At 42.0% G+C, this 72089-nt stretch overlaps 3 protein-coding genes and 1 pseudogene across 3 annotated transcripts in view; 3 read left to right on the top strand and 1 right to left on the bottom strand.

Moving 5' to 3' along the window:
• The first annotated feature begins 880 nt into the window (after positions 1-880).
• LOC131198838 (vomeronasal type-2 receptor 26-like) lies at positions 881-6709 on the top strand. The gene is made up of 5 exons (XM_058183963.1): positions 881-1642; positions 2945-2974; positions 3587-3814; positions 4297-4423; positions 5817-6709. The coding sequence occupies exons 1-5, from the start codon at positions 881-883 to the stop codon at positions 6707-6709; spliced, it is 2040 nt and encodes a 679-aa protein (XP_058039946.1).
• Positions 6710-31717: 25008 nt separating this feature from the next.
• Positions 31718-39991, top strand: LOC131197957 (vomeronasal type-2 receptor 26-like; annotated as a pseudogene).
• A 5167-nt stretch (positions 39992-45158) lies between these two features.
• Positions 45159-58106, bottom strand: LOC131197956 (vomeronasal type-2 receptor 26-like). Its single transcript, XM_058182462.1, has 6 exons — positions 58087-58106; positions 53841-54018; positions 50251-51105; positions 49223-49450; positions 47495-47621; positions 45159-45904 (listed from the first exon to the last, which is right to left on the bottom strand). Exons 1-6 carry the CDS (start codon positions 58104-58106, stop codon positions 45159-45161), a joined length of 2154 nt encoding a protein of 717 aa, XP_058038445.1.
• Positions 58107-66495: 8389 nt separating this feature from the next.
• Positions 66496-72089, top strand: part of LOC131197955 (vomeronasal type-2 receptor 26-like) — a 13353-nt gene continuing 7759 nt past the window's right edge. The window contains exons 1-3 of the mRNA XM_058182461.1: positions 66496-67326; positions 68174-68392; positions 70390-70516. Coding sequence (XP_058038444.1) covers positions 66496-67326; positions 68174-68392; positions 70390-70516 — 1177 coding nt within the window. The remainder of the gene's footprint in view (positions 67327-68173; positions 68393-70389; positions 70517-72089) is intronic.

Here is a 72089-nt window from a genome sequence, read left to right as displayed (position 1 = left end):
TCAATGAATAGGCACATATGGAAGAGCAGATGCATTTTTTTCTATGCCAGACCCTGTACAGTACCTGACTGTTCCCATGTGTAACACTGTTTTAGAAAGATTCCATACAGGGTATCAGGGTATTTTCATGAAAGATTAAAAGACACAAGAGTTTTAGATAGTGAAGGAAATAGTGTACCAATGAATCATACTTGTTCACACAGAATTTCCTGTGGTAGGGTGGATAATTTCAGAAGGAAACATTTTATTTACACTATATCCTAACTTTTATTTTTGTTGAAATTCACAACATTCACACTAGAATGGAAGAATTCTGCTTTAACACTTCCAGAACATAGAGCTAAAGGTTCCCCTTGCACATATGTACTAGTCATTCCCAATTCTAGGGGGTGGTGCTCATCTCCATTTCAAAGCCGAAGAGCCAGCACTGTCCGAAGACATCTCCATGGCCATGTGGCCGGCATGACTAAATGCACACGGAATGCTTTTACCTTCCCACCAAAGGTGGTCCCTATTTTTCTACTTGCATTTTTTACATGCTTTCGAACTGCTAGGTTGGCAGAAGCTGGGAGCTCACCCCATTATGCGGCACTAGGGATTCAAACCGCTGAACTGCTGACCTTTTGATCGACAAGCTCACAGTCTTAGCCACTAAGCCACCACATCCCTTCCCTTTCCAGAAAATATGTTCCAGAACATAGCTACATAGAAATTGGAAATGGGAATAGGAGATTATTCTGGAAAATCAGGCACACTGCAGGCAAATATTTGTAAATGACATTTTTTTCCTTTTCCCTTATTTCTGTCTTTCTTTGATAAGCTTACTTATGGTTCAGCTCCAGAGATAAATTCACAAACTCATCAGGTCCTCACCCAACGGATGTTTCCAAATGTGGACTACCAATACAATGGAATTCTCCAATTGCTACAGCATTTCAAGTGGACGTGGATAGGGGCACTATATACTCATAATGAGAATGGTGAAAAATTTATACATGATATTGTGCCTATGTTTTCCCAGAGAGGGATATGCTTTGCATTTATTGCAAAGTTCCCTGCAATGACTTATTTCAACAGCTTTGACGAATTGATAGGCGACGCGGTTGAAACATATAAAGCGGTGATGACCAGCACAGCGAATGTAGTGATCGTTCATGGTGAAATGGATGATATGATTCTTTTGAGATTTTTTCCATTTATATCCCAATTGGAAAAAATGCCAGAATGGAGAAAAAACAGAGTGTGGGTTTTAATGGCCCAGATGGAATTCACATCACTTCCTTTGTTAAAGACTGTAAAAATTGACTTCCTGCACGGTGCTTTATCTTTTGCAATTAATTCAGAGGAAGTCTTGGGATTTCAGGAATTTCTTCAGACCAAAAACCCCACCTTGGCAAAAAAAGATAGCTTTATTAAGGTCTTCTGGGAAAATGCATTTGAATGCTCGTTTCCTAACTCCTTGGCAGCTGAGGAAGACAGGGTCACCTGTACTGGACAAGAGAAACTGGAGGCTCTTCCTACATCTATATTTGAAATGCGTATGACCAGTCAGAGTTACAATGTCTACAATGCAGTCTATGTGGTGGCACATGCTTTGGGTGATCTCTTTGTATCTGTACTGAATTACAGAGCAGGGAAGCATGTAACTGAATTGAACCTCAGGAAGCAAAAACTATGGGAGGTAATGGCCTGATTAACTAAAATGTATGGGATTTGCCACTTTGGCAAAGAAAATTTACTGTAGACACAACTCATTCTGTCAACTGTGGTTAGCATCTAAGGGTCAACGATCTACAAATATGAAATTATTGTCTAGACTTTACTATATTTTACTATATCATGCAAAGTGGTGTTCAATGATCCGAAAAACAGACTGTGCACCTGCAGGAATATGCTAGGAAGGAGAAGAAGAAGATTACTCTGTAGTGTTCCTTGCTCCTTGGAACATAGGTGGATTAGATCACAGATTTACCGAAGAAAGCATTACGAAAAAAATGTGACTTAATTTGCTTTAAAAGATGTGTAGAATTATGTTGTACAGTTGCCATTTTTAGTTTTTCACACTAAATAGTGCTATTTTTCCCCCTAAGAACTTTGCCCAAAAGACCTTCTTTATAGTGGTGGGATTCAAATAATTTAACAACCGGTTCTCTGCCTTAATGACCAGCTGGGAAGGCATGGCTTGGTGGTCATGTGACCATGTGGGTGTGGCCAACTCAACGTCACTCATATTGATGGGCGCTTCGCCTTAGCTGTTACAATGTAATAAGGGTTAATCAGAGAGGCAGTTTCTGTAAGCAGGGCAATAAAGATTAGGCTAGAAACAACACCAGAATGTTTCCTTCCTGCCTTCCTTACAGGATTAGCCCTGTAAAGTGGGGGAAAAAAACCAAAATAAGATTTCTTCCAACAACTGGTTCTCTGAACTGCTTAGAAAGTTAACAACTGATTCTCCTGAATAGGTGCGAACTGGCTGAATCCCACCACTGCTTTTTTAGCTGTTCAACACAAGGTAAAAAAAAACAAACCCAACTATGTATTCATAGTTCCCCTCAAAATATCCTGGATATAATAGCATTTTATAAGAGCTATGGGAGTAATTCATGGGATTTTTTCCTCAAAACCTTTTATAAGAAATCAGCTCAGTTCTCCACATATGATAGCTACTCCTTTGCAGCTTACTACTTAAGAAAGGAAGACCATGCCCTAAGTTTTCTCTTCTTACACAACTCCATTATTCTTACCATATCATATAGCCATCCATCACCTTTAGGTATAAATCTTATTAATAAAAAAACAGTTAATCCTCAACAGTTTCCTAATTAGAATAGAATAGAATAACAGAGTTGGAATGGACCTTGGAGGTCTTCTAGTCCAACCCCTTGCTTAGGTAGGAAACCATTTCAGACAAATGGTTATCCAATCTCTTCTTGAAAACTTCCAGTGTTGGAGCATTCACAACTTCTGGAGACAAGTTGTTCCACTGATTAATTGTTCTAACTGTCAGGAAATTTCTCCTTAGTTCTAGGTTGTTTCTCTCTTTGATTAGTTTCCACCCATTGCTTCTTGTCCTACCCTCAGGTGCTTTGGAGAATAGCTTGACTCCCTCTTCTTTGTGGCAGCCCCTGAGATATTGGATCTCACATCATTCCTAGTCCTTCTTTTCATTAAACTAGATATACTCAATTTCAGCAACCATTCTTTATATGTTTTAGCCTGTAAAGCTAATTCTGACCCCAAGAACTCATACAAGATGCAAAATTTAGAGGGGGGGATTATTCTGTACAATTCTTTTTCCCATTTAATTATTGTAATGTTTTTTCAAGTGCAGTGTAAAACACGGCTCTTTTATTTAATTTATTTATATCTTTTAATTTCTATGTCTAGTTTTCAACATTTCCCTTTATATATGAAAGATAACCATAATCACATAATTCAGCATTAAGCAATAATACTTGTATGTTATCAACTTTTGGTCATATCAAAGAACCCCAAAGATTCATTCTCTATATATTTCAAAAAGAATTTTGTACAACTGTATAAATTCCTTGTCGCGAATTTCTCTTTTCACTTATTTTTCATTCAGCTCAACCACCTTATGAGAAGGATCTCATTCAACAATAGTGCAGGGGAAAAAGTTTCCTTCAACCAAAATGGAGAGTTAGAGACTGGATTTAATATTATAAACTGGATCACTTTTCCGAACCAGTCTTTCCAGAGGGTCAAAGTTGGAAGAATAGAACCCAGGACTCCCCAAAAAGAAATATTCTCCTCTTCCGAGAAATCTATTGTGTGGCCAAGGATATTTAACCAGGTAATGTCTAAATAAATTCCAAATGATAGTAGATAACAATTCCACTGGTGAAACCTCTCATTTTAACCTTTACAGAAAATAAAATTCCCCTTTTACAAATATGAAACCATCGGCTATCTTCCTCTTCCTTTTTTTAAAACCACTAAACATTAGGCAGACCATCCATAGCACTAGAAAACATAATGTTAAAAATGTAAAGGTCCAATTTCCTGAAGTAGCTAAGGTGCTGACCTAGAAACTGGGTGACAGTAAATTCTAGTCCCTCCTTATGCATGAAAGTTATCTCAGTGACTTTGAACCAGTCAATCTATCGAAGCACAGCCCACCTCATAGTGTTGCTATTGAGAAAAACAGAAAGTAGGAGCATTATATATGCCACCTTGAGTTATAAAATAATCAAAATATAATCAAAACAATAAATATTTGGTAAATATTGAGGTACAATATTGTCAAAAACATTTTCTTATTTCAATTATGAACAGACCCAGCCACTTTCACAGTGCAATAACAAATGCCCTTTGGGCTACAGTAAGAGCAAGTTAGAAGGGAAGCCATTTTGCTGCTATGATTGCCTTCGATGTCCAGAAGGAAAGATTGCAAACCAACAAGGTAAGAATTGTACTTATAACTGACCTAATTTTCATTTAAGGATCCATGTCCCCAATCACAATGGACATCAAAGTCTACCTTCAATCTCTTTTTAGTTTCCACGTTTGCATGTCCATTACCTCCATTTCTGTTTGTTTGAATTATTTCTTTTAAACTCCAAGAACATATTTTGTAGACATATTTAATTATTTATTTCATTTATTTTTATTTATTTGTCAAAATACGTATAAGATAACAGGACCTCTGACTGAATCTTTGAGTGACGATATACACTGAAATATTCATGAAACTTCACAGGATAACTTTTTTCTTCAAATGACATGTAGATAGGTCCAGGAAAAATGTTCAGGATTAGTAATAATTGACCAATGTTTTAAGGTAAAGGTAAAGGTTCCCCTTGCACATATGTGCTAGTCATTGCCGACTCTAGGGGGTGGTGCTCATCTCCATTTCAAAGCCGAAGAGCCAGCGCTGTCTGAAGACGTCTCCGTGGTCATGTGGCCGGCATGACTCAACACCAAAGGCGCATGGAACGCTGTTACCTTCCCACCAAAGGTGGTCCCTATTTTTTTCTACTTGCATTTTTACGTGCTTTCGAAACTGCTAGGTTGGCAGAAGCTGGGACAAGTAATGGGAGCTGACCCCATTACACGGCAGCACTAGGGATTCGAACTGCTGAGCTGCCGACCTTTTGATCGACAAGCTCAACGTCCTAGCCCCTGAGCCACCGTGTCCCTTGTTTTAGACATATGTTTTATGTCTAAAATAATGTTATAATAAAATAATGATAATGTTTTAGACATATCTAAAATTATGAAAACCAAGGAAATAACCTAAAGAAAGGGTAAAATAGATACATAATGTAAAAAAAAAAGGAGTGCTGTGATGAAAAACAAATTTAATTCCTTATAAGTACAATGCTCTCTATCTTCTTTTGTACAAGAGTGAGCCATTTTTGATCACAGAATGTGTTTTTTTTGTTTGTTTGTTTACATTTATACCCCGCCCTTCTCCGAAGACTCAGGGCGGCTTACAATGTATAAGGCAATAGTCTCATTCTATTTGTATATTTTTTACAAAGTCAACTTATTGCCTCCCCAACAATCTGGGTCCTCATTTTACCTACCTTATAAAGGGTGGAAGGCTGAGTCAACCTTGGGCCGGGCTCGAACCTGCAGTAATTGCAGGCTTTGTGTTCTAATAACAGGCTTCTCTATTGCCTGAGCTATCCCGGCCCTGGGTTAGAAATATAGTTAAGAAGTATTGTACCTGTTTGGTTTCTTTTCAGTTTTGAGCTACGAAGCTGAATTCTAGGCATTATATATTCCACCTTAATTATTTTCAAAACAATTTTTGGACTAACTGATTTGTAATCTTCTACTTTGTTGTCTAGACATGGATGACTGTTTTCAATGTCCAGATGATGAGTACCCTAATAAGAAGCAGGATTTGTGCCTCCCCAAAGTTATAACATTCTTGAAGTATGAAGAATCTTTAGGGATGGTTTTAGCCAGTTCTGCTCTTTTCTTTTCTTTGATCACAGTTGGAGTCTTTTGGATCTTTATTAAGCATCAGGACACTGCCATTGTCAAAGCCAACAACCGAAATATCACATATGTTCTCCTTCTTTCTCTTCTGTTGTCTTTTCTTTGTACTTTGTTATTTCTCGGAAAACCTCACAAGGTGTCATGTCTCCTTCGTCAAACTGCCTTTGGCATCATCTATTCAGTTGCCATTTCTTGTGTTTTGGCCAAAACGACCATTGTGGTTCTGGCTTTTATGGCCACCAAACCAGGGTCCAAGATGACCAAATGGGTGGGGAGAAAGCTAGCTATGTCTATAGTATTTTGCTGCTCCTTTATTCAAAGTAATATTTGTATTCTATGGCTGATCATCTCTCCTCCATTCCCAGATGTTGACAAAAATTCCATGTCAGAAGAAATAATCTTAGAATGTAATGAAGGATCAGTCTTCATGTTCTACTGTGTCTTGGGCTTTATGAGCTTCCTTGCCATTATCAGCTTCATGGTGGCCTTCCTAGCAAGGAAATTGCCCGATAGTTTCAATGAAGCCAAGTTTATCACCTTCAGCATGTTGGTCTTCTGCAGTGTCTGGTTGTCCTTTATTCCAACGTACTTGAGCACAAAAGGGAAATATATGGTTGCTGTGGAGATCTTCTCCATTATAGCCTCTAGTGGGGGGTTATTAATTTGTATCTTTTCTCCCAAATGCTATATTATCATTCTAAGGCCTGATCTGAACAACAAAGGACTTTTAAAAAAATAAGACAACAGATTAATACAAAATGGGGTGATGCCAAGAAAACAGAATCTTTCAAAGGCCAAAATTCTATGTCCATGTATTTAATATAAGCCCTTAAGGATATACGTACTATTCAATATTATTGAATATAGTATTCAATATCGTTTTTTTTAAAAGTATTGCAGTTCATTTACAATTAATATATTTAATTGGAATCAGTAGGGCATCGTCTTGATTATTTTTTCTATCCATGGCTAAAACTTAAAATATAAATTATGTTTAATACTTTCTGCTCACTGAAGTAAAAAGCATCATCACTGAAATAGGTGATGGAGAAGTAATTATCTCAACATTCAAAAGCTATATTGATACTTGAATTTTTATCTTTTTAGTTTTTTAAAGGATATTAAGAATGCCTCTTAGGAAAACCAAGAAGATCTTGAAATAATTGTTTGGATGTGTTTTAACCAAGTCTAATAATGTAACAAATGAAAAGGTGAAATAGATTGCAGTAGAAACTATTTATGCAGTAGAAACTAATGTTAAAGTTAGCATGCATGTTAAACTTGTTTTCATATGTGTTACAAGCTAGCAGTTTCAAATGTTGCACCTCCAGCAATAAAAGAAACTCAAACAGGTCATCAAATAAATAAAGGGGAAAAGGCACATGGAAAAAAAAAGTAGAAAAGCAGAAATCACATTTCCGAGGAAAATCGTATCTTTCAACTGGAAAAATCATTGCATTAGAGTACTTCATTTATGAATATTTGGGCCACTTAACAATTTCTATACTGATGAAAAATTAGGAACAGTGTAATTAATCTGCACTACTCTGACAGCAGATCTGTGTTCCTTCAACAATAATTTGATTTCCAAATCAGTCTGTAATTATAAAACTTACCAACCCTCTAACTCACCGTAGCTCATATTATGAAAAATTGTCTCATATGAACAGAACTTCACAGCAATTGTTTTTTTAATTTGCATTTATATCCCGCCCTTCTCCGAAGACTCAGGGTGGCTTACACTATGTTAGCAATAGTCTTCATCCTATTTGTATATTTATATACAAAGTCAACTTATTGCCCCCAACAATCTGGATCCTCATTTTACCTACCTTATAAAGGATGGAAGGCTGAGTCAACCTTGGGCCTGGTGGGACTTGAACCTGCAGTAATTGCAGGCAGCTGTGTTAATAACAGACTGTCTTACCAGTCTGAGCCACAGAGGCTCAGTGAAGCCTCTGCAGTGAAGTTGATATGAAAAAAAAGAAACTTGGCAGAGCAGAAGTGAAGTATTTTGGAAGTGGATAACAGCTACATCATCTATTTCTTGGGATTCCAACAGGAAAATTATTTATCAAGAAAATTAATACGACCATCCAACTCACTCTCAGACTCCAGGCAGATTACAAAAATAAAACTCCAATACAAAACCAACTACCTTCATCCCCCTGGAGACAGCATCAGACCATTCACTTGATGGGATCCATATCACTATGAGATCCCCTGACCCATTGGCAGATCTATGTCTTCAGGGCCTTGAAAAAGAGTATCAAAACGGGAGCCAATCTTATCTTTATGGAGATGACGTTCCATGGGGAGGGAGCCACTACATAGAAGGGCCACCTTCTTGATCCCACAAATTGGATTTCCTTAGAAGAGGATACCATATCATTCCCTGCCTCCCCACCCTGTTGGATCATGTAGATATGACTTGAAAAAAATGATGCTTCAAAAAACATGGTCTCTAGCCATATAGTTCAGGGCTTTGAGGGTGAAAACCAATACCTTGAATTGGACCCAAAACCAGATCAGCAGCCAACGCAGCTCTTGCAGGAGAGGTGACACATATGAAATATAGGCTTCAACAAAACCATGCAGGCCATTGTATTTTAAACCAGTTGAAACTTCTGGATTCATTCCCAAGGCAATCCCACGTACAGACCATTGCAATTTTTTTTTTTACATTTATATCCCGCCCTTCTCCGAAGACTCAGGGTGGCTTACACTATGTTAGCAATAGTCTTCATTCTATTTTGTATATTTATATACAAAGTCAACTTATTGCCCCCAACAATCTGGGTCCTCATTTTACCTACCTTATAAAGGATGGAAGGCTGAGTCAACCTTCAATGGTCATTGTCTAAGGCATGGGTAAACTATGAGCAGGGATTTGTTGGTCCAAAGAAAGACATAACCAGTGCACAACCCACAATTGTAAAAAGGACTTCTTACACACAACTGCTACCTGTTCCTTGAGTAGCAATTATGAATGCAGGGCGACCTCTGGATTATGCACTGGATCTATCTGGAGGTAGTGCCACCGGGGTGGAATTCAAAAATTTTAGCAACTGGTTCTCTGCCTGGTTGCTGGGTGGGTGTGGCCATGGTGGGTGTGGCTTACTCAGCCTCCTGCACCATGGTAGGCAGGGTATTTTTGCCCTCCCCAAGCTCCGGAGGCTTTTCTTGAGCCTCCAGGAGGGAAAAAGCATCCTCCCCTGGGCTCTGGAGGCCCTCTGGAGGCCAGAAATGGGCTCATTTCCAGACTTCCGGAACTTCTGAGAGGCTCATTTTTCACCCTCCCAGAGCTTCTGCCAGGCCCTGCACTTAACTGGCATCCAAAATGGGCCATGTGGAGACTCCTGGGAGGGGCCGGGCCAGACAGCCCTTGCAACTAAAGGTTCAGATGTAAAATTAGCATCTGGTTCACCTGAACCGGTCTGAACTGGTTGAATCCAACTCCTGGTTCCACCCCACTCAAGACCAGAGATGACAATTCTCCATGGACCAAAGCACCCCAAACTCAGAGCCATTCTGTCTTGCCAAGGTTCAGTTTCAACCTATTGTTCCCACTCTAACCCTTAACAGCCTCTAGGCACTATGAGAGGGAGGTCACAGCACCATTTAACTCAGTATGGATTAAAATATACAGCTGGGTGTCTTCAGTATACTGATAATATCTCAATCTGTGATCTTCTCCCTGTTTTGCATTATAGTCATTACAGTCCTTACACTGTGTCATGCCGCCTTCTTCTTCTTCTTCTTCTCCTTCTCCTTCTTCTCCTTCTCCTTCTCCTTCTCCTTCTCCTTCTCCTTCTTCTTCTTCTTCTCCTTCTCCTTCTTCTTCTCCTCCTCCTCCTCCTCCTCCTCCTCCTCCTCCTCCTCCTCCCCCCCTTCTTCTTCCTAGGTCTTCTGGTTCACTTAAAATAGTTCAGAAGGTTTTAGTTGCTTTATGATGATATCATGTAGCTATAATTAATCTGTTGGTTGTTTCTGAGATATTTTTTGATGTATGACAGTGTTATACTTTTCACAGCTTGTGCTGGTTATGCTATAGCACTTATTTATTTATTTATTTATTAGATTTCTAGACCGCCCTTCTCCCGAAGTACTCAGGGCAGTGTACAGCCTTATTAAAACACATAGGAACACAATAAATTTAAAATACATTTAAAATGAAATATTTAACCGGCCAATTTAAAACTAAAACGGTCAAACGACCGATATAAAACCCTAAACTATAAAATTATAAATAAATTAATACAGTTTAAAATTCAATTAAAACTAAGTTAAACTAAAATATCAAATTAAAATAATATTTAGGCTAGTCCCGCCTGATCCCGCCTTAGCAATGGCACTTTGCTAAGTCTTTCTTTAAAGACTTATATACTGCTTCATAGTGCGTTACAGCCCTCTCTAAGCAGTATAGAAAGTCAGCATATTGCCCCCAACAATCTGGATCCTCATTTTACCCATGTCGGAAGGATGGAAGACTGAGCCAACTCTGAGCCTGGTGAGAGTTGATCTGTCAAACTGCTGGCAGCCGGTGATCAGCAGAAGTAGCCTGCAGTACTGCATTCTAACCATTGTGGCACCACAGCTCAGTTATAGTTAATGAAGTGGAGAGGCACTTTTTGTTAAAATTGCATTGGTATCTGTTTTGCTGGAAGATGTTGTATAGATGATCTGCTTCTTTTTCTGATGTTCTGAGTTGCTGCAGTGTATTTATGTTCATCTGAATAATTTTCTTCCAGAACTCTTCTTGTGGAGGTTGGATTGTTACTTTAGTAATGGACCTCTTGGTTATTGTGGGTAGTTTTTCAATAGATTTCTGTTTCTAATTTCCTGCTTTATCCTCTGCTAATGCTTTGTTAACCAGGAAAGGTAGTGTGTAATTTCCTTCTTCCCTTATGAATTATATTCTTTTAAATATGTCAATTGTTTCTTATGCATTCCCTATTTGTTCCTAAAAAAAAAAAATCTTTTAGCATGTACAATCCATTTATCATAATTTGGTCAACTCATATATATAGAATTATCTAATATCCTGCATATTATTGCATTTTTCTTTTCTTTTTTTCTGGAACAAAAATAACAAAAATCTCTTTTCCTATTCAAATACTGGTAAATCCTTCCTTCCTTCCTTCCTTCCTTCCTTCCTTCCTTCCTTCCTTCCTTCCTTCCTTCCTTCCTTCCTTCCTTCCTTCCTTCCTTCCCTCCCTCCCTCCCTCCCTCCCTCCCTCTTTCTTTCTTTCTTTCTTTCTTTCTTTCTTTCTTTCTTTCTTTCTTTCTTTCTTTCTCTAATTTAGTTAGTTATTAAGTTTTTACACTCATTTGAATAACTTTAGGCAGTATACAAGTTCTAGTTCTTCCTTCTCATTAAGAAATCTTTCTTTTGCTCTCCATGTCTATAAGCATGCAATTTAAAAAGTTAAGTGGCCTAGAGTTTTTTTTAAAATGAATACCATTTAAACAATTTAATATGTTTCTGTGCTCTTGATTGTCACACAGCGTAGTGAAAGACATGTTTTTCTACTCAAAGACCTGTTTACTAAGATGTAAACCACTTTGATTATTGGTAATTTCTCCATTGCAATTATCATCTCCTTCTCCCAGGAGATCTCCTTTAGCCGGCAGTACAAGGAAAACTATTCACTTTTTTATATATTTTATATATTTCTGAGCTATGTTGGTCTTCGGGAATGGGTTCATAGCTTAGTTTTTACTGCCGAGTGAAAACTACACTACTGGCCAAGTAGCTGTTGCAATCGAGCCATGCTATCTAAAGAAGGACAATGTCGGGACAGGTGAATTGGGTTTCAGGAAAAAAAATGTTTTTACTCAAGATGGTGGTATTCGTAGCCTTTCTTTTAGTGTTTTTGCCCCGAGCGGTTTGCATGATTTCCAGTGCTAAATGCAGCATTAGTGACCCTCTACCTTTTCTTCACAAGCAATATCAGTCAGGAGATCTTATCGTTGTGGACATTCTCTCTCAGATCTACATCTTTTATGCAATGATCAACTTCACAGAACGTCCCTCCAAGAAAATCTTTGAAGACATTGTGTAAGGTCTTTAAACCAAGATGCACACAGCCATAGATAAACACACAGAAAATGTATTGATTTTATCAAATTGTATCTAGAATAAAATAGAATTCTTTACTGGCCAAGTGTGCTTGGACACACAAGGAATTTGTCTTAGGTGTATATGCTTTCAGTGTATATAAGGAGAATAAAATACATTCATCAGGAATGAAAAAGTTACAACACTTAGTGATAGTCAAGTTTACTAAAAAGTTATCAAATTGTACTAGGAAACAAATAAGATAAGTTATAGTAATAAGTGGAAAGAGATAGAGTAAGGAAGAGAAGAAAAATAGTAATACAGTCTCAGTAAATTATTTGACAGTGTTGTAGGAATTAATTGTTAGGCAGAGTGATGGCATTTGAGAAAAAACTGTCCTTGTGTCTAGTTGTTTTGGTGTGCAGTGTCCTATAACATCATTTTGAAGGTACAAGTTGAAACAATTTATGTCCAGGATGTGACAGGTCTGTGTTATAAATTCATGTTATACATTACAGTATATAACATGTTATAAATTCATGTTATTCATGTTATAAACATGAATTTATAAATTCATGTACCTTTGGTTCCATTGAAGCAAAGCTTTATATCTAATATCAACTCTATTTTTGCTGACTAGCATCTGATTCCTCCTCTACTACCATCATCATCTTCATCATCAGTTTCTCATATTCCTTTTTTTTATTACATTGTCCTTTTCACATTTTGCCATAATTAAATAATTGCACAAATAGAAATGTGAATTTGAGGAGGAGGCAGGGAAATATCACAAAGGAAAAGGAAATGCTTAGCTGATATGTGAGAAAATAAGAGATTCTCAATCTAGATTATTACTGTTGTCTGATTATATATGGCAAAACATATAAACACAGGAAATTAAAATGGTCTTCTACGGTGCACTATTTCTCTTCCTTTAAAAAAAAAAAGAATAGACAAAAATGCACAGCGACATAAAAGTAACTTTCCATCAAAAGAAACTTTTGTAGGTATAACCCTTTATATTCCAATATCTTCTCCATACATTTAAAGGTGGATCCTTCATTAGTGTCAATGCTGCATATTTTTATGTTTGCATTTGGGATATTGAACAGAATAGAGTTGATGAAAGTCTTCTAAATTTTGCACGCATTATATATTAAACTCATTCCTCCACACTCTTCAATGCCATTTTTAGACCTTCTATAAGGAGCTTACTCCAATATGCAGAGAAAAATATTAATGTCCTCGGGAAAGCATTCAAAGGAAAAATTTGCAAAATCAAGCTTACACGAGTAATCTTAAATTATTTCGTGAAAGACCTTGAGTATTAGACTTCTGGATCTAGCAAAGTCATCATGACTTTAAACAATATTTTGTCATATCCGTGTATGTGAAATATTCCATTAAACTCAATTGTAAGATGCATCAAAGTTTGAAGTGAAATGGTTATCATATAGTGTACAATTTTCATTTCAGGTTTATGACTCCACTCTACCAACATATCTTAGCCTTAGAGTTTGCAATCAAGGAGATCAATGAGAATCCCCGTATTTTACCCAATTATACTCTAGGCTTCCACATCTATAACTCATATTTCTCCTCAGCTTGGACTTTTCGTGCCTCATTGGAACTCTTTTCTACACAAAGTAGATTTATCCCTAACTATATCTGTGAAATTCAAAACAGACCAACAGCAGTCATTGGAGGCCCAACTTCTGAAGTGTCTCTGCATATGGCTACAATTCTGTCATTGTACAAGATGCCACAGGTACTGTAAAATGTTTATGAATTAGGTGACATGGGAATGAAAAATATTATGATTTGCATAAAGGCTTTTGGAAGCTGTAAAATATTTGTCCTGCGGTATGTTGAAGTAAGAGTACAAGATTAAAGCTTTGACCTGACCCTTTTAGTTTTGGTTTATAGTCAGTGGTGGGTTGCTAGCGGTTCTGTCTGGTTCTTGCGAACCAGCAGTAATGGTGGTGGGAGGCTCTGCCCATCCACCCTGATGTCATCAAATACAATCTGCGCATGTGCAGAAGTGTGCACGCAAGTGCAAGCGAAGCAAGCAGGCAAGCGCACTCCCATTGCAAACCAATAGTGAAGGTAAGTGGCACCCACTTTATAGTGTTATATAAACCCCTGTTTATGTGTTATACAAACTTAAAAAGAGATGCCAAATAGATGGACAGAATCCTTTTTGTTATTATTATGGTTCATTACACAGTCAGCCAGATGTTCAGACTGGGTTCGGCATTTTTGTCTACCTATCAAGTTCTTTCTAAGATGATGATTTCACAGCTCTGCATTTTCATCTGAACAGGATACATTTGAATTATTAACACTGAATGCTGGAACTGTTCCCAGGCAGTTTTAGAAACAGAAATTGAGCCTTGGTGATAAATGAATCTCCCTCCCCATCTCTCCCCCCTCCCCCCTCCCTATCTCTCTTTCTTTCTCTCCTCTCTTTATATACGTATGTAAAAACAGATGTTGATATTCAATGATAATTTTTTAAAATTAATTTTGAGAAAAAGTTTTTTTGAAAAGTAAGAGCAAAAGACAAAAGACCAAGTAATACAAAAATGATAAGTAAACAGGAATAAAATGAGCAAAAAGAGACAATTGAAAAAGAAAAAAAACCCTATAAAATTGGCTTCCAATCTTCCTTACACAAGGTTATAAATGCTGTATATATTCTCCTGTACGCTGCTAAGAGAGTCCAAAGCAATGGGTTTTTAACTTCATCTGATTGGCCTGAGACTGAGTTGAATTTGTTTAAACACACCTCCTCTTCCTGTTTAGCCCCAGTTTATTAACTCAGTCGGCCATAGAGAGACTACCTCCTTTAGCTCCATTGCTTTTGACTCTTTTACCAACACACAGGACCTCAATAAATTAGAAAATTTTTTTAAAAAGAGTTTTAAAGTGCCCAAATTTTTTCTCTTGATTGCTGGGAACCGGAGCTGTTATGTATTAACAGTTGTGCCTTTAAATATTTGAGCGGGAAATCAGCACGTTGCTGATTGGACGAAGCCTCCAGCAGAACTGTATAAAAGGAGAGGTTTTTCCCCCAGCCTGTTGCTGGGTTCACCATATATTAAAGAGCTGTTGTCACTACCCTGGTCTCCAGCCTCGTTACTTCCCGAACTTAACATTGGCGACGAAGGTGGGATCTCGAGGCTAAGGAGAACCAGAACCGAGCTGAAGCACGCTAGTTCCGAACCCAGCAAACTCAGGGCAGAAACGCGGAAATGGCAAACACGCCACCCGCACCGTACAACCCGGGCAAGGAGAAATGGGGAACATATATGACCCGGTTCGAAAGCTTTCTAGAAGCCAACGAACTACAGGGGATCCCTGATAACCGCAAACGGGCTTACTTCCTAAGCCATTGCGGGCCCGAGGTAATCGAGATTGCGGAGTTCTGGCAGAGCCAACGCCGATACAATCGGTATCGTGGCCGACTCTGCAGACTTTGCTGAAGAACCATTTCGCACCGACGCCGCCCAAATACGCAGCGGTTCGAATGAGAACGAGACAGATGGAGGGCGAGTCCATCGGTGACTACATGGCTGCTGAGAAGAGCGCCCAAGGACTGTGGATACCGAGACTTAGACAAGTGCTACTCGAGCAACTCATCCGAGGGGTCAAGGACATCCGCCCACGGCGACGACTGCTAGCCAGGAGCAACCTGACACTAGCCACCGCCTGGACGAGGCCAGAGCACACGAAATGTCTACTAAAGCAGCAGAGACTCTGCAAAAGCCTCTTCAATCCAAGGCGAGAAGCCAACGCCAGTACACCAGGAGGAGATTCAGTCCGAATCAAGGTGAGGGCAAGGATGAGGAAGAGGTCTGCCGGACCGAGAAGCGCGACACTGAGGACCGTGATTTGAAAGCGGAAGCTGCGGAGGGCAGCATCAGCGCCAACGCTGCAGGTTTAAAGACGCAACATGCCGGCGGTGTGGGAAGAAAGGACACTTAGCTCAGGTTTGCAGAGCGCCCAACCTTCCTTAAAAATTCAAATCAAGAATCAAACGCTGAACCGGAAAGGCGGCCCACGATTGGTCCAAACAAGAAAGGCGCAAGTCTAACCAAACGACTGTCATTATAGGCGCTACCAACCAAAGTGGAAAAGAAGATTTTACAAAGCCCAAGATCGAGGGAGTACGGTGCAGGCTTGAAGTAGACACGGGATCAGCGATCACCATCATGTCCTGGGACACCCTGGCGGTCACTGCCGTTGTCATGAAGCGCCATTTGCAAGCACAGCGCTACGAGTGCACGACTACCAGGGGAATCGCATCCCTGTTCGAGGGACCACCTCCGTCCGAGTCCGAGCACGGCTCACAAAAGACCCTGCCCATCACAATCGTCGAAGGAACTCTGCCCAGTCTGTTGGGACTAGACTGGTTTCGTGCCCTGGGCATGGGAGTGACTGGCATCCCTACTGAGAGCAAGGTTAAGGCAATTAGGAAGGCTCCAGCGCCCAAAAACAAAGCAGAGCTGCAGGCATTCCTGGGATTGGTTAATTTTTACGCGGTCTTTTTAAAGAACAAAGCAACTGCTATGGAACCGCTGCATAGGCTCTTAGGGAAAAATACTGTTTGGTCTTGGGGAAAGTCAGAAAATAGGGCTTTTGAAGCAGTCAAGAACCTGCTCTCAAGTGATAGCCTGCTCATCCAATATCACGACTCACTACCCTAGTGCTGGTTTATGGCGTCACCTTATGGGGTGGGGCTGTACTCAGCCATAGACTTCCAAACGCACAGAAGCCCCTATAGCGTTCTACTCTAGAACGATGTCCTCCCAGAGAGGAACTACAGCCAATTAGACAAAGAAGCATTAGCCATTGTATCAGGGGTCAAAAATTCCATGAGTATGTCTTTGGGCGGAATTTTGAAATTGTGACTGACCACAGACCGTTATTGGGATTACTGGCTGGCGATCCAACACCTGTGGCACTGTCGCCACGCTTGACTCGATGGACTATATTTTTAGCCGCTTACTCATACAAGCTGCAGCATCGACCGGGAAAAGAAGTGGGCATGCAGACGCTTGAGCCGATGCCCACTGCCGGGGCGCATCAAGATCCCACCGGGACACCCATCCTCCTTATTGACTCGTTGACTCTGGCCCAGTCACATCAAAGGAAGTGGCTCGGCATCATACCGACATTGTGTTAAGGACTGTACCGGTTGGGTACAGAGAGGGTGCTGCGCCCGGGCGAACGGTTCAAAGAATTTGTTAAGAAACGTGATGAGCCTCGCTCAAGGGGTGCCTGTTAGGGGGTGATCGTGTAACAATTCCTGCGTTAAGGGCAAGGTATTGGACCTCTCCACGAGGGTCACCCAGGCATCGTGAGGATGAAGGGGTTAGCTAGGAGCTATGTATGGTGGCCACTCATGGACGCAGAGATTGCTGAGAGGGTAGGGAAATGCCAAGCTTGCCAAGAGTCCAGACCGCTACCCCAACAGCCCCAGTCAGAGAATGGGAAAAGCCCCAAGGGCCTTGGTCAAGAATCCACATTGACTTTGCTGGCCCTTTCACGGCCAAACATTCCTAGTGGTGGTGGACGATTTTCCAAATGGTTAGAGATCATACTTATGAAGTCCACCACAGCCGAAACAGTAATCGCAACCCCGCGCCACCTATTCGAATCACGGGTTGCCGGACACTCTGGTGTCCGACAATGGGCCCCACCACGGCAGCCCAGTTTGAAGAGTACCTGGCAGAGGAAGGCATCCGACATGCCCTCTCTGCACCTTTCCACCCTGCGCCGAATGGTTTTGCAGAGCGCCCGTCCGAGCGCTAAGGAGGCATTGTCCAGGCTCAAGCCAGGTGACTGGCAAACAAAATAGACTTTTTCCTAGCCGTCCAGCATAGAACCCCAAGCACAGCCACTGGGAAAAGCCCAGCCGAATTGCTAATGGGACGAAAACTCCGTGCCCACTTGACTGCTTGAACCCCATTACACACCCGAGGGTTACAAGGGGAGCTAGAAAACAAGGAAATGAGCATAGGCGACCGGTGTGGGCCCGAAACTATGGGGACGGCCCTAGTTGGCTCGCAGGACAAGTAACAAGAGTAACAGGGCCAAAATCGTATGTGGTAGAGCTACCAGACAACCGAATGTGGCGGCGCCACATAGATCAGTTAAGGAAACGAATAACTGACCAAACCGAACCAACAGAGACAGGTAATGACCAATACCACTTTGAATCCACAGCTGACAATGACCCGGGGGAGGCGCAAGACTTAGCTGAGGTCCCAGAGTTCCAGCGACGCCATCAGGTCCCCGAGGGAAACAGCAAGGAAAATCCCAAAATTAATCCAAAGCCGGATGGCCAAGAAAAGAGTCGGCTAATAATCCAGAGCCCGACGGCCCAGAGAAAGAGCTGGAGGAGAAACAGCCCTCCGACCAGCTCAAACACCACCCAGAACTGAACCGCAGGTCAGAAAGAACTAGAGACAGGTTATTTATGTGACTACGAAAAATAACATGTAAATAAATATGTAAATAAGACCAAGTGTTTTCTGGGAGGGGAGGAGTGTTATGTATTAACAGTTGTGCCTTTAAATATTTGAGCGGGAAATCAGCACGTTGCTGATTGGACGAAGCCTCCAGCAGAACTGTATAAAAGGAGAGGTTTTTCCCCCAGCCTGTTGCTGGGTTCACCATATATTAAAGAGCTGTTGTCACTACCCTGGTCTCCAGCCTCGTTACTTCCCGAACCTAACAGGAGCGGCAGGGAAAGAGGCTCGCGCTTCGCGCGCAGCCCAGCGCCGCACAGCTGAGCCGCCCGAAGGCCGGCGGCCATTTTTTCTTCAATCCAAGACCCTCAAGCCTCGTGGGATCGCCGGATTGAGGAACGGACATCGCTGGACCTCATCAAACTGTAAGTTGAATCCAGCGGAGCGCAGGAGAAGCCGTGGTGTCGGCTTCGCGCCTGCAGGGATGGAGGAAAGATCCGTGGTGTCGGATGCTAGTTCCCCCTGCCAACGCTGCAGTAAAAAGGGCGCTATAGGAGCAGTGGTGCCTGCTTCGCCCCATTTGGGGACCCCCCCCCCAAAGCAACCCCCATGCAGCTTTTGAATGCTTTGATTCCGGCTGTGGTGTCAGCTTGGTGCTAACTGGCCCTCATTTGATCTTATTCCAGGATTCTCAGATCAGGGCCACTATATTATTTGGGCATATATTCCAAGGCCTCTGATAACCACTAGGCCTCATTTCCAAGATGGCGGATCGCAGCAGATCTCCTTCCCGGGCTTCTGCCTCGCCTTCCCAAGGACACCTTACTAGCGTGGCTCCTCCCTCTCACAAGAGCAGATCCAAATCAAGGGCCTCTGCCACCAAATCCAAGTCTTCTACTTCTCTCCAAACCTCTGCTGCTGCAGAGAGAGATGCCTCCAGAAGACAACGGGCCTTGGATAGGCAATTTGATAAAGCAAAACAAAAATTAGCAGAGGAAGGCAGGGAAACTTCTGTTCCACTAACTGAAGACTCTCCTCTATTAAATCAGCCTGGATGGTCTCCCACTATCCCTAGTGGTTCAGGAGAAAACCAGGAAACAATTTGTACAGTTTTTGGAGATTCTTCTAGAGCCATGCCTGAGCCTCCACATCAGGCACCTTCTGCCACCTTCACTCCCACAGCAGCGGGAGTCTCCCATAGAGAAGACAGTAATCCTGCCATTTCTCAGGATATACGTCATCTTATTATGCAAACCATTTCTCAAGGCATTGACAACGCTTTCACTCAGAGAGGTTTCCCAGCTCCATCTCCTTCGGGCAGCTCTGACCAAAGACCCCATTCTGAGAGCCACCCACCCAGACTATGCGCGCTGCGCACACGCTCTCCAACCCCTTCACACCATAGTGAGGACTCCTTTTTGGGGGAGGAAGACATAGCAGAATATAATCTGTCTGAGGACGAAGAGTCTGCCCCAGACAAGCCTGCTCCCACCGGCCTTTTTCGCCATGAGCTTTTCTACACATTGTTACACAAGGCGAAAGTTACGGCCAACATGGGGGTTGCCTTGCGCCAATCTGAGGGAGCTTCAGATCCGTCAGACCCCAACAAATTCCTCTTTACTGAACCAGTCTCAGAGCAACGGGTAATCCCTTCACCCAAGCTCTTCTTGGACACCATCCAACGTCAATGGGGTCACCCAGGTGCCATTCCTAATCCCAGTGGCTCAGACAAAAAGATGTACATGACGGATCAAGATCTGGAGGACCTCCTCAAGGTTCCTACCAGACACCCCAATTGCCACTTTGGCTTCTTCCTCCAACATTATACCTTCAGATGCAGCAGACGGTCTCCGAACGGAGGACCGCAGAGCGGAACTCTCCACCAAAAACCCATCAAGCGGCTGCCTGGGCTATCAGATCTGCCACAGCAGCCTCATTCTTTGCTAGAACCTCTTTGATATGGCTCAGACAAATGCAGGAGAGGATTCTCAGGATGACTCCAGATTACATCAGGACATAAATAAATTGATAGCGGCTGCTGAATACACTGGATGCCACCCTTAATTCTGCAAAATTTGCATCCCGAGCCCTTGCCTCCAGCATCACCTCCAGGAGGCTGTTATGGCTCAGACAATGGCAAGCCGACATGAAGACCAAATGGCGGTTAGCGGCTGCCCCATTTAAGGGTGGATCTCTTGGTGAAGCACTAGATCCTATTTTAGTTGAGGGAAAAGACAAACGAAGATCCTTCCCCACGCCTCCAGACGCTCAGATAGACGCCCTTCTCTACCTTACCGCAGACAGCCTTTTCGCCCAGGATCCCGGGTTTCAATCGCCTATCAACGCTCCTTCCAACCTCCCCTGACAGGTTTCAGGACAGACAGTCCTTTCGTGACAGGACCAGGCAATCCCAGACCAGACGCCCTACCGTGGATCCGCTTCGACCTTATCGCAGGAACAAATGACTATCCCGCCAGGATCCCATCGGTGGTCGTCTCACCAAGTTCACCCCTACCTGGTCCCACATGACAACCGATGCCTGGATACTGCAAACCATCTCTCTTGGTCTATCCCTCGAATTCAATTCAAGTCCTCCGAGGAGATTTATCCAATGCCAGATTCCCAAAGACCCCACCAAGAGGGCTCAAATGGAAGACGAGATTCAACACCTGTTGTCCATCAGTGCCATAGAACCGGTTCCCATGCCCCACCAGGGGACCGGCTTCTATTAAATTCTTTTCCTAGTGGACAAAAAATCAGGCGGCACCAGAGCCATCTTAGACCTGAAGCAACTGAACCTTCACATCAAATACCGCAGATTCAAGATGCACTCCCTCAATTCAATCTTAGGAAGCATCAGAAGAGGGGACTATCTAACATCCATTGACCTCAAGGAGGCCTATCTACATGTACCCATCAGACCAGCCCACAGACGCTTCCTCAGGTTCAGTTATGCCGGAGCCCATTTTCAATACAGGGCCCTGCCCTTCGGTCTATCTTCCGCTCCTCGTATCTTCACCAAGATTCTGGATGCTGTATGCCCATCTTCGCACAATTCCAGTAAGAATGCAATGTTACCTCGACGATATATTGATTCAGTCGTCTTCCGCCCAGCAGGCGTTACGGGACTTACAGGTAACAATTCAATTCCTACAAGATCACGGCTTTTCGATCAACAAAGCAAAGAGCCATCTAGTGCCTACGACCAAAATTGTCCATCTGGGAGCAAGAATCAACACCAGATCCTGCCAGGTGTTTCTTTCCCGAGACCGTCTCCTCAACATGAGAGACACGACAAAAAAGGTAAAGGCACTCAAGAGAGTTCCACTTTCACTGCTCTCACAGTTATTGGGAAAGATGGTTTCTTGTCTGTCGATCGTGCCCTGGGCACGTCTTCACTCACGACCCCTACAATGGCTTCTTCTCCCACATCAAAGAACAGGCAACAGCCATACTGAAATCAAAATTCCTCTGCCCCCAAAGGTAAGAAAATCTCTACAGTGGTGGCTGTCTCCAGCCCTGACAAAGGGCTGCTCATTCCAGGAACATTGCCATCTCGTCCTCACCACAGATGCAAGCCTCTACGGCTGGGGTGCCCACCTATCAGACCAGGTAACTCAGGGTCGCTGGTCCCCCAACGACCTCAAGAACGACATCAACTGGTTGGAAATGAGAGCTGCGCATCTAGCTCTCAGGCACTTCCAAGCGCAGCTATCAAACCATCATGTGCTACTGCTGATGGACAACACTACCACAAAGGCCCATGTGAACCATCAAGGAGGCACCCGATCCCGCATATTGATGAAAGAGGCTGCAGCCATAGGCCTGTGGGCAGAAAAACATCTTCTCTCACTACAGGCAGCCCACATATCCGGAGTCGCCAACACACAAGCAGATTGGCTGAGCAGGACGACCATAGATCAATCAGAGTGGCAACTGCATCCGGATCTGTTTCTCACAATCACGATCAAATTCGGGCAACCCATAGTAGACCTCTTTGCCAGCCCGACCAACAAACAACTTCCAAGGTTCTTCTCCAGGTTCCAAACCCCAGGAGCAGAAGGAACAGATGCCCTACGATGTCAGTGGCCCCGGGGCCTTCTTTATGCCTTCCCTCCGACTCCCCTTCTTCCAAGGGTCATACGAAAGATCTTGGAACAGAGGGCAGAAGTTCTCCTCATAGCCCCTTATTGGCCTCAACGGAGTTGGTTTGCGGATCTGGTGAGCCTGTCCGTCAATCCACCTTGGCGAATTCCACCGGATCAGATTTCTCTACGCCAAGGAGCCATTCTCCACCCAGAACCCCAATATTACCAACTAGCCGTCTGGCACTTGACAGGGAGATTCTAAGGAAAGAAAAGCATTCCATGGGGGTCATCTCCACCCTTCTGGCTTCTAGACGCCCATCCACAACACGTATTTACGAGGCCACATGGTCATCATTCCATCGCTGGTGTCTTAGACATCGAACCTACTTCTGCCTCCATTAGACATATCCTGCAATTCCTCCAGGACGGATTGGACAAGGGTTTAGCCACCAACACCATCCGCAGGTTGCAGCTCTTGCCACTGTTTTATTCTGTGACGGGACCTCCACACTTTCTCAACACCCCGATCTGACGCTTTCTGAGGGGAGCTTACAATCTGCACCGCCTCCGCACACAGATACCCTACCTGGGACCTAACCTTGTCCTTCAGAAGCTTACGCCTTCCCTTTGAACCCTTGAGCTCCTCCAGTCTCAAGCTCTTAACCTTTAAAGTCGCTTTCATAGCCATAACCTCAGCCCGCAGGATCTCCGAGATCGCTGCCCTTTCGGTTAGGAAGGACTTATGCATTTTTCACTCTAACCGGGTCATTCTCCGATTAGACCCTACCTTTCTCCCTAAAATAAACACAAGTTTTCATAGGTCTCAAGAAGTCATCTTACCGGATTTTTGTCCTCATCCCAAGCATCCATCGGAGCGCCGATGGCACACGCTGGACGTAAGAAGGGCCCTGCGTATTTACCTCAACAGAACAGCTCCTTTCAGGAAGACAGAATCTCTATTTGTCTCCTTTCAACCAAGGGCTCTGGGCACCAAAGTCTCCCCATCCACCATAGGCAGGTGGATAAAGGCATGTATTTCCATGGCCTACGACCAGCAGAGACATCATCTTCCAGGCCGCATCATCAAGACACTCCACCGCAGCTGCCACCACAGCTGCCTGGGCCACCCAGGCCTCTATCTTGGACATTTGCAGAGCAGCCACGTGGGCCTCTCCTTCGCCGTTTATTAAAAACTACAAGATGGACCAATTTGCCTCAGCCGAGGCCTCATTCGGACGGAGGGTCCTGCAGCGAGTTCTTCCTGTTGCTGAGTCTTCCTAATCTTTCCTTTCCCGCCCTAGGGATATTTTGCTTGGGTATATCCCATTGCTTTGGACTCTCTTAGCAGCGTACAGGAGAAGGAACATTGGCTTACCTGTACGCTGCGTGTTGTGACCCAGGTTCCTGGACCCAGACTCCTGGACTCGGATGATTCAGAAAATGAGGGAGAAGACCTGGCAAGCCCTGCTTCTCTTGAGCCCTCTCCCTCCCTGGCACCCACTTTATAGTGTTATATAAACCCCTGTTTATGTGTTATACAAACTTAAAAAGAGATGCCAAATAGATGGACAGAATCCTTTTTGTTATTATTATGGTTCATTACACAGTCAGCCAGATGTTCAGACTGGGTTCGGCATTTTTGTCTACCTATCAAGTTCTTTCTAAGATGATGATTTCACAGCTCTGCATTTTCATCTGAACAGGATACATTTGAATTATTAACACTGAATGCTGGAACTGTTCCCAGGCAGTTTTAGAAACAGAAATTGAGCCTTGGTGATAAATGAATCTCCCTCCCCATCTCTCCCCCCTCCCCCCTCCCTATCTCTCTTTCTTTCTCTCCTCTCTTTATATACGTATGTAAAAACAGATGTTGATATTCAATGATAATTTTTTAAAATTAATTTTGAGAAAAAGTTTTTTTGAAAAGTAAGAGCAAAAGACAAAAGACCAAGTAATACAAAAATGATAAGTAAACAGGAATAAAATGAGCAAAAAGAGACAATTGAAAAAGAAAAAAAACCCTATAAAAATGGCTTCCAATCTTCCTTACACAAGGTTATAAATGCTGTATATATTCTCCTGTACGCTGCTAAGAGAGTTTCTTACGCTGCTAAGAAAGCAATGGGTTTTTAACTTCATCTGATTGGCCTGAGACTGAGTTGAATTTGTTTAAACACACCTCCTCTTCCTGTTTAGCCCCAGTTTATTAACTCAGTCGGCCATAGAGAGACTACCTCCTTTAGCTCCATTGCTTTTGACTCTTTTACCAACACACAGGACCTCAATAAATTAGAAAAAATTTTTAAAAAGAGTTTTAAAGTGCCCAAATTTTTTCTCTTGATTGCTGGGAACTGGAGCGGCAGGGAAAGAGGCTCGCGCTTCGCGCACAGCCCAGCACCGCACAGCTGAGCCGCCCAAAGGCCGGCGGCCATTTTTTCTTCAATCCAAGACCCTCAAGCCTCGTGGGATCGCCGGATTGAGGAACGGACATCGCTGGACCTCATCAAACTGTAAGTTGAATCCAGCGGAGCGCAGGAGAAGCCGTGGGCTTCGCCTGCAGGGGTGGAGAAAGATCCGTGGTGTCGGAGGCTAGTTCCCCTGCCAACGCTGCAGTAAAAGGCGCTATAGGAGCAGTGGTGCCTGCTTCGCGCCATTTGGGGACCCCCAAAGCAACCCCCATGCAGCTTTGAATGCTTTGAATCCAGCTGTGGTGTCAGCTTGGTGCTAACTGGCCCTTATTGTTTGATCTTATTCCAGGATTCTCAGATCAGGGCCACTATATTATTTGGGCATATATTCCAAGGCCTCTGACAGACTCTTTGCTGGGAGTATTGGGGGAAGGGAAACAGAACATTTTGTCCAAGACCTGACTAAAACATCTTCCACCAAAGATGGATCAGCAGCAGGTACAGCAGCAGTTAGAGCAGCTACAAGCGGCTAATCAACAGCTCCAGCAGCAAGTGGCTCACTTGGCAGGCCAACTTGCTGCCAGGAATGTGCCTGCAGCCCCCCATCCTCCCACCTCCTCCTCGCCGCAAGTGCCCGATAACCGTGCCGGATAAGTTTTCTGGGCAGCCTGAGATGTTCCCGACCTTCTTGGGACAGTGCCAGCTCTACATGGCTATGAGGCCAGAGGATTTCCCAGACGACCGGGCTAAGGTGGCCTTCGTGATTAACCTTCTTCCGGCTCGGCTGCTCGATGGGCCACGCCCTCTTGCTCCAGGACAGCCCCTGCTGGCGGACCAACAGCGTTTTGGCAGCACCTGCGCACCATGTATGAGGACCCGTTCAATGCTGACGGCAACCAGGCGCCTTAAGGAACTCCGTCAAGGGAAACGCCTGCAGGAGTACATCGCCGAATTTCGCCTTTTGTGCCAGGACTCTGACTGGAATGATGCAGCGCCAGGACGTGCTCCAGGAGGGACTCTCAGAGGAATTGCAAGACGAGCTGGCCCGCGTGAGGCGCCATGGACCTCGACAACTTGGTGCCCTTTGTCTCCGCCTCGATGCCCGTCTGCAGGCGACTGTCTCATCGCACCCCGGGACCCTCCGTCGACATCTGCACCCCACTTCCTGCACCACCAGCACCCAGGGTCGCCCCACGCTTTGTAACCGCTGCGAAGAGCCCATGGAGTTGGGAGCGCCAGACCTCGCCTAACAGCCCAGGAGCGGAACCGAGGCGCCAAGGGGATTGTGCCTGTACTGTGGGAGCCCGCCACCGCCGCTTCTTGCCCCAGAAAGCGGCGGCACGACGCCGTCCCCGAATCACAGCGTGACCAATCGAAGCGGAGCAGGCCCGACTGGGAAACCCTAGGTCGGGCACGTACTAAGCCCCCACTGGACGCTATGGAAGTAGACTCTGGGCCCCTCGGCATCTGATTCTGGACACACGGATATGGTTGGGGAACCAGTCGGACGGGCTCCAGGCGCATGCGCTGGTGGACTCAGGGCCACAACAAACTTTATGGACCAGGCCTTTGTGACCCAGTTTGCGGTCCCGTGGTTCCGTGGACCCTCCGATGCGGGTAGAGACAATTGATGGACGAGAACTGGTGTCCGCCCCATTAAATTCGCCACCCAGCCTTTGCGCCTGGCTATTGGGGACCATGAGGAGGCGATCCAGTTTTATGTCACGGCGGACCTTCATTTTCCCTTGGTCCTTGGTTGGCCTGGCTTCGGACCCACGATCCTCAGGTGGCCTGGTCGCGAACGCCATCTCTTTCCCGAGTCTGCAGTGCGTCGATCACATCCGCCACACCTGTGCCGCCAGAACGCCCCACCGCTGCCATCACCTTGCCTCCTGAGCTGACGGACTTCGCCCGACGTGTTCAGCGAGAAGGAGGCGGACCGACTACCCCGCATCGGCCCTACGATTGCCCGTGGACCTTCTGCCCAACGCACCACTGCCTGTGGGACGCCTGTATTCCATGTCGGAGCCCGAGTTGGCCGCCTCAGGGACTTCCTGGACAAAAACCTGGCCCGAGGGTTCATCCGCCTTCAAAGTCCCTCTCGGCCCCGGTCCTCTTTGTGAAGAAGAAGACAGGGACTTGCGCCTATGCTGTGATTACCGCCTAAACGCCATTACGGTGCGGAATCGCTACCCCTGCCGCTCATCCCGGAGCTACTGGAAAGGTTGCGGAGGCCACGATCTTCACCAAGCTCGATCTCCGGGGCCTACAACCTGGTGCGGATACGAGAAGGAGACGAATGGAAGACGGCATTCGCACCGATACGGACACTACGAATACACTGTCATGCCATTTGGGTTGACCAATGCTCCCGCCGTTTTTCAGCACTTCATGAACGACGTGTTCCGAGACATGTTGGATCGGTTCGTGGTTATCTACCTCGACGACATCCTGATTTACTCCCGGTCCAGGAAAGCCACCTTCGACACGCCAGTCTGGTTCTGCAACGCTATGGAGCAACAACTCAATGCGCTGGAGAAATGCGCTTCTTCCGGACTTCCATAGAATTCCTCGGCATATCATCTCGCCCGAGGGCATAGCCATGGACCCATGTAAAGTAGAAGCTTTGTGTAGCTGGGAAGCCCTCGTCGGGTGAAGGATGTTCAGCGCCTGCTGGGCCGCCAACTACTACCGGACCTTCATCCCGGCTTCGCCACACTGACAGCTCCACTTACCCAGCTCCTCAGGAAGAAGGTTGCATTCCGTGGGGTCCCCGCAGCAAGAAGCATTCACAGCCCTCAAGAAAGCCTTCGCCACGGAACCCGTCCTGAGGCATCCCGACCCGCCCGCCTTTTGTGGTGGAAACGGACGCGTCCAATGTGGCTCTGGGAGCGGTGCTGCTACAGGCTCCGACGAATGGTGGCACACTTTTCCTGCGCTTACTACTCCGGAAACTCAACCTTCCGAGCGCAACTACACTATCTGGGAAAAGAGTTGCTGGCTATCAAGGCTGCATTCGAGGCTTGGCGACACCATCTGGAGGGCCCGACATCAGGTGGAGGTCCGAACGGACCATCGGAATCTCGAGCACCTCACCACAGCTCGGAAGTTAAACCAGCGGCAGATCCGTGGTCGTTGTTTTTGCCCGGTTCAACTTCCGCGTGACCTACATTCCCAGCGGTCACAACCGGAGGGCGGATGCCCTGTCCCGCAAGCCAGAGTACCTCTGCGCCAAGGACCCCCTTCCTCCACGGACAGTGCTGCCGGCAGAAGCCTTGGCCGCAGCACGGGAGCCAGTGGACTTGCGGGCCCAGGTGCGAGAGGCGCAGCGCCAGGACGCCTGGTCGCAGCAAAGGAGAGCGGAGGTGGGCCCCACGCCTCCTTGGACCTTGGAGGAGGACTTACTCAAGTTTCGGGGGCGATTATATGTGCCCACAGGACCACTCCGAGCCCTCGTCATGACCCAGTGCCACGACAACCCTGCAGCAGGACATTTTGGGTTCTTCAAGACCTCCACCTGGTGACACGGACCTTTGGTGGCCCAGTGCGGCATGATATACATGCCTACGTGACATCCTGCGTACCGTGCCGGCAAGCCAAGACCGCCACGGGGCCCCTCCCGGCTCCTCCAGCCCTTGCCGACACCCGACAGACCCTGGGGCGATCTCTATGGATTTCCTGACAGACCTGCCGCCGTCCTCTGGGTTCACCACGGTGCTGGTGGTGGTGGACATGCTCACCAAGATGGCACACTTCATCCCATGCCGCGGACTGCCCACAGCCGCAAAACGCCCGCCTCTTTCTGCAGCACATCTTCCGCCCATGGTCTACCGGACAGGGTGGTTTCGGACCGCTGGAGTTCAGTTCACAGCCCGCTTCTGGAAGAGCCTGATGGCCGCGTTGGAGGTGCAGGTATGTCTGTTGTCATCGCACCATCCGGAGACCGACGGGGGTACAGAGAAGGTCATCGGTATACTGGAACAGTATCTCCGTTGCTTCATCAACCAGCAACAGGACAACTGGGCCGACTACCTGTCCCTGGCGGAGTTTGCTTTTAACAACTCTCAGCACACCTCTACTCAGATGACCCCGTTCTTTGCCAATGTGGGTACCATCCGCGCTCTTCCTCTGGCACCACCGGACTCTCCTGTTCCCGAACGCAGACCTTCCTGACGGAATTGCATGCGGTCCAACAGTTGGTACGCCAGCAGCTGAATCGGGCAAAGGAGGACTACAACGGTCCGCTGACCGCTCCCGACGGGCAACGCCCCGCTGGCAGTTGGAGACCGGTGTGGCTCTCCACCAACACCTCCCGTCCGACCGCCGGTAAAGAAGTTGGACCACCGATTCATCGGCCCGCTCCTGTCGAGGCAGTCATCAACCCGGTAGCCTACCGACTGACCCTGCCACGATCCATGCGGATCCACCCGTTTTCACCGGTCCCTTCTGGTTCCTGAGGCCACACCGAGTCCCTTCGGTGCCCAACAGCACCCGTCACTGTCGCCGAGGACGGATCGGAGGAATACGAAGTCCACAGCGACGAGACTCCGCTGGCTAAAGGGTCGTTTCCAATATTTGATCGCGTGGAAGGGATACGGGACTGATTTCTCCTGGGTAGATGCCTCCGACGCTCATGCCCCTGACCTGGTGCAGGCCTTCCATGAGCAGAACCCAGCCCGACCGCATCCCGATCGTCAGCCCGGGGAAGGGCCCTGCGGTGAGGATAGTGTTGTGACCCAGGTTCCTGGACCCAGACTCCTGGACTCGGATGATTCAGAAAATGAGGAGAAGACCTGGCAAGCCCTGCTTCTCTTGAGCCCTCTCCTCCCTGGCACCCACTCAAAGGAGGAGGCCGGCAAGGCCTGATTCTCCCGGCCTTCTTCTGATTTGGCAACGCCCAAGAACAGTTTTGGAGGACGCAAGATTACGAAGGCTTGATCGGCGTGCGCAGCAGCGGAAGAGTTGGGACAAAGCCAAGTCATAATTGTCATGCAGTGACATCTGCAGAGACTATAAATAGGAGGCGGGACTTCCTGGTTTTTTGTCTCGGACAAAGCAATGAATTTGGCGCAAGCTAATTCATGGAGGGAAGAATATATTCGTGAGTAATTCTGGCCTTATCTATAATTTCCTCGTTATCTCCAGAAACTTGGCAGGCCCGTGGGTAGACGTGGCCAGGACATGTATCTATGTAAATAAAAGGAAAAAAAAAGGAAGGCCTCTGATGGACTCTTTGCTGGGAGTATTGGGGGAAGGGAAACAGAACACTGCGTGAGAGTCCAACCCCTCCCTATTTCACTTCTTGTTTTTTTGTCTATATACAGGAGGCTGGAGGTTATAGTTCCGTTTTTTTCCAGTTTTCAAATTGAGTTCGTCTCCTCCAATACCGCTTCTTCGTTAATAAACTGGAGCTAAACAGGAAGAGGAGGTGTGTTTAAACAAATTCAACTCAGTCTCAGGCCAATCAGATGAAGTTAAAAACCCATTGCTTTGGACTCTCACGCAGCGTACATAGAAGGAACCTTCAGGTAAGCCAATGTTCCTTTTGTCCTCTCTCTCACTTAGATTACGTCAATATTCAGTCATGGTCTATGAAAGTAACTAAAACTGAAAATGGTAATAAAGAAGATTCTGTCAAATGCCTTATTTTGAGATAATGGCACAGTAAACTGTAATAGAAATTATCTAATTATCTAAATTCTGCTTCATTAATATGAGATGGGAAGTCTTAATTCCATGAGAAGTAAACTTATGCAAATGCTTAGAAAAGTTGGCCGATCACTGGTACAAAAGATCAGTTTTGCTAATGCAGCTATTATCCGTTCTTTATGTGTTTCAAAATGACATATCTACTCATTCCATTTCTTCAAGGCCTATTCATTCATAGGATCATGGGGAAATTCTGCATCATTTTCGTTCATGAAGCCAGCCATGAAATATTACTGGATTCAAAATTTGAAATATCAATTGCACCTTAATTTCTAATTTGCATTGGAGCAACAGTGTTGAAAGACTGTCGCTATCAACATTTTATCTGAAAATATATCTTTTTTCATGTCTTCATTATTTCTAGATCATATACGGGTTCGTTCCAGAAACAGAGGTCAAAAATCAGAATGCTTTCTACCAACAGATTTTCCCAAGCGCAGAACATCAGTACCTGGGTATAATCAAATTATTGCTTCATTTCAAGTGGACATGGATTGGTGCATATACAGTAAATAATGAGAATGGGCAGAGGTTTGTGCAAAATGTAGTTCCCGTGTTTGCCAGGAAAGGCATCTGCTTTGCCTTTGTTGAAAAATTTCCCGAAAGCTCTTATTCTAATGGCCTGGTTGACTCGCTGGAAGAAGGAAGTAAAGTATATTACGAAGTTATGAGAAGCACTGTTAATGTTGTGGTTCTTCATGGTGAAACTGATCACATAATACTTCTACGAATACTTTCCAACAGGTTGAAAGATGATAACATACTGCTATGGAACAAAGATAAAGTCTGGATTATGACAGCCCAAATGGATTTCACATCAGTTCCCTTTATAAGAAATATTGACCTAGTCTTCCTCCATGGCGCTTTGTCCTTTGCAATTCACTCAGAGAAGATTTTAGGATTCCAGAAATTTCTTCAGTCAAAAAACCCACTTTGGAAAAAGAAGGTGGTCTTTTCAAGGTCTTCTGAAAAAATGCATTTGAATGTTCATTCCGCATCAACATGGCTGAAGCGGGAGATGAGGTCCTCTGCAATGGGCAGGAGAAACTGGAGTCCCTTCCTACATCTGTGTTTGAAATGCAGATGACTGGCCACAGCTACAGCATCTATAACGCAGCCCATGTGGTGGCACATGCTCTGCATGACTTCCATTCATCTGTAAGAAAATACAGAGCAGGTGACCAGGAAACCAAACTGAACTTTCTGAACCAACCATTATGGAAGGTAATCTCCTAGCCTACATTAGGGCTACACCCACCAACTATCATTCATATCTATAGTAATAGTTGGTGAGTGACATGTTGTGAAATTATGCTACGTATAATTTTCTTTTTTTTAGAATTTAATCTTATATGCTTGTTCCTTCCATCGTTGTACCCGAAAAGAATTTTAAAATATAATTTCAATATATTATCATGTTGCTTTTTCTGCCTTTCAGTAGAATGAGAGGTATTATCAGCCAGGTCTCTACTGCTGTTATCTCTAGTATCTACTCTGACAAATTCAGACTCGAGGATTTGGAAGGGGACCAGGAACCCTATAGATCAGACTTAAATCTCATAAGGGATCATATGGTGCCATTTTTTTCATTACAATGGGCCTCTATGGCTCGGACTGCTATTAACACAGCTGCTTGCAATTACTGCAGGTTCTAGTCCCGCCAGGCCCAAGTTGACTCAGCCTTCCATCCTTTATAAAGTAGGTAAAACGAGGACCCAGATTGTTGGGGGCAATAAGTTGACTTTGTATATAAATATACAAATAGGATGAAGACTATTGCTAACATAGTGTAAGCCGCCCTGAGTCTTCGGAGAAGGGCGGGATATAAATGCAAATAAAAAAATATATATCATTCATGCAGCATACGTAAATGATCCTCCAGGCATAGATACCAACTTCAAACTAATTTTAAAAAATGATAATGTGAAAACATCTCAGATATGAATCTCGTCCTTGGAAAAATTGTCTTGGTTACTTTAAAGGTGTGGGACTAGAAACATCTATTCTGTCCACACAAAAGTGAAAGATTATTGGTCACAGGTTCATGAGGCAAAAAGAAACTCTTATGACTCCTTGATTTTTTTTTTACTATTGTTTTTAAACTATGGTCATTTAAGGTTCCCCTTGCACATACGTGCTAGTCGTTGCCGACTCTAGGGGGCGGTGCTCATCTCCATTTCAAAGCCGAAGAGCCAGCGCTGTCCAAAGATGTCTCCGTGGTCATGTGGCCGGCATGACTCAACGCCAAAGGCGCACGGAACACTATTACCTTCCCACCAAAGGTGGTTGCTATTTTTTCTACTTGCATTTTTACGTGCTTTCGAAACTGCTAGGTTGGCAGAAGCTGGGACAAGTAACAGGAGCTCGCCCCATTACACGGCAGCACCAGGGATTTGAACCGCTGAGCTGCCGACCTTTCAATCGACAAGCTCAATGTCCTAGCCCTTGAGCCACCGCATCCCTTTTATGGTCATTTAATAGGCCCTTATTTTCTAGGGATTGTTTTTAATGGAGAAAGCAGGAAGCACAAAGTAGTAATAGATAATGTGCTGTGAAGCAACTGAATAGAACTGTTCATTTTGCTGAGTAATCAGAACCGAGTCTCTTGAAAGGCTAATATGAAAAACTTATTTTTGAAAATCAGAATAACACTATCATTTTTGCAATTTCTATCACTTCATCATCATAGACTTTTTCTGTTTGATATCTTTATCCTCGTTAAAATAGATTGGAATTTATACATTTTATTATCTGTTTTCTGTTATTTCTTTGCATTTCCTTTAAATGTTTTGTTCCATATTTTGTTTTCTGGATGCATTATAATCATGATAAGGGTCTATTGGGCAATGGTAAGTATTAATTAATGACACTGTAATATCACCAACTGTCCAACATAAATCATTTGAAAAGTTTGTTATTTAATTCACTTCCAAATTTTCTTCATTCTGAGGAATAATTTTTGACTTTTCTTCTTTTCCAATTTAGCTCAACCATTTTGTGAGAAGCGTCTCATTTAACAACAGTGCAGGGGGAAAAGTTTCTTTCAACCAAAATGGAGAGTTAGAAACTGGATTCGATATTATGAACTGGATAACCTTTTCAAATCTGAATTTCCTGAGAATCAGAGTTGGGAAGATAGACCCGACTGGTTCCCAAGAGAAAATACTAACCATTGATGATGCTATTGTATGGCCACATAACTTTAATCAGGTATCCTTGATTCAACTTTTGGCCTATGTTCAATCATCATTTCACTGTTTTGAGAACTATCTTGGAAGCCAGGTTGACATTTAGAAACAGAGTGCTACACTTGTCCCTGAATATTGGCTTAGCTAAACATTTCCATTACGGATCCAATGGGGTTATGCTTGGATTAATAAGAGAGATAAGAGAGATATTAGAGGAAACAACATTTATTGAGTCAAAACTCAAAATGAAAGGGAAACATTTCAAATGAAGAAAGCAACATCAACATGCAAAAGGAAAGATGTGTCAATGGACACTTGGTCAATTTGACTTCTTATGAAGTAATCTTTGGGGAGGCAGATTAATATTTTGATCTATCCACCATTTGAGACAAAAGCACTCATCTTCCCCACTGGAAGTATTCATCAAAATTTCTGGTTTTTTTCCCTTCTTTTTCTTGCCTGTTGCGCCACTATTCCAGGCTCTGTCCTATTGAAACAAGTTTGCCAAATGTTATATTGGAACTAATCAGTGGTGGGATTCTGCTGGTTCTAAGCGGTTCGGCTGAATTGTTTGTTAAATTGCCGGTTCGCCACGCCCCTTGCCCCTCCCCTCTCCACCATTACTTACAGCGAGGTGCATGGATCGGGTGGGCAGCGGCCACAAGCTGCTGCCCACCCGATCCATGTACCTCGCTGCCCACCCAATCCAAGCGCCATGCGGCCACCGACCAAAGCCTGCCTGCATCCAAGCGTCTCTCTAGCCAGCGATTAAAACGCCTCGCTGGCCACGTGGCATGTCCATAGGGACTACCCAGATGGCTGAAAAAAGTGATTTCTGACAGGTTCTCGCACTTTTGACTAGTCCTCACACTTATGACTGGTCACCATTTATGCCTGTTGCAGCATTTTGTGCATATGGACTACTCAGAGGGCTGAAAAAGTTATTTTTGACCTGTCTCACACTTTTGACCGGTCCTCACACCTACAACTGTCCTCACATTTTACATTTTGTGCCCTATCTTGTAACTGTGGTGAAGAGAAGCAGTTGTGAAATGAGTGACATGGTTGTTATTTTTATTTATTTATTTATTTATTTATTGTTTATATTTATATACCGCCCTATCTCCCAAAGGACTCAGGGCGGTTTACAGGCATTTAAAAGCAAATAAATACAATCTAAAAACAATTAAAAAACTTATTCAAAAGCCTAATAATTAAAAATATAAAAAATAAAACCCAAGTTAAAACCCATAAATTAAAATCTAGCTCAGTCCTGCGCAATTAAATAAGTATGTTTTAAGCTCGCGGCGGAAGGTCCGAAGGTCCGGAAGCTAATGAAGTCCTGGGGGCAGTTCATTCCAGAGGGTGGGAGCCCCCACAGAGAAGGCCCTTCCCCTGGGCGTTGCCAGACGACATTGCCTCGCTGACGGCACCCTGAGGAGTCCCTCTCTATGAGAGCGCACGGGTCGGTGAGAGGTATTCGGTAGCAGTAGGCGGTCCCGTAGATAACCCGGCCCTATGCCATGGAGCGCTTTAAAGGTGGTCACCAAAACCTTGAAGCGCACCCGGAAGGCCACAGGTAGCCAGTGCAGTCTGCGCAGGATGGGTGTTATGCGGGAGCCACGAGGGGCTCCCTCTATCACCCGCGCAGCCGCATTCTGGACTAACTGCAGCCTCCGGATGCCCTTCAAGGGGAGCCCCATGTAGAGAGCATTGCAGTAATCCAGGCGAGACGTCACGAGTGCGTGAGTGACTGTGCACTAAAAATGCATTAAATGTGCATTAAAAATGCTGCAATGGGCATAAATGTGAGGATGGTCATAAGTGTGAGGACCGGTCAGAAATGACTTTTTTTAGCCCTCTGAGTAGTTTCTATGCCCATAGCCATGGTCACCCGGTCACATGAGCAGCTAGGCTCGCCCACCCAGTCACATGAACAGCTAGCCACGCCCACCCAGTCACATGACCACCAAGCCACACCCCAAAATAAGCCACGCCCACAGAACCGGTTGTTAAAAAGTTTGAATCCCACCACTGGAACTAACCCAGTGGTGGGATTCAACCAGTTCTGCACAGTTTGGGCGAACCAGTATTGCCAACTGCAGTAGGCCTCACCTACCCACCATGACATAATGACAGCCTATCTAGCTACATTTTGTAGGCTGTGCACATGCGCGGAAGGCCGAGCATGCGTGGAAAATGGTGCATGCTAGTGAAGCTAGCGTTCCCACGCACCCACAAGCTCACATTTGCGAACTGGTAAGGAAGGGAAGGGAATGCCACCTCTGAACTAACTGTCCAAAAAGGGATTTTCACAGAAAATACCAACGAAGGAAGAAAAAAACTTCAGCCAGTTTGCACTGAATAGAAAAAGAAGTAGCCTCTCAAAGACATCAGTGGAAATTAGAATTATTATTTTTAAACCTATATGATTTTTATTAAAATATTCAGAATAAAAGATGAAATAGTATGAAGGTAGGATTGCAGAAAAACAAAAGACTAATGTGACATGAAAAAGTTAAAAAAATGTAAAAAGAAATAGGAAAAAAAAAGAAAAATATGTAAAGAAGTGACAGATTTTTAACCACGGTTACAAAAAAAAATATCTATTTTTTCCCCTCATGAAAATTATATTATTTTGCATTAAAAGTCTGAGTTTATTGCTGAGTTTCATAGAATAACAGAGTTGGAAGGAACCTTAGAGGTCTTCTAGCCTAAACCCCTTTTCAGGCAGGAAACCTTACACCACTTCAGACAAATGGTTATCTAGCATCTTCTTAAAAACTTCCAGTGTTGGAGCATTCACAACTTCTGGAGGCAAGTTGCTCCACTGATTAATTATTCTAACTGTCAGGAAATTTATCCTTAGTTCTAAATTACTTCTCTTCTTGATTAGTTTCCACCCATTGCTTCTTGATCTACCCTCAGGTGCTTTGGAGAATAACTTGACTCCCTCTTCTTTGTGGCAGCCCCTGAGATATTGGAACACCGCTATCATGTCTCCCCTGGTCCTTCTTTTCATTAAACTAGACATACCCAGTTCCGACAACCATTCTTCATATGTTTTAGCCTCCAGTCCCCTAATCATCTTTGTTGCTCTTCTCTGCACTCTTTCTAGAGTCGCAACATCTTTTTTTTACATCTTTTTTACATTTTTATTAAAATATTCAGAAATAAACGATAAAATATTATAAAGATAGAATTAAAGAAAAGTAAAAGAGTAAAAAGGTTAAAAAATGTAAAAAGAAATAGAAAAAAAAAAGAAAAATATATAACGAAGTGACTTTAGATTTTTACCACAGTTGCAAAAAAATCCTATTTTTCCCTCATGAAAATTATTTTTATTTTGCATTAAAAGTCTGAGTTTATTGAAGAGCTAATTGAGGTATCTTTCCTGCTAAAATCACTTTTTTTGATAAAACCACCTTTCACCATCACCTATTATTGAAAAAACACACAGTGGTAAGGAAGCAGACTGGATAGAGCATTCCTAATATATTGGCACCAGATACAAACTTTCCAGAGCAAATCATTCTATTCTTTCTTTTATGAGCAGGTCCAGCCACTTTCTCTGTGCAATGGGAAATGCCATTTAGGTTACAGTAAGAGCAAGATAGAAGGGAAGCCATTTTGTTGCTATAATTGTCATAAATGTCCGCAAGGCAAAATCTCCAACCAAGAGGGTAAGATATAATTTCTTTTTTTCCCCCACTTAAAATACATTTAATTCAATCTGTGAGTAAAGAGTGTGCCTGAAAAATGTTTAGAAAATTGTGCAGAAGATTAAGTGTCCACATAGCAAATTGATGCAATGGAACATGGATACAAACAAATAAATTGCCTAGATTTTGATTAAAATAGTACGTCAGTGATGGGATTCTACTGGTTTGGGCCAACTGTTAGCTCCAACTTATCAGCCGTGAGCAAACCGGCTCACCCAAATTTTGAAGTGGGCCCACTCCCCCCACCTGCATTATACTCACCTATATTTTCATTTCCAAAGCCCAGCTGATCAGCATGGCAGAGTGGATTGCTGTGCCTCAGCTGTTTTGCTTTCCAGCAGCAATGCAGAAGGTGAGTGTTGTGCCTTGTCCTCCTCAGCTGGGCCCCTCCCGTCTCCTCCCGGGCCTGTTATCAGACTCCGAGTCTGATAATGAAGATGAACAGCCTGTCATGCCTCCAGCCCCCGGCCCTAGCCCCATGCCTGGAGAGGATGTCAGGAGCGAACAGATAAACCCAATACAGCTCACTCATACAGTGTGTGTTCCTTCGACGCAGCTGTCAGAGCAGGAAGCCAGCCAAGTGGTGCAATTACCCGGACCTGCTCCCTCTGATCCCTCCCTTTCCCAGATGCCAACAGTAGAGATAGCTGAAGACAATTCAGAGTGGGAGGATCCTCGCTTCAGGAGATCTGAGAGGCAACGCCAGCAGAAAGAAGAGTGGGGCAGGCCTGGATAAATGCTGAGTCATGGAGCCACACCCCACAGCCTCTATAAAGGACCTGCTTTTGGCATTCCAACCTTGAGTCAAGCAAAGTCTCATCTAGTTTGCTGCAATCGTTGAAGTCACAACTTGGATTTCTGCCTGCCCTGAGAAACCTCAAGGGAATTTGACAAGCTGCAGAGGCTTCGTTGCCATGCTTGATACAGACTTCCTAGACCCGGTCGTCGCACGGGGAGTGGAACACGACAGTAAGTTTTCTCCAAATTGCACATACGTGCACAATGCACGTCTGGAGCACCTGAAAGACTAGCGAGAGAGTGTGTGTGTGAAGCACGCACTTAGCGAACCAGTTGTTAAACCGGTAGGATCCCATCCCTGTAGTACATCCCTGAACAAATACTTTTGCAACGCTGAAGTTATGGCAACTATACCAATGCATTTGATTTTGAGATATTAAAAACTATTTTGGAAATTGTATTATTGAATTCTGATTATTTTTATGTAAATTATAGAGTACTATTTTATTTTCTAGACTTGGATGACTGTTTTCAGTGTGCAGAAATCAGTACCCAAGTGATAAGCAGGATATATGCCTCCCCAAAGTTATAACATTCTTGAAGTATGAAGAAACCTTGGGGACCATTTTCACCAGTTCAGCTCTTTTCTTTTCTTTGGTTACAGTTGGTATCTTCTGGATCTTTATTAAACATCAGGACACTCCCATTGTCAAAGCCAACAACAGGGATCTCACATATACTCTCCTTATGGTTCTTCTGTTGTCATTTCTTTGTGTTTTCCTATTCATTGGGCAACCCAACAAAGTGACATGTGTCTTTCGCCAAACTGCCTTTGGCATCATCTTCTCAGTGGCCATTTCTTGTATTTTGGCAAAAACCTTCATTGTGGTTCTAGCTTTCATAGCCACCAAACCAGGGTCCAGGATGACCAAATGGGTGGGGAAAAAATTAGCCATGCTCATAGTTAAATTTAAATTTGTATTCAAAAGTCAGAGCATCAATTGAATTCAACTATCTATTCTTTAGCTGTTTTTAATCTATTATATGTTTTCTGTTGTTGTTGTTTTTTGTAGGCAAAAACCTTCATTGTGGTTCTAGCTTTCATAGCCACCAAACCAGGGTCCAGGATGACCAAATGGGTGGGGAAAAAATTAGCCATGCTCATAGTGTTAGGTTGCTCATTTATTCAAGAAATTATTTGTGCCACATGGCTGACAAGCTCTCCTCCATTCCCAGATGCTGACATGAATTCAACAGCTCAAGAAATAGTTCTGGTGTGTAAGGAGGGATCCAGCTCCTTTTTCTACTGTGTCTTGGGCTTTTTGGGCTTCCTTGCTTTAGTTAGTTTCACGGTGGCTTTCCTAGCAAGGAAATTGCCTGATGCCTTCAATGAAGCCAAATTTATTACCTTCAGCATGTTGGTCTTCTGCAGTGTGTGGTTGTCGTTTTTTCCAACATATTTGAGTACAAAAGGAAAATATATGGTTGCTGTGGAGATCTTCTCCATTATAGCCTCTAGTGCTGGATTACTGATTTGCATATTTTTTCCCAAATGTTATATCATAGTTTTGAGGCCTGATATGAACAACAAAGATCAGCTAAGAAGACAAAATAACAGAATTGCATAAAATAGCATAAAGAGAAACAATGGTTTATGTTACCTTTGGGAAAGTAGAAATACCCAATGGCATAATCTAAATATCACTTATCAAGAGGTAACCTCTTAGGAATTCTCCAGAATTATTTCCTTATGAGTTATATGAAAAAGATCTATGGCAATTCCTGTAAAATTACTTTAATTGTCTTCAGCTGGATATGAACTTTAGAAAGCTTTTCAGATATTTTACTGCTTTTTGATACATATCAAAAAACATTCCAATCAATATGTTGAATATGCAGCAGATATGTTTTTGATAGCAAAAGTAATAACTTCAGAAACTACTAGGATTGGAGCGCTAAAAACAAGCCCAAAAATTCAAAATAAAATCTATGCCTACATTTTGATCCCACATGCAAATCTTTCAAACCATAAAAACATAGGAGACAGATTGTATTTTTAAAATAGAAAAAAAGAAAGGAAAAATGAAATGAAACAAAAAGAAATGGAACAGAGAGGTGCATGAAGATGTCTCCAATAATGTATGTCAGAATGCGCACAGCTTTACTACGTGAGAGGAGCAATAACAGCAAACAGAAGTTTGTAATAAATAGTGGCTTTATCTACAAAAGAATATATATTATACATACATGTACCATAGGCAGGGGTCAAACTATCAGCAATTACAGCATGGAAAAACACACGGCGAGAGAGAGACGCCCTAACAGGTTGTTCTTTTCTTTCAGATCAAAAATATCCCATTCCTGCATTTAACTGCAACCTACCTTTTAAGAAAACCAGATTAGAAAACCAGATTGAAATATTTATCTTTAAATATTTAGCTACTCATATGACATAGGATATTTGTATTAGTCTCTTGAAGAACAACAATGCAAAGTCTTGTGGCAGGTTAAATATTAATGAATTTATGATACTATGAGTCTTTGTTGATTTGGTATAAGGAACAGCAAGTAACAGAAGTGGGTGCTGGGTATGCAGAAACATCTGCTACAAGATAGCACATTAAGTATCAGAACTAATCTCAGTTAGGACACATTTGTGCCATGTTGATCCTACCTATCTTAAATACAATGAAGATTTCTACAGAAAAAAAATACAGCTGCATTTTGGGTTTACCTGTGTCCCCCATTATGGCAAATTTTAAATGGAAGAGGTAGAAACCAAAGCCCTAAACTCCTTCACAGGAATTCCATCCACTTACTGGTATAGGTATGTGGGTCAATACTTGGGTCAAGATTAAAGCACAGGAAGTGAAAGCCTTCACCAAACACATCAAGTCTATGGACATTAAGCCTCAGTGGCGCCGTGGTTAGAGTGCTGTACTGCAGCCTACTTCTGCTGACTATTGGTTGCCTGCAATTTGGCAGTTCAAATCCTACCAGATTCAAGGTTGACTCAGCCTTCCATCCTTCCAAGGTGGGTAAAATGAGGATCCAGATTGTTGGGGGCAATAAGCTGACTCTGTAAACTCCTTAGAGAGGGCTGTAAAGCACTATAAAGTTGTACATAAGTCTAAGTGCTATTGCTAGTGCACTTAGTGAGTTCACAACAAGGGAAGATGTTTAAAAGAAAACTGTTTGGCTTTCCTGGGCTAGTGTTGTGCACATTAAGGAAGACAGAAGCCTTAACATTGAATTTTACAGAAAACCAACACACAGTGATCAGTATTTGCATTTTAATTCTTACCACCCACTGGAACACAAAATGGGAATGCTCAGAACTCTGCACCACTGGGCTGAAAGTTTGCCTGCCATTCCTGGTGGGAATCTTTCCATTCCCAGTACTAACACAACCAACTAATCTCCAGTATTTGAAGGGCTGCCACAAAGAAGAGGTCAACCTATTTTCCAAAGCACTAGAAGGCAAGTCAAGAAACACGGATAGAAATTAATCAAGGAACAAAGCAACCTAAAATGAAAGAGAAACTTCCTAACAGTGAGAACAATTAACCAGTGGAAAAACTTGCCTCCAGAAGTTGTGGGTGCTCCATCACTGGAGGCTTTTAAGAAGAGACTGGAGAGCCGCTCATCTGAAATGGTATAGGATGCTTGAGCAGGGGGTTGGACTAGAAGAGCTCCAAGGTCCATTCCAAATCTGTTACTCTGTTATTCTAATTATAACTGAGTAATTCAGTTAACAGTTGAGAGCTTATTATTTGGAGTCATTAGCCCAAGGCAGTGGTGAAATGCAATTTTTTTTGCTACCGGTTCTGTGGGCGTGGCTTGGTGGGCATTGCTTGATGGGGGGGTCATGTGACTGGGTGGGAGTGGCCAACTTTTTTTAAACTTTTTAAAGCATTTTTTACTACCTATTTGCTCAAACTGGTAGTAAAAAAAATGGTTTAAAAAGTAAAAAAAAAAAGGTTCTGACGATCACAGCTGCGCGATTGTCCAAAGCTTTTTTTTTTTTACCTTTTTCAGGCATTTTTTTAATTACCTATTCTCCTGAACCTGTAGTAAAGAAATGCTTTAAAAAAGTAAAAAAAAAAAAAGTTCCGACGACCCCATGGCACAGCTGTGATTGTCGGAACCTTTTTTTTTTTAACTTTTTAAAGCAATTTTTTTACTAATGGTTCACCCAAACCAGAGCAAACCGATAGCATTTCACCCCTGGCCCAAGGCCCTATATTTATAAAAATCAACCTAAATACGTAAAAGGGTCCATTAAATTTACAGACTCTCAATTCAAGTGTCTGTATTTGCATGTATTTGCATGTCCAAGATCCTCAAGGAAGGAAAGATGGCAGGGATTCCTACAAAGTGTTTCTCAAAATAATGGCATCTTGGGTTGATGGTAAAACAAAATCAATTTTTGGTTTGGCTACTTTTGCCCATTGCCACTAAAGTCTCGTGTGGATTATGCAGTCTTTTTAATAATGTGAGCTTGTCCCAAGCGTTACAAAACACTGAAATATTGAACCCATAACCACAGACCTGTGGTCATAGTGACCACAGCAGTTTTCCAAAATATTCGTAACACCCCTATTTTTAGAAATGGACCATTCCAGTTGTGAATAGCTTTTGTTTTCCCACTAATAAAAGTGTATGCAGCATTGTGCTTGCGTCAGTTATTTGGTGTTTACAAATCTTTGTTAATGTATTTTTAAAAAATAATGTCGGGGCCAAGTTTTCCATCAAAAACAGTGTGATTTGGTGATCCAAACTTCAAAGAAACTGTTCTAAAATGGTACGGAGAAGCAGAGAATGATCTGAGTGAAGGGCCTCTGGTGGCTCAGCAGACTAAGTCTGTCTGTTATTAACACAGCTGCTTGCAATTACTGCAAGTTCAAGTAAAGAAAGATGCTTTAGGAAACAGGGCCTCTGGTGGCTCACCAGGCTAATGCAGCCTGTTATTAACACACAGCTGCCTGCAGTTACAATTACTGCAAGTTCAAGTCCCACCAGGCCCAAGGTTGACTCAGTCTTCCATCCTTTATAAGGTAGGTAAAATGAGGACCCAGATTGTTGGGGGCAATTAAGTTGACTTTGTATATAATATATAAATGGATGAAGACTATTGCTTAATACATTGTAAGCCGCCCTGAGTCTTCGGAGAAGGGCGGGATATAAATTCAAATAAAAAAAAATTGTGATGAAAATTTCATAATGGACAATGAGGAACCCACCACTGCCACCATTTCTGACATCAGTGATGATGAAGCTCCCAATGACATTGATGACCAGGTACAATGTACATCATGCAATAATTTATATGGCAAGAACAAATTCAAATGGTCTTCTGCACTTTATGCCAGTTATGGAGAACCAGTAGCGGAAATTTTGAGTAGTTCAGAGAACTGGTAAATATCATCTCTGACTGGTCCCACCCCATCTATTCTCTACCTCCTGAGACCCAGCTGATCAGGAGCAAATGGGGATTTTGCAGTAACCTTCCCCTGGGGGTGGGGAGGGAATGGAGATTTTACAGTATCCTTCCCCTGCCATGCCCACCAAGCCACACCCACAGAATGGGTAGTAAAAGAATTTGAGTACCACTGATCCATTACTTCTTGTCCTGTCTTCAGGTGCTTTGGAAAACAGATTGACCCCCTCTTCTTTGTGGCAGCCCTTCAGTGTCACCCCTAGTCCGTCTTTTCATTAAGCTAGACATACCCAATTTAACCAACTCATCAAACTATCTTCCTACTACAGTATATAATATTCAGTCTTCAGTGGGAAAATGCTACATAATGATAAGCATAGAAACAAGGAAGGGAAATGAAGTGGCCTCCTTGGAGTCCACAGAAAATAAGTGGTTGGGGATATTTTGTTTTATTTTAATAGTTTGTTTATTACAGCCATCCAACTCCAGCAATATGACTCTGGGAAACGTACAGTAGTGTTCTTCTTCTTGAAAACAAAAACTATAATTACATAATAAAATGACATAAATATAACAAAGGAACCGATGAAAGACATCTTGGGATATATTGACCATCATTTGTGTTGTAAATGTTGTACCTTGATGAAGGTATTTTTTTTTATGTACACTGACAGCATATGCACCAAGACAAATTCCTTGTGTGTCTAATCACACTTGGCCAATAAAAAAATTCTATTCTATTCTATTCTATTCTATTCTATTCTATTCTATTCTATTCTATTCTATTCTATTCTATTCTAAACTGATAATCTTTTGAATGATAAAGATAAACTACAATCCAGTTTGCTAATCTGATAAGTAAATACCAGTAAATAAAATGTCAACTGTAATGAGACCACACACTACTAACAATAACAATAACTACTACAATAATAATAATGTTGATCTGACATATGGGTATATCTTCTATCACATGCCAATAAAATGGCCAGCTTCATTTGAATAGAAGATAATTAGTTAACAGTTTTATTAATTGACACTTTCTTATTTATTTATTTATTTATTAACATAATGTACTTATTCAATCACACTATGCTTCTTGGTATAAAAAGGTCTTAAAAATGGAATATTATAATTACCTGATAAAAAAATAATAATCATAATCCTAATCTAAACTCTAACCTATTGTAAAAAATTTCCATCCTTATTGTCACAATGCAAAACCACAAAGATTTTTCCATTAAATGTGACATCACATCTTATTCTGGTAGCAGGCAGCTTGGTTCCTCTCTTGTGGATCTCACAGGCTAGTACACTCTTTTGGGGTAAGAAAATAACAAATATAACTGTTAATGTTATTTTCTTCTTAGGTGCTTCCTGCTGTTCAGTTCAGGCCTCACTACAATGATATAGCATTTAGGGTAAAAGATGCAGAGCAATAAACCAGCACTGGAGGCCAAGATGGAAAAAATCTCCACGGCCACCATGTACTTGCCCTTTGTGCTTAAATAAGTCGGAACAAAGGACACCCAGACACTGCAGAAGACCAACATGCTGAAGGTGATAAACCTGGCTTCATTGAAACTGTCAGGCAGATTCCTGGCCAGGAAGGCCACCGTGAAACTGATGATAGCCAAGAAGCCCAGAAAGCCCAAGGCAATGTAAAACATGGTGACAGATCCTACATTACACTCCAGGATAATTTCTTTCATCATAGAGTGCATGTCAACATCTGGAAAGGGTGGTGCACTTACCAACCACCAACTATAAATCAAGGCTTGAGTAAAACAACAGGAAATAAGAATGCAGTTGGCCATGTGTTTCCTAGACCACATTCTCATCCTACCTCCTGGTGTGGAGGCCATGAAAGCGAGGTCCACAATGATGGTCTTGGCCAAAATAGAAGAAACAGCTATTGAGAAGATGATGCCAAAAGCTGTTTGTCTAATGAGGCACAGTAGCTTCGTGGGTTGTCCAATGAAAAGCAAAATGCTAAGGAATAAAAGCAAGAGGGAAATGAGGAGAACATAGCTGAGATTCCGGTTATTGGCTTTGACAATGGGAGTCTCCCTGTGCTTAATGAAGAGATGAAGCACCAAAGCTGTGAGAAAACAAAACAAAAGGGCAAGAACAGTGAGTGTAACTCCCAAAGGTTCTTCAAATGAGAGGAAGCTGACATTTTTTGGAAGACAGAGATTCTGGTCTTTGTTGGGATACTGATCTTCTGGACATGGAAAACAGTCATCCAAGTCTATTAAAACAAATAAAGAAATGTCCTATTTAATATATTAGAGTTGCATGTATAAAATAATTAAAAAGCAGGGAAAAGCATATTTTAAAAAGTCTAAAAGGATTTTCAAAGGAGAGGTTGGAGCATTAAATAACTTTAAAGGTAAAGGTTCCCCTCACACATATATGCTAGTCGTTCCCTCCCATTTGACTCTAGGGGGTGGTGCTCATCTCTATTTCAAATCTGAAGAGCCAGTGCTATCTGAAGACATCTCCATGGACATGTGGTTGGCATAACTAAATGCCAAAGGCACACAGAACTCTGTTACCTTCCCACCAAAGGTGGTCCCTATTTTTCTACTTGCATTTTTTAATGTGTTTCGAACTGCTTGGTTGGCAGAAGCTGGGACAAGTAACGGGAGCTTACCCTTTTATGTGGCACTAGGGATTCAAACCACTGAACTGCTGACCTTCCAATTGACAAGCTCAGCATCTTAGCCACTGAGCCACTGCGTAAAGATAACTTTAGGGGAAGATAAAATTTAATACACAACGGATTAAATTTAACACAGTATACAGTACTCAGGTATGACAACCTAAATGCTCACATTAAAACTAGCTAATGTCACAGGTTATCATCTGATGTATTTTAAGTGCTGCTGTGCAGAACCTGGCAATTTTATTTGTTGTAGCAGGGTTAGTATCTAAATTCGGCATGGAGGCATAGATATTTATGCAACAATGGTGCAAATAAGGCTCCTCCGGATGTCTCTATAGTACAAGCACTGAAGAAATACTGTTGTACTTATGGGACCGCCTACTGCCACCAGTAGTGTCACACCGACCAGTGCGCTCTCACAGAGAGGGACTCCTTCAGATACCATCAGCCAAACAATGTCGGCTGGCGACCTCCATGGGGAGGGCCTTCTCTGTGGGGGCTTCCACCCTCTGGAATGAGCTGCCTCCAGGGCTTTGTCAACTCCCCGACCTCCGGACCTTCCGCCGCGAGCTGAAGACATTGCTGTTTCAATGTGCAGGACTAGCTTGAACATAGTTTTAAATTGGGGTTTTAAATTGGGGGTTTTAAATGGGGTTTTAATTGTATTTAAAAAAATTTAGGCCATTCATCGAATTAGTTTTTTATACTGTTTTTAATTTGTATTATATGCATTTGTTTTTATTGGCTGTGAACCGCCCTGACTCCTTCAGGAGAAGGGTGGTATACAAATATAATTAATTAATTAATAAATAAATAAATAAATAAATAAATAAATAAATAAATAAATAAATAAATAAATAAATAAATAAATAAATGTCAAGCAGAAGCTCTGTGGAACTGGTTGGGTAATGTTTGCAAGGGGAATAACTTCATATTACTTTTTGGTTGAGATTATTGTACTTGTATCTTTTTCTGTAGGGGGAAGGTAGGGTACCATCAAGCTCCTACTTTCCTTTCTCTTACTCTTTACATGAGATATCTTCCCCTCTGGGCATTGATGGCAATTGTGGCAGCAAAATGGTTTCCCTTCAATCTTTGTCCTACTATATCCAGACTTGCAATGTTCATTACACATAGAAAGAGGTAGCACCTGTCAGGAAACACAAGAGGAGAATGTTTTATCATTCCTAAAACAGATAGAATGTAAATAGATATTACAAGTATCTATTTCCAGGATATATCCAGTATATTATTACGAACAATTTAATTGATGGTGATCTGGAATACTACTATTTAATCAAAGAATTTCAAAAGGGGATGAGCATAGGTGAGGGAACACATCAGGGGTGGGATTCACATACTGTAGCCTTGCACTAGAAATGTGAGCACGCATGTGTGCCGTGTCACAAAACATGGCAATTTGCTTACACGCGCCATCCACGCATGCATGCGGTATCAAACAACATGGCAATTTGCGTGCATGCACTGTCCACCCATGGGCATGGCATCAAAAACACAGAGATACAGGATGGGATTATGGCCAGGCAGGTGGGCAGGGTGGGACCACAGGACCACCCGCAGGTTGTCACTACTGGTTCGCTCAAATCAGTCCAAACCGGCTGAATACCACCTCTGGAACACATCACATTTGCCAGAAAAAGCCTTAAGGAAACTAAATGTTCTCCACAAAGAGATTCCCAAAACTTTGCCCTTAGACCCAAAACTTTACCCTTAGACTGTCTACTTTAGACCTCACCCCATTCTTTAAGGGCATGCATCTGTGTGCCTACCATCCCCGTCCTAATGTTTCCTTTTATTCATATCCATTTCATGTGGATATGACAAGACAGACACAGACTTCAGAGGATAATTAGAACTGCAGAAAAAAACACTTGCTACCAACCTGCCTTCCATTGAGGACCTGTATACTGCATGAATCAAAAAGAGGGCTATGAAAATATTTACAGATCCCTCACATCCTGGACATAAACTGTTTCAACTCCTACTCTCAAAACAACGCTACAGAGCACTGCACACCAGAACAACTAGACACAAGAACAGTTTTTCCCCGAAGGTCATCACTCTGCTAAACAAATAATTCCATCAACACTTTCAAACTATTCACTAAGTTGCACTACTATTAATCTTCTCATCGTCCCATCATCCATCTCCTTCTACTTATGACTCTATGACTGTAACTTTGTTCCTTGTACCTTACAATTTATATTGATATTGTTTCCTGATTGCTTATTTGTACCCTATGACTATCATTAAGTGTTGTACCTTAGAATTGTTGATGAATGTGTCTTTTCTTTTATGTACACTGAGAGCATATACACCAAGACAAATTCCTTGTGTGTCCAATCACACTTGGCCAATAAAAAATTCTATTCTATTCTATTCTATTCTATTCTATTCTATTCTATTCTATTCTATTCTATTCTATTCTATTCTATTCTATTCTATTCTATCTATGATTTTATAATTATGTTTATACTTATATCTGTTATCTAATACATACTCGATGACATAAATAAAATAAAATTCAGCAAATTGCACAGAGCTGTGATTCCTCCCCACCCCATTCAAATCAGTATTTCAGCAGAATCTTGGGCAAAGTTAAGTAGGCTGCAGGCAGATTGTGTAATTTAGAAATTAAATCAAGAACATGTAAAAATAATTTTAAAATGGTAGAATGGAAAGAAATAGGAAATACGGGGAAACAACTGACATATCTTAGTATGGGTTTACCTGGTTGAAAGCCTTGGGCCATTGGATTTCATCTTCAGAAATAGTGAATACTTTGTCAGGGACATTCGGTGGTGCCGTTCTTCCAACTTTGACTCTAACAAAGGACTGATTTGGAAATGTGATCCAATTGATAATATCAAATCCTGCTATTAGTTCCCCCCTGAAATTAAAGGAAAGCATTTCGCCGACACTGTTGTTAAATGAAACACTTCTCAAGTAGTGGTGAAGCTAGAGGTAGGAGGAAAAGGGCATCAAATTATTCTCAGCATCATATTATTTGAACACAGTAACAATCCAATCAAATTCTGTTTGTCAAACAAATAGTCTGGTGAATGGATTTGTCCCCAATATTTGGAATAGCAGACTTTCCAGTTTTCCTTTTGGAGATTCTATTGCTCTTGACATTAGGAAATTTCAAAATTCATTGCAGTGCTGGTAATAATGGAACATATCAGAATATTTCTATTCTATGTTTCTTGATTTTAGTGAATTAAATTTACTAATCTGGCTAGGGAGATACCCATTGAATCCTTAAAGTATTTTTCCATTGTTTTGTAAAAGAAATTTCTTTACAATAAATTAATTGTGACATAGAAGGCGAACAGTGGTGGGTTTCCAATATTCTTATCACTGGTTCGCTGCACACATGCACGCTCACTTCACACTCTTGTGCGCCTTCTGCACATGTACCTGGCCACTTGCACATGCACTTTGTTCGTGCGGGTGACTTCAGCGCTTGTGCCCGGCCTCAAAAACATTGCTAAATAGGATGGCATTACACTGGGGCAGGTGGGTGGGACCACTCGCAGTCGCCGCTACCAGTTCATCTGAACCAGTACGAACCGGCTGAAGCCCAATTAGATTCACATCAAATTGATCACAGTCTTTTCCATCCAGTTACGTCGCAATAAATATTTCACAAATCAAATGAAAGGCATTAAAATCTAATTCATATCCCACTATTGTCTCAAGAAACCGACACTGTGTTTACGAGGATCGTCCTGTATTTACTGATCTCAGGAAACTACCTGCCAGCTTGGTTGATTGAGAAGCTGCTGTCTCTGCTTATCTCGTCTGGCTCCTTTCTTCTCTGTAGATGAGAACATAGCGTGCAAAGCCTCTGCCAATACATGGACAGCGTTATAGATGCTGTAGCTGTGACTGGTCATGCTCATTTCAAAAATTGACCCAAGAAGTTGACCCAAGTTCTCTTTTCCAGTGCAGATGTCTTCATTCATTGTTTCTTCAGGAATTCTGGAGGAAGAACACTGAAATGCCTCTTTCCAGAAATCTCTGAAAAAAAGATCTTCTTTTTGAGATGTGAATATTGTGTGCTGAAGGAATTCGTGGAATCCCAACACTTCCTCACTGTGGACTGCGAAAGAGAGTGCACCATGCAGGAAGTCAATGGGCCAGCTTCGTTGAAAAGACAACGATGTGAAATCCATCTGGGCTACAAAAATCCATACTTTGGTTTTCATTGGGATCTCCTCAAATTCAGACATATGAAGCATTACTCTTATAACTGCCATTGTTTGTATTTCCCCATGCACAACTACCACATTAGAAGTCGCTCCCATAATGATTCTAGAAGTTTTCTCTCCATCTGAAACCATTTTAGTGATTTCGGTTGAAAACTTGAGTTGTGGGAATTTTTCTATGAAGTCAAAGCAGATACCTTCATGGATAAACTTGGGTAGCTCATTTTCTATGAATCTCTCCCCATTCTCACCCTCAATGAACATCACTCCAATCCACTTCCACTGGAAATAAAACAGTAGCTGTATAATCCCCTTGTATTGCTGGTGGACATCTGGAAATATCTGGCGAAGGAAAACTCTTTGGGATATGTCATTCATCACTGGCGAAGACCCATATGCCAACTAAAAAATATAGCAAACAATTAAAAAGGAAAAATCTCTGAGGTATTTTTCTAAATACAATAAGTTGGAATACTTTCAGCATTTCAAAATTGCTAGGCATAGACCAAAGCATTAACTATTTTTCAGTATAAACATTGTTTTTCTGTCTAGGTATCATTCAAATTCCATAATAATTCTAGTTCAGCGTACCCCCAATTCACAAAAAAAAAATGGGGGTTTGACATGGATTTACCTTCTCCAAAATGAATTGAAGAAAATTTTCAACCACAACAATACACGAGTACACAATAGATACAAACTTAAGGCAAACCGCACCAAACTCAATTGCAGAAAATATAACTTCAGCAACAGAGTAGTCAATGCCTGGAATTCACTACCTGACTCTGGTTTCATCCCAAAACCCCCAAAATTTAACCTTAGACTGGCTATTGTTGACCTCACCCCATTCCTAAGAGGTCTGTAAGGGGCATGCATAAGCGCAGCAGCGTGCCTACCATCCCTGTCCTAATGTTTCCTTGAATTATATTCATTTTATGTATTCAATTCATGCTTATACTTATATATATTATTTAATAAGTATTCGACAAAATAAATAAATAAATAAATAAATAAATAATAAACTACTCAAAATTTCCACTACTGGTTCTCCAGAACTGGTCAGAACCTATTAAAACCCACCTCTCTATCTATCTATCTATCTATCTGTCTGTCTGTCTGTCTGTCTGTCTGTCTGTCTGTCTGTCTATCTATCTATACTTATATATATTATCTAATATGTACTCGACAAATAAATAAATAAAAAATAGATGATCAGTAATAGAAACACCATGTAATCTCTTACTTATCATTAAGTATAAAACTAACATAGTTAAATATAGTTTTTAACATAGTTAAAGAAGCTTTGGAATTCTCCACCACTCATGGGAGAGAATTGTATGCTGATGAAAAATTTGAATTAACTTTTAAAGTGATCTCTATATAATCATGTATATATTCTGAAGATTGTACTGTCCAGTTTAGGCCCTTTGTAAATTAACGTATCACTGAAACTGCAGTGAAATAAACCAACAAAATTCAGATTCACTACTTCTGGGCTGCATAAACAGAGGGATAGAATCAACATCATGTGAAGTGTTAATACCACTTTATAATGCCTTGGTAAAGCCACACTTGGAATATTGTATTCAGTTTTGGTCGCCACGATGTAAAAAAGATGTTGAGACTCTAGAAAAAGTGCAGAGAAGAGCAATAAAGATGATAAGGGGACTAGAGGCTAAAACATATAAAGAACGGTTGCAAGAACTGGGTATGTCTAGTTTAATGAAAAGAAGGACTAGGGGAGACATGATAGCAGTGTTCCAATATCTCAGGGGTTGCCACAAAGAAGAGGGAGTCAAGCTATTCTCCAAAGCACCTGAGGGTAGGACAAGAGGCAATGGGTGGAAACTAATCAAGGAGAGAAGCAACTTAGAACTAAGGAGAAATTTCCTGACTATTAGAACAATTAATCAGTGGAACAACTTTCCTGCAGAAATTGTGAATGCTCCAACACCGGAAATTTTTAAGAAGTTGTTGGATAACCATTTGTCTGAAGTGGTGTAGAGTTTCCTGCCTGGGCAGGGGGTTGGACTAGAAGACCTCCAAGGTCCCTTCCAACTCCGTTGTTGTTGTTGTTGTTGTTGTTGTTGTTGTTGTTGTTGTTAAGCAGTATCAATCACCTATCTTTGGACAGGACCTGCATGCTCCTCTGATTTCTGGAAGGCACAGGGAGTATTGCCAGTAATTTCTACTCTGTACTTCTTTGGAATTTTGATTACTGCAACATACTGTACTTAGCGCTTACCCTTGAAGTGTATTTGGAAACTACAATTGATCCAGAATGAAGCAGGGCAAACAATTCTGGAAGCTTCCAGGGTACATGTAACACCACTTGTGTAATTGTTAAGCTTTTGTAATTTTAATTGGTTCTTAGATTTATATTGGTTTTTTACAACTTTATTTACGATTACATTGTAAGATGCCCAAAGTCACCCCAAACAGCAATATGTAAATTTAATAAACAAATGAATAAAATAATAAAATAAAATTGTATAGGTTTCCTTAAATTTTTTTTACAATTGTTTAAAGGTTTGGAGTGTAAAGTCTCCAAGGCATCACACACTCAATTTGCTCTTCAATGTAAGTTACGTGAATAGGAAATGGCAGTTCTGCGGTATATGAAATATGGATTACTTAGCTCTTTGTCATATATCTATTGCTAAGGAGAACCATGACTCATTAAATGATTATTTTGACTCATAAGCCAATAACAGCAATAAAAAGAGAGCTTTTCCTGAATAGGATTTGGTCAGGGGTGATCTACTTACCTTCTCTACCGGTTCAGAAGTGCACACACCATGCACAAGAGCATCATGTGAGCACATGGACCCTCTGCACATGCGCCAACCCTTTTGCACATGCACGGAGGGTAAAAAACAGGTTAAAACCAGGAAGTAATGACTACTAGGTGTGTGGGCGGAGCCTTGTGTCACCATTGCTACCGGTTCTCCAAACCACCCGCCACCATCGCTACCAGTTCGGCCAAACCAGTCTGAACCGGTAGCATTTCACTCCTGGATTTGGTGTTGAAAAAACACCTGCTCCTTTTAGGTCCATCCTACTTCCTTAAAGACATCAAGACAATGTCTTGATGAAGAGTATAGCTTGCTTAACTGTATTGAATTAGGGCAACTCACCTGTGGAATCTTATAGATGCACAAGATGGTTGCCATGAAGAGACACACATCAGCATTAGGTCCTCCAATAACCACTGCTAAATTAGCCTGCACATCACACTTGTAGTTGGGGATAAACTTGCCTTGTGTAGAAAGAAGTTCCAGGGAGACACGGAAAGTCCAGTTTGGATGGAAATTGCTGTTCAATACATGGAATCCCAGTGTGACATTGTGTAAAATCCTTGGACTTTTATTAATTGTCTCTATAGCAAATTGCAAGGCTAGAATATGCTGGTAGTTCTGAGTTATTACTCTGCAATGAGAAGATTGCCTTATTAATAATTAGATCTTGCACTCTACACAAAAAAACTATCTCACCATGGAACATACTTTGAAACCTTAAATATAAACATTTAATAACAATGCAAGAGGGAAGGGATCTAAAATATTTATTTATTTAAACCACCTAGAAGATTTGAATGGTTGTAACCATTAATAGAATAACAGAATAACAGAATTGGAAGGGATCTTGGAGGCCTTCTACTTCAACCCCTTCTCTGGCAGGAAACCTTACACCATTTCAGACAAATGGTTGTCCAATCTCTCCTTAAGAATCTCTAGTGTTGGAGCACCCACAACTTCTGGAAGCAAGTCATTCCAATGGTTAATTGTTCTCACTGTCAGGAAATTTCTTCTTAGTTCTAGGTAGCTTCTTTCCTTGGTTAGTTTCCATCCATAGCTTCTTGTCTTGACTTCAGGTCCTTTGCATAAGGTTGACTCCCTCCTCTTTTTGGCAACCTCTCAAATACTGAAATACTGCTATCATGTCATCCCTAGTCCTTCGTTTTTTTAGACAAGCCAAACCCAAATCCGCAACTGTCTTAGTCTCCAGGTCTCCCAAACCTCAGTACTGTTCAATTAGAATTGATATCATCCTTACATTGGGCTTATAATAAGAGACAATAATATAATGATGCCATAATGTCATGTTAGGAAAGAGGTGAGTGGAAATTGTAACTGTGTTGTTTGTAACTCCTACAAAGAAGATAGGAACTTGCTTCATTAGATCTTTCTATTTTTTTCTTCTTTTTTTCCTAAATCCTTGCAAAATCTTCTATTAATAAAAAGTATTTATTAAAAAAAAAGAATTGGGGACTTTCCAGGAGATGTAACATAGGCTTACATGATATTGTCAAACACATCAAAAGAAGGATTTCTTTCAAAAGTTATTGGAGTAGAAAATACGTAGATTTGAGAGAGAATGCCGCCGATAATAAAGTCACCAGGATGGTAATGCTTGTGAAGAATAGAAAGAGGGAGGCTTATAGGGCATTTCCCAGGAAGACTGTTATAGGCTCTTTCAAGCACCAGAACCACTAGTATTGATAACACACACAGCACCATCTTGAATGAAGACCTTACTTTCCTGTCACATATTCCTATTTTGTTGAGTGAGTTACATTGAATCAACAGGTATTCAATGTCTGGTCTTAATAATAAATATAATCAAACAGTTCAAATATCCATCTCTTCGTAGCTCGGAATGTTTATTCATAGCAAGTAGTAATCTTGATTCAGTGTTTTGCTCTCAATTATTTGGATTCACCTCTGGACCCCTCCATCGCCTAAACAGGCAGTTAGCAAGACTCCCAAGGAATCTCCACCCTAAGCAAGGGACAACTGTGGTGGTAGAGTAAATTTATCCACTTTTGTAAAGTAATTCCTTCTCCCTTTTGATTGAGTATGCAGCATTACATCATTCTTGACTCCTAGGCATCGCAGAGATACTTCCCTTGAGAGATGGGTGATCAGCCTGTGATAGATCCCACAAAATGTTTTCTGAACAGGTGTTTAAATCTTAATTGTAATTCTTAATTATAAAATTTAAAAATTGCATACTTTATTTTTTATTATTTTACTTATTAATACATTTCCGTTAATAACTATCTGAATATTCCAAATAGAGCAGCACATGATTTTCACGCTGGAAACGTGAGTGAAGGGGTAAATGTAAAATAAAATCTTCCAGTATTTAAAACAATAGATTTGGGGGGGAAAATGATAATAAAATTATTTTAAAAAACACGGCAAACTTTTGGAGGCTCTCTTTATAGCAGTTGCTGCCTCATTGCCATCTTGGCTCCTCCTGTCCCCCTCGATATACTGCAATTTTACCCTATTAAGTGCTCAAAATCTTTTCCCCAAAAGTGGAAGTCAAAGACTTGGCAAAATTATTGGCAAAATATTCAAGAACCAATATTTTTGGAAACGTGGGAAAAAAATTGGGTTAGAAATGTTAAATTTACGCAAGCACAGAACTTGAGGGAAAATTTTTATAAAATGTTTTATAGGTGGCACTTAGACCCTAAGAAATTATCATGTATGTATCCAGATATACAAGCGAAATGTTGGAGATGTAATTGTGATGATGCTACATATTTTCATATTTGTATATGCTACATATTTTCATAATCTTGTAAGAAGATTAAGGCTTTTTGGATAAGGATCTGGTGGATTATACAAAATGTTTTGAAAAAGAAGATAAAGTTCCTACCGCAATTTTTCTTATTGGGAATTATTATGGACTGTACAATAATTGAGACTAAGTTGACTTTAAATTTAATAACAGCAGCAAGACTACTGATAGAACAATACTGGAAGAAAAAAGAGTTACCTACAATAGAAGAATGGATATTGAAAGTTGCTAATTTGGCTGAGATGGCTAAAATCTCAGCCTTTTTGAAAGACACTACACAAGAAAAATATCTAACTGAATGGAAAAAATGGATTGAATATACGCAAAATAGATATCAGATTAAGAGATATCAGATTGCTTTTGAATGATTAGGATGTATTTATCTTTGATTTGTAGGGGGGAAGTTAGGATTTGAGAAGAAGGGGAGGATTATAATTTGTGTTAGGGAAAATTTAGCGAATGATTGTTTTTTCTTTTGAACTATACCTGTGTTTGTTCTGGGAAGTTGGGGGTGGGGGAGGGAGGAGGGTGGTTTTGGAGGGAGGGGGGAGGGGATGGAGTGGGGGGAGGGGGGAAAAAGGGGGGTGAAAATTTTTGTAAAATCTTTTTCAATAAAAAAAATATATTGAAGAGATTTGAGACACCTTCATCAGGAGAAAATGCCCCTCTGCCTGTTTCAAAGCTGATGGGAATGTCACTTTTCCCCAAAAGTTATTTTCCATTTTCAGATCCAGCTATATAGAATATACCCAGTTCCTCCAAAGGGCTAGAACTCAATCTGCAATGCTCCAAAGAATTTAAGGTCATATTTTTTTTAAAAAAAAAACTTCCTTGGTCACTATCCATGCCTCTTTGCCCTATTGGTAAGTGTAATAGAATACATAGAAACAATTGTATATATTAAGGAACTCACAGAAAGCTTGATTTATTTAGTCTTCTCCTTCTCCTAAGACAGGGGTGTCAAACTCAATGCCCAGGGGCTGGATCCGATTCATGGGATACTTAGATCTGGCCCATGGGGCCGCCCTGAAAACAGCGAAGGACTAGCCCGGGGTGCCTCTGCCAGTGAAAATGGAGCTAGGGAGGGCCACATGCAGCCCTCCTGAGCTCTGTTTTCAGTGGCAGAGGGTTATAGGAGGTGATGGCAATGGAGATTTTGCAGTATCCTTCTCCTGCCACATCCACCAAGCCATGCACACCCACCAAGCCAAGCCCACAGATCTGGTAGTAAAACAATTTAGATTTCACCACTGCCCTACTCTAAGATGTCTTGGTCACATTGAACAAACCCGCTAGATAAGAGATGGACACATGGAGAACAACTGATCCAGCCAAATCTATGTCTGTCTCAGGACTCAAATTGACTAAGCATTTTTTTTTTGCCAGAACTGAACTGTTTTCTATTTGTTTCAATTCTCCTATTCCTCTAAACAGAAGAATGATTTTGTGCTTTGAATAATCAGACCAATCAACAGAACCATCACATTGTTCCTTTGAGAACAAACAAAAACAATATGTCTCACCGTTGTTCTCCATTGCATTGTTGTAGAAAACTTACGTCTTAAAGTGAGGAGACAAGATCACGAAGGATTTGAGAAACAAGAATTAATTTATTATTTGCGCAAATAGGACACAGACCCCCACTCGGGTGGAAAACAAAGATCTGAGCATCGAGCATGGCTTAAACATAGTCTTTTATACTTTTTGGTTACAGACATTGCCATAAGAAAAAAGAAGAAGTTATCCTAATTGGTTGAAATAAACAAAAGCCCATATATGGTCTACTCTTACCATACACCTTCTGGATACATGTGTTACTCTCAATGCCTCCTCCTCTTTGCCACATAGTTACAAGAACAGTTTTTAGAAATATTTCTGCACTTTCCCAAGAGCTTGCAACACCATATACCTGCCCAATGGTATAGGTCTGCTTTCTAAGTGACACGTTGACTTTTATACAAGTTGGTAATATCTGATCTTGGGGTTATCTACATTGGGGTTTCTCTTTTAGCATGATAGAACTGAATGAATGATAGAATTAATTCAGGGAACTGAAATTATGTTTAATTTGTTCATTTTTCCATAGATGCACTGGCCAAGTATAACAGTTAATTTTCAGCCTTTAAAATAATCACCACTGTTCTGGCTCAGTTTTCTTCAGGTATATTTTCAGGGAAAATTTAACACACAAAAAAACATTACTTTCTATTTGGTACCTATTTGGACCTCAGAGGCAATCACAATAGGAAAACTTTCCCCTATAAAACTTTCCCCTATTTCCCCAGTTGCAGCTGACTGTTGGGGGTGAGTCATTGACCCCAGTGGAAAGGGTGCGCAACTTGGGTGTTCTCCTGGATGGACGGCTGTCGTTTGAAGATCATTTGACAGCCGTCTCCAGGAGAGCTTTTCACCAGGTTCACCTGGTTCGCCAGTTGCGCCCCTTCCTCAACCGGGATGCCTTATGCATGGTCACTCATGCTCTTGTTACCTCTCGCTTGGATTATTGCAATGCTCTCTACATGGGGCTCTCCCTGAAGTGCACTCAGAGGCTTCAGTTAGTTCAGAATGCAGCTGCGCGGGTTATAGAGGGAGCAGCACGTGGCGCCCATGTAACACCACTCCTGTGCAGACTGCACTGGCTGCCTGTGGCCTTTCAGGTGCACTTTAAGGTGTTGGTTACTACCTTTAAAGCGCTCCATGGCTTAGGGCCTGGGTACTTACGGGACCGCCTGCTGTTACCTCATGCCTCCCACTGACCCGTACGCTCACACAGAGAGGGACTTCTCAGGGTGCCGTCCGCCAAGCAATGTCGGCTGGCGGCCCCCAGGGGAAGAGCCTTCTCTGTGGGGGCTCCTACTCTCTGGAACAAACTTCCCCCTGGCTTGCGCCAATTGTCCGACCTTCGGACCTTTCACCACGAGCTGAAGACGTATTTATTTACTCGCGCGGGGTTGGCTTAAATTTTAAATTTTAAATTTTTGGATGTATTTTAATGGGTTTTAAATTTTAATATGTTTTAAATTTTGGGCAATTTTATAATAAGTTTTTTAATTGTTTATTTTAATTGTATTTTGTTACTGTTTTTACTTTGGCTGTACACCGCCCTGAGTCCTTTGGGAGAAGGGCGGTATAAAAATCTAATAAATAAATAAATAAATTATTTGGTCCTAATATAATCTTCATATCACTTGCTCTCATTTCATATTTTAGTTTATATTTCAGAGAATAAAGTAAAATAAAAAAAATCAAAACAATGAAACACCAACCATTGTTCAAAGTCACTTGCCAAATTCCTAAGGAAGCTGAGCATCACTTCTGAATCAATGTCTTTTATTTCAAATTAAATTACTAATATCCTTAAATAAAATAATTTTCCTGGATCCCTCCCTCTCTCTATAAGAAAATTTGGTACAGAGTCAGTTTGCCCATCCATTACAATGTAATTTTAAAAAAGAGAGAGGTAGTTTGAATCCTAGTGCTGCCATGTAACGGGGTAACGGGGTGAGCTCCCGTTACTTGTCCCAGCTTCTGCCAACCTAGCAGTTCGCAAGCACATAAGAACGCAAGAAGAAAATATAGGGACCAGCTTTGGTGGGAAGGTAACAGTGTTATGTGCACCTTTGGTGTTGAGTCATGCCGGCCACATGACCACGGGGATGTCTTTGGACAGCGCTGGCTCTTCGGCTTTGAAACGGAGATGAGCACCATCCCCTAGAGTTGGCAACGACTAGCACGTATGTGCGAGGAGAACCTTTACCTTTACCTAGTAGCTGAAATATTGCATTTAAGCAAAATTAAGCACATTAAAACTAAATAAAACATGTATCAATAAGTAGGACCACCAGAGATACAGTGAATCTGAATGATATAATCTCCAAAAAGTCCTTTTTCTTGCAACCATCAAAAATGCCTTCATCCTAAGGCAGTGATAGTTAACCTTTTGGTCATTGCGTTGTCGTGTCCCACTCCTCCGCTGACGGCCGGGTCAGGGAAATCCGAATCAGGCGTGCCTCTGCAGCTCATCCAAAGTCCTAGCAAAGTTCTCAAGGCAGGCAGGAGACCAGAAAGTGACTTCAGCAAGATAAGTTCGACTTTGCCTGACTCAGAGAATGCCAGAAAGCAGATCCTTTATATAGGCCATAGGGTGTGGCTCCATGACTCAGCACTTATCCCGGCCTGCCCCTCCCTTCCTTCTGTTGACGCCGCTTATCAATTCTCCTGAAGCGAGGGTCACTCCAGTCTGCAACTGTTGATAATTGACCTTCCTCAGGCTCACATGCTGAGGGGGAGGGGGAGGGGTCTAGTTGCTCCGTTTGCCTGGGCATGGAGACAGGGCTGGGGGCTGGAGGCGCTTCTTCTTCCTCAGCCTGTCTGGGCATGGAGCCAGGGCTGGGGCTGGGAGGCATGCTAGGACATTCCTCAGCGTTTGGAAGCAGATAAGAAGGCCCCGGCTGTGGGGAAAGCGGACGGGGCACAACATGCGTGCCAGAAGCAAGCACATGTGTAACAGCTCACACAGGTGCATGCCAGCACCCATAATGCAATGTGTGTGTGATGCCCCACCCCACACGCATACGCATGTGGCCACCACATGCCCCATTTTGGGCCTAGTAGGCCTCCCTGCAGCCTACTGGAACCAAAACTGCAGGGTGGCACTCCGCACCCCCTGTGCCCCATTTTGGCCCTAGCAGGCCTCCCTGCAATCTCCCCCACTCTCCCCCACTCCACGCATGCGTGTGTGAAACCCCCCCCCATGCACATGCATGTGTCTCCTGCATGTGCCCTGTTGTGTCTGTGCCCCCCCGAGCCGGCCCTGCTGCCAGAAAGTGACTTGGAAAGTGAGGGGAAGGGCTGTCAGGACTTACCTCAGAAGCACCGGCTCCCCTGGCTCAGCTCCAGGAGCCAGAAGCAGGCCAGGTGGAAGAAATAATGAGGCCTCGATCTCCTGACTCTTCCCCCCCCCAGGCCACGTCTGCAGACCCAGCTGATGGCAATCAGGCTTCGTTGAATCCTAGGTTTCGTAGGCAGGAGAAGAGGGAACAACAGAGGCAAGGGTGAGGCAGGCCTAGGAAGTGCTGAGTCATGGAGTCACACCCCACAGGATATAAAAGACAGCAAGAGCTGGTGTGTCTCTTTGTAACAGGCAAATCCACTGATTGACTAGAGCTGGAGTTTGTGATTCACCAGCATTGTGGAAGATAATGAGGAGACGCTGGCTCTTTTGCCACCAGAGCTGATAGTGCCGGCTAATTAAGCCATCATTCGGACGGAGGTGGAGGAGGACAGAACATCCCCACCCTCCGCACATGCACGGCAGAGTTCCAAAAATCAGCTGGTCAGTGGGAGGTGTGCGTGCACGCATGGTGCAGCTGAGCTGGGCGAGCAGAGAGGGCTCTGGTGCCATAGGTTCCCCAACACAGTCCTAAGGCACTTTTTTCTTGACCTCAGTAGCAAAAGATGGCATGCCTCTTTTACAAATGACTTTTGTGCATCATACTCTTGATCAAAAACTATCACTGTTTTGCTAGATTTCATAACTACTCGGTTGAGATTACCATAATTGTAAATTGTTCTGGGTGTATTGTATTTGGGCAGTATACAAATTATTCCAACAAATAAATAGTCAAATGTTTTATTTGGTCCTGAATTTTATGGACTTATATCCCCCAATAAGGAAGTTGTTGAAAAAATTTTTTTTAACCATTCCACTGTTTTTGCTACTGTACTGTGCAGCTTTGTTTCTCATTCCCACTGCCCAACATGCAATAGAATAACTCATATTGAAATTAATGAAGAGTTTACTATCATAAAAAAATATATATATTTGGGGAATGTTAATTGTGGTATTGGGCATTTTAGAACTTTGAAATGTTCCTAACAGGCTTTTTGTATTTAGCTTTCTAGTTAAATCTTTTAGATTAGATTTGGGTCTCAGGGATATTTTTGAGATTACCATAATTGTAAATTGTTCTGAGTGTATTGTATTTGGGCAGTATACAAATCATTCCAACAAATAAATAGTCAAATGTTTTATTTGGTCCTGAATTTTATGGATTTGTGTTCATTGCCAGTCTCATTGTGATTTTTTCCCCTGGTCATGATGCATTCAGTAAAACCTAATTTATTTATTTATTTTTAATTTATTTGTCAAACACAACAGTATATATAAGTATAAGCATGAAATAACCATACGAATTGGTTACAGTCAAAGGGAACATTAGGACAGGAATGGTAGGCATGCTGGTGCTCTTATGCATGCCCCTTACAGACCTCTTAGGAATGGGGTGAGGTCAATAGTAGATAGCCTTTGGTTAAAGCTTTGGGGATTTTGGGAACAGACGACAGAGTCAGGTAGTGCATTCCAGGCATTAACAACTCTGTTACTGAAGTCATATTTTCTACAATCAAGATTGGAGCGGTTCACATTAAGTTTAAATCTATTGTGCGCTCGTCTATTGTTGCGATTGAAGCTGAAGTACTCTTCGACAGGAAGGATATTGTAGCAGATGAATTCATGTGTTAATTCTCCTAGTATATCCTCTGGATAGTTATTTCACTGCAAAAGTGTAGTGAACCATGTTTTCATCAATGATAATATGAAAAAGTCAGTTTCCACAGGTGATTATTTCCCCTATAATTATCAAATCAACCATGATTACTTCTACGCCTTAAAAAAAATACCACAGATAAATAGCAAGGTTAATAGGCATCATTTCATCTGTCTATTTCACAATTGTCCAGAGAATGCTTCAAAAATAAGTTAACTGAAGACAGTGTGTTTGATTTAAATATCAAAGTAAATCTATATTTACTTTAGAGGGGCAATATAAGTGCAAGATGGTGGAGATTGTGGCATTGATTCTAGTAACATTGACATGTCAAATTGTTCAGATCAGGTCTTGTGTGAAATGTCCCATGAGCCATCCTCTTCCTATTCTTCACAAATATTATTATCCTGGTGATTTTACCATTGGTGGAATTCTTTCCCAGATATACGTATTTTCCAATCTATTAGACTTTAAAGAAGATCCTTCTTCTGAAGTGAATGATTTCAAAAAGTAAGGTAGACCATGTTTTCCATTGGATTAGAACCACATTATATCCGCAGCAACTAACACTGATCATTTATTTCTCTGAATACTTTCTTAGGTGACTTATTTCCAATGCTGTCTTTCTAAGAAACTCTTCGCTTTTCCTTTCCACAGTCATTATATTTATGAAATCAAAATGGAAATTTTCATGAAGATATCAGTATAGGCTATTGGTGGTGATCACATACGTTAATCATCTCCTATTTCATATAGCTGTTATGACATTTAAAACATTGCATTAACCAGCAACAATGGAGCAGGCCTCCTTAGGCTTCACGTATTGTTGAGAAGAGATTCCACTGGCTAGAGTGAGATTTAAGTATTTTCCAATCTATTAAACTTTGCAGAAAATCCTTCTTCTGTAGTATTTGATTTCATCAAGTAAGGTTTTCCTTTGGTTTGAAACCCCATTATATCCTTTGCGAGCCAGACTAACTAACACTTATATTAATCTGTCTGAACTCTTAGGAGATTTATTTGCTGCCCTGCGTTTCTAAGAAACTCTTTGCTTTTCCTTTCATTATGTTTATGATATCAGGGGATGAGGATTATCAAGAAGGTAACAATACAAATAGACTATTGGAGAAACAATAGAACACGTGCCCTTAGACCTTCATAGGTTTTTGGGAAGAGACTCCACTGACTAGCATGAACTTTTCCTTGATACCAATCATGGAAATACAGTACAAAGTTTGTTTAAAATATTTAAGGAAGAATTAGAGATTAATTAATTTGGATTGGTGTAATTTTCCCTATATATTGCGCTGGTATTAAACTTCTTTTCATTTGATTTGATTTTTAAAAATGCTCATATAAAATGCTGCAAATAAAGCATCTTGAGACAGTTCTCTATAGAATTGCTGCATTAAAAAGTGCATTAAAGTCATCCCCATTTAAAGCTTTACATTTCCAGTGATTCTTGTCCAAGTCCTTTCCTGTCAATTTTTTGTTTTTCTGGAAAACTATAACAGAGAATTATCTCTGTCAAGACAGCTTTTGGGGTCAGATTTTCCTAGCCATGGAATTAGAGACAAAGCCACAATTCAGCATTAGGTGTATGAGATGGGTCTCAAGTATTTCTCCACAGTCTAGGTGTTGGCAGGATAATAAAAAGATACCTTTATGTTGGAAAATCACCTATCCAATATAACCTGTCGAACTTGCCATATTTATTATCATAGTAATTTCTTTCCACAAGAAAGCATCATGCTTTTATGTTCGTAACTGTGGAAAAGAAATAATTTTGCCTTACATCCTTTTGACACAGTGACTGATCACAACAAAGTTCTAGGAAAAAAATATGTACAGATTAGACAAACAGCTTCAACAGCGATATTAGAAGATCTTTGAAAGCAACATCCATACAATTATAAACGTTTAAAGTTGATTTCGATTCTCTGCGGTGACCAAGAATTCTTTCACAAAGGGCTAGCACTGAGATTCAAATATTTAGAAATTATGCCAAGTTTTCTTTTCTCTTTGCCCTTGTGGCATGGAAAATACAACCTAGCTAATAGCAATTCATGCATTTATGTTCATGTATTGAAATGTGGTTCCTGTGATATATTTTAAAGAAGATCCATGAAAACCTTTTATTTTTATCACAGCGTATTAACTCACAACTACCAACATATTCTGGCTTTGCAATTTGCAGTTGAAACTATCAACGATAATACAATGCACTTGCCTAATGTTTCTTTGGGGTTCCATGTGTTGAACAGCAATTTTCGGGCCAAATGGACTTATCGGGCCTCAGTGGAACTTCTCTCTACACGGGGCAGGTTTATCCCGAACTATAAGTGTGATTTCCAGACCAATATAGCCACCGTTATTGGTGGTCCTAACAGTAATGTCTGTCTTTTTATGGCAAGCATTCTATCCATCTACAAAATTCCACAGGTGAGTTGGCCTCATTCAAACAACAATTGAAAATAATGGTTGTTGTTTTTTTCCAGAAGTTGTGGTTCTGCGACAATGGAGGCTTTGAAGAAGAGAGAGGACAGCTATTTGTCTGAAATGGTATAGGATCTCCTGCTTGAGCAGGGGGTTGGTTTAGAAGACCTCCAAGGTCCCTTCTAACTTTGTTATTCTATATTCTGAATCTGTAATTCACTTAGAGCAGCGGTTCTCAACCTGTGGGTCGCGACCCCATTGGGGTTCGAATGATGATTTGCCAGGGGTCGCCTAAGACCATCGGAAATATGGGAAGTATACTTGCGAGTCGAAGAATCGCTAATTCGGCTTCAGGCACGATGAATTAAAAAAGAGAGAAATCTTTGCTCTGATGTCTCCCTCTCAAGCCAGCTGCAATCATTCCCAATCGCTAGCCTAATCTGGCTTCAGGCGCAATAAACTTTATAGGGGAGGAGTCTCCTCTTTAATGCCTCCGTCCTCAAGGCAATCGCAAGCAGTTCAGATCGCTAGCCAATACGGCTTCAAGCGCGATAAATTCAAAAAAACAGTTTGCCACTTTTTTCCCCATTCTGTGGCTGCTGAGGCGCGCTGAGATTGCTGACTAAAAAAAAATAATTTTATGGTTGGGGTCGCCACATCAATTAAAGGGGTCGCGGCACTATAAAGGTTGAGAACCACTGACTTAGAGATTAAGATATTCATACCACCATAATTATAAATTTCTGAGAGATGTAAAAAGCCCATAAACTTTCATTGTATAGAGGAAACCATATGATTACAAGCAATATTAAAAACACTAACTAATGAATGAACAATTATAAGAAAAAAAAATGATAGCATTTTCTAAGTTAATTAAAGCTCCATCTTGACTTGTCCTCAAAGGATGACAAAAGTTGAGAAAAGAGGAAGTAGAGGAAGATTCTTCCATAGATTCCAGAGATTACCATGGGGAAATTCCTTCTCCTGTCTGACATTAGAATATGAATATGAATAGAAAAAAAAGACAAGCATTTTTTTTCCTGGTGGGATCAGCCATGATAGTTGATCCTAATGGAAGAAAGCAACCCCTAAGACCAAACCTTATAGGTTTATCCCAAAATATTAATACAACTTAAATGTATTCTACTCTGGAATCTAGGTCCATAATTATAATCAGTAATATTTTTTTTAGTTTGCCTATGGTTCAGCTGCAATGATGAATGACGAATCCCAGGGAGTTTTCCTTCATCAGCTATTCCCAAATCTTGACCATCAGTATAATGGGATTCTTCGGCTATTGCTCTATTTCCAGTGGTCATGGATTGGTGTTTTATATATAGATGATGAAACCGGGGAGAGTTTTGTGGAAAATACATTGCCTATTTTCACCCAGGAAGGTATTTGCTTTGATTTTGCAAAACCATTTCCACAAATAAGTTTTTCCTCAGAAATCAACCCAATAGCATTGGAAGGAATGAAGTTAATAGGGATTGTTATGGAAAGTACAGCCAAAGTAATAATTGTACTGGGTGAAATTCAAAGTATTATGGTCTTAAGAATTATGCTTCAGTTCTCCAAATTTCATGAAATACCAATGAAAGCCAAAGTATGGATTTTCACCGCCCAAATGGGTTTCACATCACTTTCGCTACTACGGAGCTGGGACATGGACTTCATCCATGGGGCTCTCTCCTTTGCAGTTCACACCAAAGAGATTTCCAGCTTCCATCAATTTCTTCAATTGAGAAAGCTTCCATCAGAAAAAGAAGACGGTTTCTTCAGGGATTTCTGGGAAGAGGCATTCCAGTGCTCTTTCTCCCATTCCAATGTAGAAACGAAGCCAGAAGGACTCTGCACTGGAGAGGAGAAGTTAGAAACCCTTCCTGGCTCTGTTTTTGAAATGAGCATGACCAGCCACAGCTATAGCCTCTATAATGCTGTTCATGCAATAGCAGAAGCCTTGCATTCTATGCATTCCTGGGCAGTGAACAAAAGAGCAATCCAGAGAAGAGGAAGAAGGGAGCTTCTCCATCAACAACCATGGAAGGTAACTTTTTATTTTGTCACAACAGTATATATAAGCATAAGCATGAAACAACTATACAACATATAAGCATATATATAATGAAAGGAAACAATAGCATATAAAACATTTGCTAGACCAATTCTAGAATACAGCTCGCCTGTCTGGAACCCTCACCACATTTCTGACATGAATACAATTGAACATGTCCATGTAAAATATTTTACAAGAATAGTTCTCCATTCCTCTGTAAACAACAAATACCTTATCCCACTAGACTTGAAATCCTGGGCTTGGAAAACTTGGAACTCCGTCGCCTTCGACAAGACCTAAGTTTAACTCATAGAATCATCTATTGTAATGTCCTTCCTGTCAAAGACTACTTCAGCTTTAATTGCAATAATACAAGAGCAACTAATAGATTTAAATTTAATGTCAACCGCTTTAATCTAGATTGCAGAAAATATGACTTCTGTAACAGAATCATCAGTGCTTGGAATACTTTACCTGACTCTGTGGTCTCTTCTCATAATCCTAAAAGCTTTAACTAAAAACTTTCTACTATTGACCTAAGAGGACCATAAGGGGCATGCATAAGCCCACAAACGTGCCTACCGTTCCTGTCCTATTGTTTTTCATATATGCTTATACCTCCTAACATTTACTCATATATATGTTTATATATGTTTATATACTATACAACCTTTCTGTATGATACTTACATATATTGTTGTGACAAAATAAATAAAATAAAAATAAAATAAAATATTTAATTTTTATTTATGTACAACAATATAACTTTAAAAAGTATTTTTGAACTGTTCTTCCTGGAGTTCTTGTCCTCCTCATTTTTCTTCCCATTCCAATTTAGCTTCACCACTATTTGGAAAGCAACTCATTTAACAATAGTGTTGGAGAAACCTTCACCTTTAGTTCACGTGGGGAATTAATAGCTGGATTTGATCTTATTAATTGGGTCACATTTCCCAATCAATCCTTCCAGAGAGTAAAAGTTGGAAGAGTGTGTTCCTCTGGAAAAGTATTCACCATCTCTGAAGATACCATTATATGGCCCAACGATTTCAAACAGGTGATGTTCAACACAGGATTTTTTCAACTATTTTCTGAGACTTAAAAATATAGAAGGAATGAGAGAGACAAATTCCCTCCAAGTGAAGGGGTGGGGAGGTAAAATTAATCTTTCTTGCAATGTTATTTTTATTTTATTTAATAATAATAATAATAATAATAATAATAATAATAATAATAATAATAATAATAATAATAATGATAATAATAATGATAATAATAATAATGTTTAATTTGTATACCGCCCTTCTCCCGAAGGACTCAGGGTGGTTAACAGGCAGATAAAATACAAACATACACAATACACAATAATTAAAACAACCCTTAAAAAACTGATTTAAGCTTGCCCGAAAATTTAAAATAACAATACACCCCATAAAATTACCAAAATTTAAAAACCCATCATCCAATTAAAATTTAAAGATAAAATCAAGCTAGTCCAGCCATTCGAAATAAATAGGTTTTAAGTTCGTGGCGAAAGGTCCTAAGATCAGATAGTTGTCGAAGCCCAAGGGGAAGTTCGTTCCACAGGGTCGGAGCCCCCACAGAGAAGGCCCTCCCCCTGGAGGCCGCCAGTCGACACTGTTTGGCTGACGGCACCCTGAGGAGTCCCTCTCTGTGGCAACGCACCGGACACTGGGAGATAGAGGCTGGCAGTAGACGGTCCCTAAGTAGCCTGGTCCTAAGCCATTGAGCGCTTTAAAGGTGGTAACCAATACCTTGAAGCGCACCCGGAAAACAACAGGTAGCCAGTGCAGTCTGTGCAGGATAGGTGTTACGTGGGAGCTCCGAACCGCTCCCTCAATAACCCTTGCAGCCGCATTCTGGACTAGCTGAAGTTTCCGGGTGCTCTTCAAGGGGAGCCCCATGTAGAGAGCATTGCAGTAGTCCAGGCGAGAAGTAACGAGAGCATGAGTGACCGTGCATAAGGCATCCCGGTCCAGGAAGGGACGCAACTGGCAGATCAGGCGAACCTGATAAAAAGCTCTCCTGGAGACGGTCGCCAAATGATCTTCAAAGGACAACAGACCATCCAGGAGCACGCCCAAGTTGCGTACCTTCTCCATCGGGGCCAATGACTCACCCCCGACAGACAGCTGCATCTGCAGCTGACTGTACCGAGGTGCCGGCATCCACAGCCACTCCGTCTTGGAAGGATTAAGTTTGAGCCTGTTCCTCCCCATCCAGATCTGTACGGCTTCCAAACACCGGGACAGTACTTCGACAGCTTCACTGGGGTGGCCCGGGGTGGAAAAGTACAGCTGAGTATCATCAGCGTACCGTTGGAATCTCACCCCAAAGCCACTGATGATCTCACCCAGTGGCTTCATATAGATGTTGAACAGGAGGGGTGAGAGAATCGATCCCTGCGGCACCCCACACATGAGGCACCTCGGAGTCGATCTCTGCCCCGCTGTCAACACCGTCTGCGTCCGGTCAGAGAGGTAGGAGGAGAACCACCGATAAACGGTGCCTCCCACTCCCAACCCCTCCAGCCGGCGCAGCTGGATACCATGGTCGATGGTATCAAAAGCCGCTGAGAAGTCTAATAGGACCAGGGCAGAGGAGTAACCCTTATCCCTGGCCCTCCAGAGATCATCCACCAGCGCGACCAAAGCTGTCTCCGTACTGTATCTGGGCCGGATACAGTAATTGTAATTGTAATTGTTGTAGCCGCACTTACAACTTGTGCTAATGCATTATCAATGTATAACCTATAAAAATTATACTAGGGGGCAACTTTGGTGTAGTGATTAAGGCACCAGTCTAGAAAGCAAGAGACTATGAGTTCTAGTCCCACTTTAGGTAGAAAGCCAACTGAGTGAGCTTGGGCCAGTCCCTGTCTCTCAGCCCTGGGAAGGAGGCAAGGTGATAACACTGATTCAAGGAAATGAAACAAGAAAAGAAAAAGAAAAGAAAACAGGTTAGACCCCCCCAAAATTACAAAGTTAATTTTCTGAGTAGTGACATATGCTTATCGCTTTCATTTTCACAAAGGTTCGTCCCATATCTCTGTGTAATGGCAATTGCCATTCTGGGTACAGTAAAACCAAGATTGAGGGGAAACCATTTTGCTGTTATGATTGCCATTCATGTCCCGAAGGGAAGATTTCAAACCAAAATGGTAAGCATTCCAATATACAATTATTATTCAGGTACAGTACATATATAAAAGCATTTTATATACATTAGCTATTACATTAAAAAAACATTTCTAGATAGATGACAGATAGATGATAGATAGATAGGTAGGTAGGTAGGTAGGTAGGTAGGTAGATAGATAGATAGATAGATAGATAGATAGATAGATAGATAGATAGATAGATAGATAGATAGATAGATAGATAGATGATAGATGATAGATAGAGTGGTGGGTTTTAGTAGGTTCTGACCAGTTCTGGAGAACCAGTAGCAGAAATTTTGAGTAATTGAAGACTCTTTTATTCCATTGACCTGGGCTAGCCTGATTAAGTAATTTTAAATGGGGTTTTAGTTTTTATATTACTTAGTTTTTAATTTTGGCCACTATTTATATAAATTTTAGTTTTGTTTTTATTGTATATTTATTGTATCTTTTAAATTGGCTGTTAACCGCCCTGAGTCCTTCGGGAGAAGGGCGGTATACAAATGCAATTAATAAAATAAAAATAATAATAAATAAATTTATTTATTTATTTTGTCGAATACATATTAAATAATATATATAAGTATAAGCATGAATTGAATACATAAAATGAATACAATTAAAGGGAACATTAGGACAGGGATGGTAGGCATGCTGGTGCTCTTATGCAAGCCCCTTACAGACCTCTTAGGAATGGGGTGAGGTCAACAGTAGACAGTCTTAGGTTAAAGTTTTGGGGATTTTGGGATGAGATTAATAAGTCTGTTACTGAAGTCATATTTTCTGCAATCGAGATTGGAGCGATTCACTTTAAGTTTGAATCTATTGTGTGCTTGTTTATTGTTGTGGTTGAAGCTGAAGTAGTCATTGACAGGTAGGACATTGTAGCTGTTGTGACTCCGGCCCCCAAGCCTGTCCTCATGGAGGAGGATCACTTGGAGAGTGAGGGAGAGGAGCCGACAAGGCCTCCCTCTCCAGGTCCCTCCTTTCTGGCAATGCTGCAGTTGCCAGCAGAAGGCCAGGAAGAAGGCGTGTCAGAGCTCCCACAGATAGAGGATGAGGAGGATCAATCCTGGATTGATCCTAGGCAGCATAGAAAAGAGAGGCGTGCGCAGCAGAGGAAGAGATGTGACAGGCCCAGAGAGTGCTGAGTCACTGAGCCACACCCCACAGGGGATAAAAGCGGGTGGAGTTGCTCCATAGCCCCTTGTAATGGACAAAACTGCAAGCGTGAACTTCGGCTTGGTTGTTTTTGAGTTAAGGCCTGGACTGTGTGAAGGAATTATTCTGTGAGCTCTTGGCCTCCTTGGCAACAGATACGTGGACTCCCATCTCTGCCAAGTGATTAGGAACTTGGCAAGCATTTGCACTGTAGTTGCCAAGTTTTTCATCCACCAAGGAAATTCAGGTCGGTTGCAAAATAAAGGACTGTTAGACGCTCGCTCCTGCGTGAGGTGGGGAGTGGGACAGAACAGTAGCAGATGATTTTATGAGTTATGCTCAGGTCATACCGAAGGCGAAATAGTTCTAAATTTTCTAAACCCAGAATTTCAAGTCTGTGGCATAAGGTATT

The sequence above is a fragment of the Ahaetulla prasina genome, chromosome 4 (genome assembly GCF_028640845.1).
Source record: "Ahaetulla prasina isolate Xishuangbanna chromosome 4, ASM2864084v1, whole genome shotgun sequence".
Lineage (NCBI taxonomy): Eukaryota > Metazoa > Chordata > Lepidosauria > Squamata > Colubridae > Ahaetulla > Ahaetulla prasina.
Note: the sequence above shows the minus strand (reverse complement) of the source record. Positions and strands in the feature narration are given on the sequence as shown.

Bases quoted from the DNA above. Each gene is read 5' to 3' on its own strand.
- LOC131197956 (XM_058182462.1), bottom strand. From the start codon at position 58,106: ATGTATCCAGAAGGTGTATG. The intron at 54,019-58,086 runs GTAAGAGTAGAC...TGTATTGAACAG, and splicing joins ATGTATCCAGAAGGTGTATG to CAATTTCCATCCAAACTGGA. The intron at 47,622-49,222 runs GTAAACCCATAC...GTTTCCTGACAG, and splicing joins GGCCCAAGGCTTTCAACCAG to GTGCTACCTCTTTCTATGTG.
- LOC131198838 (XM_058183963.1), top strand. From the start codon at position 881: ATGTTTCCAAATGTGGACTACCAATACAATGGAATTCTCCAATTGCTA. The intron at 3,815-4,296 runs GTAATGTCTAAA...AATTATGAACAG, and splicing joins GGCCAAGGATATTTAACCAG to ACCCAGCCACTTTCACAGTG. The intron at 4,424-5,816 runs GTAAGAATTGTA...TTTGTTGTCTAG, and splicing joins AAAGATTGCAAACCAACAAG to ACATGGATGACTGTTTTCAA.